Source organism: Natator depressus, chromosome 10, assembly GCF_965152275.1.
Source record: "Natator depressus isolate rNatDep1 chromosome 10, rNatDep2.hap1, whole genome shotgun sequence".
NCBI lineage: Eukaryota > Metazoa > Chordata > Testudines > Cheloniidae > Natator > Natator depressus.
The window spans coordinates 22,014,587-22,086,675 of record NC_134243.1 but is presented as its reverse complement, the minus strand read 5'-3'; the positions used below and the strand labels follow the sequence as shown (position 1 = coordinate 22,086,675).

The window sequence follows — 72,089 nt, the reverse complement described above, 5'->3', positions numbered from 1 at the left end:
CCCACAGGTATTTGTATAACATTCATGAAAGTAAAACATGTATCTCCCATGATTAAAATGTAATCTTTTCAGAGCAGGGACCATTTCTACCTCTTTAAGCAGTACTTGGCACAGTGGTACCTTGATCATGGTTGTGGCTTCTGTGTGTTACCATAAAATAATAATAATTATGCAGATTTCACAATTTATTACTTTGTGTAATTTACCTGATTATGAATTTCCTTCTTAGCAGACATATTCCTTAGGTAAATGGCTCTGGGGTTGTTGTTCACCTAAGAAAGGAATGGTGAGATCTTTGCAGTCTACCACGGAGGTGGAAAAGCACAACACACACACACACACATTTACATGTAAAGGTGTCATCACTGAAATGTAGAAATATGAATTGACATGCCTAATAACCGTGTGAGTTTTTCACCTAGAATTTATTGTCAGCACTCATAACACAATGATTACACCCACATAAATTGACACTCTTATTGTCTGTATATGTATATAAGTAGTGAGTTATCTTGTAAACCTAAAATTAACCCAATTAAATTCTGGGTGCTCATTACTACTCGGACTACTTTTATCAAATGAAAATAAGTCTGTATCCTTTGACTGTTTGAATACATGAAGCTGTATTCTTTGGGTTATCTTAAAATAAGTTCAGTGCTTATTAAGGAAGCCCCATGGGAAGGTCTAAGTAAGTAAGCCAGCTGCAAGCTTTTTCAGTCATATGTAGAGGCAATGAAAGAAAAAATATTTTGAGAAAGGAATCTGAAATAATGGTAGCCAGGGTTATATTCCGCTCTCCTTGATTACCATCAGCGATAGCAGTCATAGAAGCTGGAGGTATGGTGGCAAAAGGAAATTTTCCACTTTCTAACTATTTTTCCTTCTGTCTGAAAATAAAGAACCCTGTCAGTCATAGTCAGAGAGAGAAATCATGATGTGGTGTGGAACCAGCTATTTAAAACAAAAAGGCTTTTTTGTCCTTTCTAAAATACTCTGATTCTGGAAACCATATTTTTCATTTCAAGATGATGAGTCTACTTGACGAAGTTAGTGTTTAAAGGCCTGGAAAGTTAGTCTGTCTGTCACTATGGGTATGCATGAGAGTCATTCATTCAAAAATAGAATCTGCGCCTTTAATAGGGTCCAGCTGAATCCTTGCCATGGGTTTATGTACCACTTTCAGTTGTCTCAGCATGTACTGTAGCAAGATACTCACAGCCTTTATGTAACGTTTTTGTACATTACATTGGTTTTCACCTTTTCTTCATGTTAAGTTTAATACATTTGACTTTCAGTTGGCTCTAACAACTCAAAGCTGTAGAAAATGTTGCCAAGCAGTGGGTAAGCAATCTAGGTATACAATTTTTCATTAGGGTGGATGCAGTTTGAGTCCTAGACCAGCACTGGTTGGAAGTAATACTTTTCATTGCATGCTTCCTTTTATTCAGGTATCTCAAAGCACTTAATTAAGCTGGGTAAGGTTGTTTTCACCATTTTATAATGAGGATGCTAAGGCACAGAGAGGCAGTGACTATTTCATGTCTCTTTGAGAGTCAGTGATTCTCAAAAATAGAACCCATGTCTTCTAATTCCTAGTCCCTTGGTCTAACCATTAGATCATAATGACTCCCATATGTATAAATGTGCTCAATGGAGGGGGGAGGTGGAAGGTGGGGCAAGAGCCGTAGGCACTTACACGGAGATTATTGCTAGAAGGGATCATCTAAAATTTTGCATATCAGTCTTTTCTGTGAACATTTTGCAAAGTGACTAGTGCTGTTTAACCTCTTTATTTATATCTTTAATAAACAAATTTCATACTACAAGCACACACACAGCTTTCCTGCTCTGCATGAAAAATTACAAATAAGGAAAGTATATCAGTAGCAGAGTTCCTATCAGTTTTATTCAGTTTCCTTCTAGAAACTGAGGGGTGAAGGAAATAGCAAAGGGAGCTGAAAGTGAATAATGTGTTCAGTGTGTAGTTCAGTGTGTAGTCCAAGATGGATTTGAATGTATATGCACTTCGTAAATTGCACTTAGTTCAAAGGCAAGTGAGTTTAAAAACGGTCTACAGACCTTTTCAGCATCAGAACACTGAACAGAAATGGAGCTACACAAAAGACTAGGGGGAAAAAAAAGTCCAGGAAGCCACTGGAAGTTCCAGATGCAGTCAATGCATTTCCCCAGCCCAATCTGTTTGCATTTTCCAGGCACACTCTGTATAGACAGTGTTAGTTTCCAAAAGATAGATCACAGAATGGTAAAGGGCACAAGAAGAGCCTACTACATTAAAGCTTATAGTTAATTGGGCTATGCATTGCCAAGACATCCTTAGCATAACAAGCATTGTGGTTTAATTTTTTTAAAGTTGATTTAAGGTGGTCCTAATATGTGAACAGAAGGGCTCAGTCATGCCAGGTTTCAATCTTTATCTTCACTGAAACTTGACAGTGAGAAGGAGTATTAAGACATGTGACTAAACACAGCTGTCTTTGCTATCACAGGCATTTCTAATCAAACATTTCTCATTTAGACAGCGAACTGCAGACCCCTTGTGTCCAAACTGACATTGACAGTGTGGCAATGGACACTGGTGTCTCTAAAAAGCAAAGTGGATTAAAGTATTGATTGATCACTGGAAACAGGATGGGAAGCAATCCTGACTATGTTGCAAAGCTCCACTGGCAAAGAAAGCGGGGATAGAAAAGATTAAACAAGGCTCATAAAATTTCATTTCAACACACTGAGTAAAATGGTTATTAAATTTCCAAGCTATTTTTTCCTTCAGTACTATGCAAAACATCGATATTTTAGCATAAAAGAATGCTTTTGAATACGTATTTTGTTCTCTTAAAAAAGCAGCACTGATGTTTTAACTCACCATAAGATGTACGTATGATAAACTCTATTAGCCCTGAGAGCCCCTAATCAGGGAGGGGACAGGATGTCAGAGGCTTTGTTGGAGGTAGCTAATAACTACCAATAGTGTAATGGTAGCATCTGAGCTGAACTGTAGGGTGTCTGGCATATTTATGAAATCCCATCACTACTAGTTCAGCATTGAAAAATAAGATTAATCACCATTTGGAGATGAATTGGGATGAGATGCAGACTAGAAAGGCTGCAGCTTGGCCTCAGAGGGATATCTGGTGCACCTGTGTTTGGAAAGTTATTTAAGACAGTTGGTTTTCCTTTAAAGAATGTTTGGGGAAGAGAGTTAGAGTGATTGGCAAGAGCACTGGGTTATTTTTCAGGCAAACAGCAAGTGTTTTAGATGTGTTCATGCTGGGTTGCTGCTCAGGTCTTGTGTATACTGGAGCTTTGAACAGTGTGGTATCGCACAACCATTTTCAAGCACATTTCTTCCTAATGCAGTTTAGGATCTCCACTCTCCACTCTCCAGAATTATCCACACTGGGATAATTTTGGTACATCCACACATGCTGTACTTCCCAACAGTGTTTGCAACTATGTATCATGGGACTTTTAGAAAGTTCTCCCAACCCAAGTGGTGATTCCTTGATGTGACTGATTGACAAAAAGGGTCAAACTTTTTTTAAGGAACCACTAGATCAGAGCACCCTTCTTCTCTCTGAGAAACCACATACAATAGCGTATCCTAACTTCCAGTAGGGAAATACCATATGAGTTGCTCCTAGCTACCCATTTCCAAGAAACACACTTTGATCTTGACACTGGTCAACAGCAATCTCAAAATGTTCATAGAAATCCATACAGAGCAAAAAAAGTTTCACCTCCAGCTTTAATGAAAACTTTGTAGATAGGGGAGAAAAATGTAGATGAACTAGTGTTATTTACTAATGCTGGTCAAACTTGACCAAGTGTATTCAGGATTCAAGCTTAATGTTAATTTTGCACACTAATTAAATTAGTATCTTTGGAACTGATAAATAAGTAGATCCTCAAATTCTAAAATGAATGCATAAATTAATAACAGTGTGTGGTGAGATGTATGGAAACAAAACTGATTGGAGATAATGAGACAAACTCAAAATCTGTGGAAGCAGGTTCAATTTCAATTACTTGAATGGATTTTTATGCTCTTTAGATTAGGTCAGAAATGGGTCCTCCTATTCTTCGTAGGAGGCTGAAACACAAAGAAAGAGACACACACACACACACACTTTTTTTTTTACTTTGTAGGTTATAAACAAAAGAGAGTGGCGGGGGGGAGAGTTTCTCCCATAATTGTAACAGATGTCAGTTTCACCTACTGGGAAAATACTCTATTTGAAATGTTATAACTATGAAAGCTCCTACAGTTGCCAAAATAGTTTCACATTTGTAACATGAGGTTTACTAGCTTACTACATTCATGTGTTAACTTGAATTGTTTTGGATATATACAATTAGAAATCATTACACAGGGTTTCAGTTGAACAATTTTTCCAAACAAGCTTAAACAAAATTGTTTCTAAATAGATTAGTTTATCAAAACCAATCCACTTGAAACTTATTTAGAGCTTTGGTTTTGATTCTTTTGTTTTGTTTGCACACTTGTTTTTGATTTGCTGCTTTTCTCAATCTCAGCTATGCCAAATTTGCAAGCAGAACTGTTCCTTCCCCCACACCCTTTGGGTGTATGTACTAAACACAGTGCTTCTAGCAGCAGTCAAAATGGAAATCTGTTGAACTCACAGCCTGCTATTCCCTAAAGAGCTGCTCTGCAGGCATTTCTCTTTCCCCTCACTTAAAATTTTTTGCATCTTAAGTGTAAACACTGTGTGACACACACCAAATTTATCAATCTTTTTGTGTATTGTTCCCATCAATTCATGAGGTGTAACTTTCTTGTACTTTAATTCTGGATGGTGCACAAAGCCAACAAGAGGTGGGGTTGGCACAGAGAAAGCATTTCTGGCTTCAAACAATAACTGTATTCCAGGGAAAAATTGAAATGTTAAGTGTCCAAAATCCAGCGTGCAGCTTTCTTTGTGAAGAGCCTTTGTCCTATAACCTGATTTTAGTATATCATTCTCCATCACATATAAGTCATGAAACAACAGCAGTCACTGCTGAATCCATGCACCTCTCAACTTTTAACGCAACCACAGAAAAATCCAGAATTTCTAGTTACCTTTAGAGCAGTGGTTCCCAAACTAAGGGCGCCGCTTGTTCAGGGAAAGCCCCTGGCAGGCCGGGCTGGGCCAGGCCGGTTTACCTGCCGCGTCCACAGGTTTGGCTGATTGCAGCTCCGAGTGGCTATGGTTCGCTGCTCCAGGCCAATGGAGGCTGCAGGAAGCAGCAGCCAGCACGTCCCTCAGCCTGCGCTGCTTCCTGCAGCTCCCACTGGCCTGGAGCCGCAAACCATGGCCGCTGGGAGCTGCGATCAGCCGAACCTGCTGACACGGCAGGTAAACAAACCGTCCCGCCAGGGGCTTTCCCTCCACAAGCAGCATCCCTAGTTTGGGAACCACTGCTTTAGGGGAAATTGGATATTTCAGTTATTTCAAATGTTACGTATTTTTAAATCTAAATTTATGAAAATTCAATATTCTGATCCAAGCTGCAAAATTTGGATCCATATTTTGGTAATCCCAAGTGGCCCTTGTTTGTTTCCATGTCTGCTTTTAACTTTGTTAGATAAACACAAGGTTATTCAGATAGGATGACTGACAAGCTGGGAGAGGGAGTGGTTTGGTAAAACTGGAAATCCTATTTTGTTTCAGTAAATCTTTTTCTGGTTTTCTTCTTTGTGCCTGACTTATTTTCTGTTTCCTCTCCACTTCTCCCTTTCTCCCACATGAAAAAAAAAGTTACCAAATAAGTGAACAGTCATGGTCCTATGGAAATCAGACTTCTGCTATTAGCTTTAGTCAGTGCAGAACCAAACCTGAAAGCTATAATTATAACTATATAATCAAGCTATAACTAATTTAGTTCCCTTTTGGGATCTACTTCCTTGTCATGAAAGGATATTTCTATTTTCCCTGACTCTTTAAAATGATCTTTTCATATTTTGTGTAAGTTCAGTGCTTATGAAAAGCACTAGATCGACAGCCTTAGATACTGAAGTCTCCCATCCACAGGTTTCTCATGGCCATCCTGGGTCTCTTGGCTAAGATGTCCAGATCTAGTGTTTTGTGGATTTTTTTGTGCTGTTGACATGTCTTGGAAACTTTACTGAGGTCACCAAATAGCCAACAGATAGTGACCACAAATTTCCACTAACAACTAACTATGTGAGAAAACTTCTGTACCCTGTTGCCAATTCTTTCAGCCATATAAATCCCAATATTTTAATTTTTTTTATTTAAAAAAATGCAGTGTATTCTGATACATAGCAGAGGGGGGCCTGGCCTAATCCCACAATTTGAACACTTCATTAATTTTACAAGTTTTGTAAAATCTGAATTTCATGGCTCAATCCCAGTTGTACTAGGCAGCATTACAATAAATACTTAATCCTAGCATAATCTAGAAAGCTGCACTTAAACTAAATGACTTTTGAGATCATATACTAACCATCTTCTTCCCTTTCTTCTGTTAGCAGTCTAGTGTTACAACAAAAAATGTGTCATTACTTGGTTAATGATATGTGTCTGATATTTACGATAATGAACTTCATTAGACTTCAGGTCCAACATGGATTTTCATAACCCTTAAAACTAGCTTGTCATCTCTAATCAACATTCTGAGAAACTGGTAGACTACAGTAGGGACTTCAGTGGCTATTAATTGTAAAGGCAGTATCATCCTTTAAAAACTGTACTCAGAATTAAATTTGTCAGTCAGCGGAGTTGACTGTCAGAATTCTGAATTCAGTAGGCAGATACCTTAATGTTACAGATAGCACAGAGTCCTGCCCACCGGACAGTGTACATTTGTTCCCTTCATAGTCCACAATTTTAAAATCAGTGCCATAATTTGAACAAGACAAAGACTAAATAATCTTTTCAGTTCCCTTTTGGTTTACCCATCTTTATTACTGCCCTACTTTATTATTGTGTAAAGGAAGAGGATTCCAGATAAGTTGCATAAAGAGCTGATGGTTTCCAGATACTTATAAATACTCAAGACAGGAACCGCTAATATAGAATTAAATACACCCTTGGGAAAACAAATCACATAATGGATAGGAACGAGGCAAATATGTCATCAACATGAACAAAATTTATGGGACTGTGTGTAAATTAGGGATGCACTGATTGAAATGAGAATGGATCCTGGGCCTGCTCCAACGAGAGTTTGATAGTCTACATGCAAATCAAAGAAGGGCATAAGTGGTCACACTTTAGAAACGCACGCAGTCTCGTAAATGTGGTCTGCTCTCAACAAAATGTCTTTGAATGATGCATCTGGTCTAGGGCTGGCGTTAGCCTCGCTAGGGCCCAGGGCAGAAACTAAGGAGCAGGCCCCCATGGAAGGCATGTGCGATGGGGCGGAGCCAGCGCTGGTCGTAGAGGTGTTGACACTGACCCACATGCTGGGTGGCCCACTGAGGTGAGTTGGGGCTGAAGCATGCAATTTAGTTTTGTGTGGCCCCCTGTGGTGTTAGGCCTCAGGCAATTGCCCTGCTTGCCATGCCCTAATGACAGCCCTGCTCTGGTCACTGACCGTTTGATTTGCAACCCAGGAAGATAAGACACTTGTCTGTTTACAAATGAGTTCACCTCACATCCTCTCTATCATTAGTGTATCTGCAGCATTCGTAGGCATCGACTTAGTGGGTGCCCCAGGGCTGGAGCACCCATGGGGAAAAAATGATGGTTGCTGAGCACCCACTGGCAGCACCCCTATCAGCTTCCCCCCAGTGCCTGCCACTTGCCAGTGGGCCCCACAGATCAGCACCTCCCTCTCCCTCCCTGTGCTTCCTGCCCAGTGCAATCAGCTGTTTCATAGCATTCAGGAGGCTCTGGGGGAGGAGTGAGGCTGAGGCAAGCTCTGCGGAGAGGGCAAAACTGGTTGGGAAGAGGCAGGGCACAGTGGGGCCTTGGGGGAAGGGGTGGAGCGGGGGCGAGGCCTGAAGCAGAGCCAGGGGTCAAGCACCCCCCGGCATTTTGGAAAGTCAGCACCAGTGGCTGAATCTGTTTCTTCTCCATAGTGTACTTTTTCCTCAAAGAAGGAGGTGGTTTACTTTTTTTTATTCTCCTGCGTGACTCACAGTCTGCTTCTATGTAGAACTCTGAGACCTAAGCATCCCTAGTTATTTTAGATCTAGACAGGGATCATAGTGAATACAAGAAACAAACACACCTCCTCACCAGTTGAGTTCAGTGACAGTATCTACATGTGCAGATCTTTAGTTCTGAGATAAGTCAGTGCAACCTTTTTTCCCCTCATACTGTATCAAAATGCAAAGCCATCATATATGTGTAGGGGGAAAAAATGGTTATAAACAGTCTATATGCCTATTTATATATTCTAGGAGATAAACCTGAAGTCCTGAAATCATTAGTTCCTCTACTTGTGTGGCAAAAACCTGTGTATAACATTCCAGAAGCCCAGCTGGCTTAATCCCTGCTGAAGTATATGTCCCAGCGGGAAGCTGTAATAGAACAGGTGCCAATCTGCCAGTAATGTACTCATAACTGCAAGTCAGTGTCTGGCTACCTGAAAGCAGACAGGTTTGTCAAAAGGAATTTATTGTTGTGTGGGCGGCGAGACTAAAGAAACCTAAATGTGTCCCCTATTTACATTATTGCTGTTGCAGTTACTTTTGTCAGACCAGTCTGTAAAAGGCATTTCCCCAGCTGTGAAAGCCATAATGTGTCAGCCCAGCTGAGCCTGCCTCAGATATGTAATTTACTTTACCCTTTGTGCCTAGTGATGGTAACTAATCAAGGAGTTTTGTTAAATGATAGTTACTCTTGATGTCCCTACAATCATTTTAGATATCTGCTAATTTAGGGGCCCATTCATGGCTTCCTGAAATATTGACCTAATCAATTTTATTCTCAAACAATCCAGCTCATAAACCATCCAAACCAACTTTTTTTAAGCTCACATTTTTGAAACTTCTAGTACAAAGAAAGCCAGTTCATGTTTCTGAATGCATTGGAAACCCTCCTATTTCAAACAAGTTATCCAGAATACACTACGTTCTTCTTTGAGTGCTGGTCCCGGTCTGTATTCCACTGTGGGTACACATGTGCTCTGTGTGCCTGAGACCACAGAACTCTTGAAAGTATGGTCCATTGGTCTGTGCCTGAGCTGGTACTCTCCTCATGCTTTGTACCGAAGGTATGAGGGGTAGAGCGAACAGACCACCTTTTCAGTTCCTCCTTACTGGTGCATGACCTAAGTTGGAACCTCCAGTGTCCAAAGCTTCTCCTTTTCTCTTCAGCCTCCTGGTTTTCAAATCTGTAAATATTTCAAAATTTGCTAGTTTTGTCTTTAGTGTTAGTTTTATTAAACTAGTTAGTAGTTATGTTCCCCACCCCAGGGAATCCCCTTCTGGCTCCCAGTACAGTACTGGGTCTTAAAAACTACCTCTCCTGCCTCTGCGCTCTCTCAGTCAGCAGTGACACCTCAGCACTGCCTGTACCATCTTGGAGAAGTACATATATCTACCAGGTGCAGTATTTGTCACTCCTCCTCTAGCCAGACCCAACAGGCACAGGAATTCCAGCTTAAAAAGCACCTCCAGGGAAAAGACTTAGGTCCCAGTCAGACCCAGTCTGGGTCTGACTATCAGGCAGCATCATAAAGGAGCGCACCTTCTAGCAGGAGGCCTGACTCAGGAGCGAGGGAGATTATGATTATGGACCCTCTGTCAGAGTTTCATCAGAAGAGCAGGGAATGCTCTCATAAGCAGAAGAGCAAATCCCCCTCTAAGTCCACTCCTAAGAGAATGGATTTCTCCGACTCCATCCAGGTTGGGCAAATCTTTGTACCCAGCTCCCAAAGACTTAGAACTTCCTAAATCCAAGGTCCATGATAAAAAGACATGTGAGCAAGGATCTGTCAGTACCAGGCTCTGCACCAGCAAAAAACACCGCCGGGGTATTGTCCAGGTCAGGAACCTTAACCACTGGTGGTACTGTCTTGACAGACCCATATGGGTCAGTCAACCCAGAGCCTTTATATACAAGCTTTATCTGTACAGGAAGACAGAACCCTACACAATCCAAGAAGAGTGGAGAGATACGCCTCTTTGGCGGACATCTGTGTTCTCCTGGATCTGCAATTTCTCCTGCTGTCAGGACTGTCACTTACCAGGGAGATTTTGACCTCAACAGAAGATATGGGCTAAGGGAGAGGTCTATCCTCCAGCCCAATTAGCAGTCTGGCCTTTCCTTTGATGGAACCAACAGCTCCACCAATTCACCTGGATCTGGCCTTCTCATCATTGGGGGAATCAGACATACCAGAGGAACTGTCATTGCCTCCTCTGTGGGAGATAGTTCAGACAGGAGATCAAGAGCTTCTTGGTACCAGCCTCCATCCAAATCAGGAAACCCCCCTCAGAACCAATGGTTCCCCATGTCTTGGGGACCTCCACAACCCAGCTGCAATTGCTCCTGTTGGTACTATTCATGGTACCTATACACCTGATTTGCAGGGTCTGTGCTATCTAATAGGGAGTCATATCACCTCCCATCCAAGAAAGCAACTAAAGCTTCCTCTTGACCATATAGAAGAGGAAGACTATGAGATGAACTTAAGAGTTTCAACAGAACCAACAAGGGTAACATCTCCTGATGAGGCAGTCACTCCAGCTTTGCCATCCCCTCTGGATGATCACAAGCAATTCCAAGAGCTGCTATGCATGGTGCAGGTGAAGCTCTAAATCTCCATAGAGGAGGTCCAGGACACAAAACACAAGCCCCTAGACACCCTGCAACCCACAGGCTCCAGCCAGATAACACTCCTAGTGAATGAACTGGCAAGAACTATATGGCATACACTGGCAACATATGTTCCTACCACCATGAGGGCTAAGAAGCATTACTTTGCTCTGGCGAAGGAAGCAGAGTTCCACTTTACTGAACCAAACTCCCTAGTTGTTCAGGCTGCCACAGAAAGATCCAGGCAGCCACCCTCTCTGATGAGGAGGTTTACTTCCTCTAGCCTCCAGTCTAGAATACTGAACTATCAAGCATTGTTGGCTAAGTGTGATTTTTGTGAAGGATTCAAAATTCCTAGATTAAGGATAAATTACTTCAGCAGAACCAAGCTCAGTATCAGGTCCTTACTGATGAAGACAAGCTGGTGGGCCAGAACTTCACTGCAATCTGTGGTTGATGCAGCTGACACCACATCAAGGTCAATGACAACTACCATTGTCATGCGATGGGAATCATGGGAAACACTGGGTTTTATCAAGGAGTTCTAGAACATTGTGAAGGACTTGCCCCTCAATAAGACCAACTTTTTCAACAAAAAGATAGATGAGACTTTGTATTCACTAAAGGACTCCAGAGCAACCCTCTGCTCCCTAGGTATACATACACCAGCACCAAAGAGAAAATACCACAAATATTCCTACAAACCAATGCCTATGGCTTAACCATTTTTACCACCAGCAATCTTATGAACCTCCTTCATAAAAGGGAGAAGGTGCAAAAGTCACAATACCCTGCACCTTCCACATCAACCCAACCTAACTCATGGCCAAAAGACATTTTTGATGGGATGCCCAGGAGTTGCTAACCACTGTTGATGCCATTTTCATGCAGTTCTCACACATCCTGTCTAGCACTCTTGTCCCACAACTGAAGTGCGGGATCTCATCTATTCTAGCTATACCATCAAGTTTCTTTCCCCACTCTCTGTAAAGTCCCCTTCACTTCCTCTCTTCAGGAACCATTGTCATGAGGCGATCCTCTTCCAGGAGGTGGTAATCTCCTGCAGCTGGGAGTGGTAGGGTTCTATTCTAAATATTTCCTAGTTCCCAAAAAGGAAGAGAGGGTAGAGACCCATTCTTCACATGCAATGACAACATTTTTTATTAGCAAACTAAAATTCCATATGGTTACCCTGGCATCAATAATACTGTCTTTGGAAAAGGGGACATAGTTCACAGCCCTCAATATGAAGGATGTATACTTTAACATGAACATTCATTATGCCCACAGAAAATTCCTCAGATTCATGGTGGGTCCTGACCACTATCAATACAGGGCGCTTCCATTCAGTCTAGCAACAGCACCCAGGGTCTTCACCGTAGCGTTTCAAGTAGTAGTAGCACATTTCAAAGGGAGTGGCTTCACCATCTTCCCGTTTAGGTACTCAGTGGCAGAACAAGCTTAGAAGCCTTTTCATCAACCTCATTACTGCTTCATCTTCTGTCATCCCTAGGAGTCTGTCTGAACATGGAAAAGTTTGTTGTCCTGACCCCAATGCAGACTACAGAATTGATAGGAGCAACTCTAAACTCAGTCAGATTGAGGGCTTATCTCCTAGTGGATTGATTTCACACCATATGCAGCCTGATACACCAGGTTGTGCATAACCTTCAAATATCGGTTCAGATTTGCCTCTCTCCTGGGGCACATGGTGTCATGTACTTACATCACACTGTTCACCAGGCTTCACCTCTGTTGCCTGCAGGCTTGGCTCCAAACCAAGTAAGCACAGCATGAACACTATAGTGACAGTTCCCACCAGTAAAAGGGTCTCACTAACGTGGTGGAAAGATTCTGGACAAGTGTGTATGAGTGTTCGTTCCTGTCCCCCACCCATGACAAGATGATAATTACAGATCCCTCTGATAGGCTGGGGAGCCCACATGGACAATCACATGGCATTGAGCAGTTGGATGCCCTGAGAAACAAGAATTCATGTAAATCTTCGGAACTTCGGGCAGTCCGAAAGAATTGCAAAACATTTCTATTATTCATCCAGTCTCATCATGTACTCAATGTCAGACAACGTAACTGTATTCTAAACAAGTAGGGAGGAGTGAGACACATTCTCCTGTGTATAAAAGCAGTCACCTTATGCAACTGGTGTATCAAAAACCATATCACTCTATTGTGTACCTTCCAGGAATACAAAATTTGCTGGCAGACTGCCTCAGAAGGCAATCCAATTCATTGGTGAGCAACATTTTCACTCAGTGGGAAAACCTCATTTGGGACCGGTTTGCCACATAGGCAAACAGGAAATGAAAGCTATTTTTCCAGGGTTGCTCAAGGAAAGCAGTCAGTGATGCTTTTCTACTGCCTTTGTAAGATCACTTCAACTATGCCTTCTCTCCCATCCCTGTACTATCTCATGGTCTACAGAAGATGCAACTGGACAGGGCTCAAGTCATCCTCATCACCCTTAAATGGCCCAAATAATTCTGGTTTCCTAGTCTCCTGCAGATATTGTCCCACCCATCTATAAGCATTCAGTCCTTCCTGGATCTCTTGACCCAGGAGAGTGGTAGAGTCAGGCATCCCAACCTGGATGCACTTCATCTCACGACTTGGTAGTTGGATGGTCATCAAATCTAGATCATTCCTAGTCTGAAGCTGTGCATCCATTCTTAATGATAGCAGAATGGAGTACATCAGAAAGTTAGCTACTCAAGTAAAAACATTTCTCTCTCTAGGCCCAGCAAAATCATATCTCCAGAAACACTGGATATTTCCACTATTTAAGACTGTCTTAGTTTCAAGATGACAGTCTTTCCCTTAGCTCTCTAGGGTTCATCTAGTAGCAGTCAGCACATGTCACCTACCATCAGACAGTTACTCTAGCTTTACTCACCCAGTGATGGCCAGATTCTTGAGAGGTCTGATGAGAACCTTTCTATGGTTAAGGAAACCAAGATTGGACTGGGATCTTAACCTAGTGCTTTGGCACTCACTAAGCCACCCTTTGAACCTCTGGCTCCATGCTCTGTATCCCTCCGGTCAGTGAAGGTTGCCTTTGGTGCCATCACCTTGGCCAGGTGGGCTGGTGAATTTGGAGCTCTAATGAATGGCTGATCCACCATATACAGTATTCCATAATAACAGTCTCACTTACGACTACATCCAAAAATCACTCCTAAGATAATTTCAGATTTTCACATAAACAAGTCAATTCACTTACCTGTATTTTCCCTCGACATGCAACAAACATTAGCATTTCACCTGCAAAGAACTAGATCAATCAGAAAATCACCTAGACTGTTTGTTGCTGTGGCAGAAAAAGTCCAGGGTCTAGCTATTTCATCTCAGAGGATCTCTTAAGAGGATCTCTGGCTGTATCCTGCTCTGTTATCGATTGACAGATCTCCCTCCTCCAGACAGGGTAAGGGCTCATTCAACAAGGCCACAAACAGCCACAGTGGCATCACTCCAACAGGTGCCCATAACTTGACATTTGCAGGGCAGCTACTTGGAGTTCTATCCACACATTCTCAAGACATTATTCCTGGGTCCAGGACTCCTCCACAAATGTGTCCTGTGGGGCAGCAGTTGTATGAGTAGCTGTACCACGTGCATGCTCTCACTTCCCTCTTCTCAGTCACCCTAAGTGAAATACACACTGGGACCAGCACTTGAAGAGGAACGGGAAGTTAATTATTTTATTGTAACTGAAGTTCTTCAAGATTTGTTGTCCCTATCTGTATTCTACTACCTGCCCTCCTTCCTCTCTTGGCAAGATTCATGGCAGAGAAGGAACAAGATTCATGGCAGAGAAGGAACCAAAGAGGTCATCAGTCCACCCCTCCTTTTATCCCCATGGTGCAGAGTATGAGGAGAGCAGGAGCACAGGCATGAACCAAAGAACATTGCCTGCAAGAATTCTCCAGTCTCATGAAATGCACACATGCCCACAGTGGAATACAGATAGGAACCACATATCTCAAAGAATTCCTGTGACAATAAGGTAATTAACTTCCCTTTTATGCTGCCTTTCATTTAGCCACTAGACTCCTTAACATAATTGTATGTTGATTCCATCACTAAAAAGGCTCAAGATTTTAATCTTTACCCAGTTTTTGTACTGTAGTGTTTTAATTAATATGGATACAATTACTACTAAAAAAGGTAAAATGCATCACATGAAGTACCACACTATGTAATCTTACAAAGGCCTCATAGCAATCCTTCAGATTTATTTATATTTAAAAGGGACATTTGGTACAGTACCACAAAAGCACAATTGCCTTCAGCCAGCTGAATGTAAAAGAAGGGGAAGTCTCTCAGAATCATAGTCTGTTTGAATATAGTATTTGTATCTCCCACAAGAAAGTGATAGGAGCTGGAACCACATGATTTTCATAGGTTTCAGAGTAACAGCCGTGTTACTCTGTATTCGCAAAAAGAAAAAGGAGTACTTGTGGCACGTTAGAGACTAACCAATTTATTTGAGCATAAGCTTTCGTGAGCTACAGCTCACTTCATCGGATGCATTCAGTGGAAAATACAGTGGGAAGATTTATATACATAGAGAACATGAAACAATGGGTGTTACCATACACACTGCAATGAGAGTGATCACTTAAAGCGAGCTATCACTAGCAGGAGAGCAGGGGGAGGGGGTGCCTTTTGTAGTGATAATCAAAGTGGGCCATTTCCAGTTGACAAGAACATCAGAGGAAAAGTAAAACTATTTCCCCATGTTTATTGCCCCCCCTCAACCTCCCCACTGCTCCTCTGTTGTTCTTGTCAACTGCTGGAAATGGCCCACTTTGATTATCACTACAAAAGGCTCTCCCTCCCCCCCCCCCCCGCCCCGCTGGTGATAGCTCGCCTTAAGTGATCACTCTCATTGCATGTGAATGTAACACCCATTGTTTCATGTTCTCTATGTATATAAATCTTCCCACTGTATTTTCCACTGAATGCATCCGATGAAGTGACCTGTAGCTCACGAAAGCTTATGCTCAAATAAATTGGTTAGTCTCTAAGGTGCCACAAGTACTCCTTTTCTTTTTATGATTTTCATAGAAATTTCTTCATGTGAGAAGAGAGGGAACCTGTATTACTGTATTTCCTACTTTGAGAGATTGACTTCGCAATATTAACGTGCTTTTAATGTAGGTTTTTTGAGTGTGAGAGAGTGTGAAAAATATATATAGGTCAAACTTCCAGGATGCATTTGTTCATTCGTGCAACTAAAAGCGATCTCCTTTGTTTATAAAGATAAATTTTGAGAGGCTTAGTCCCGTTGTGATGACCAATATATGTCACTGAGGTGTCTACAACATTTCAAAATTCATTATTGCTATAATACTTCTTGTCTCAGTACAAAACACTGGTTTGATACTTCCAGAGTAAATAAAGGAATGCTTGTTTTTGCTTACATTTATACAAACTGATGTTTTTTTATGTATTATGTGATTTTGTGTGTGTGTGAAATGAAAGTTATAAGCAATGTGAACAATTGTATTGATATAAATACATTGATATTTAAGCTCAAATATGTATTTATTGCTTTCAGCATTCATCTTGATTTAATTTGAGTTTGTGATTTTAATTGCTGTAAAATTCTTACACTTTACTTTGGAAAGCTGTAATCATTTTGTAAGGAGGTGAAATAAAGGCTCTATGGTTTGCTGGTCTCAAAAGGGCTTTGCTTAGTATGAATGTGTTTAATATAAAAGTTTGCTTATATTACTTCAAAGTTTGCAAGGTCACTGGATTCATGTTCATAGAACTGTATGTTAAAGTCAATGAAGGCATTAAATCTGTGTGTGTGCGCGCGCACAAAAGAGGATTAAGGCAGCAAGTACAATGAAGTCCCGGTTAAGTTTTAAATATAATTGTTAATTGGATTCCCACTCCTAATTCTCCCTGACTAAAGCAAATGGCATTTGGTATGCTCTGGCAAATGAGGTGTAAAAATATAATTAGGAAGGCCAAAAAAGAATTTGAAGAAGAGCTAGCCAAAGACTCAAAAAGTAAAAGCAGGGTTTTTTTTGTTTTTGTTTTTGTTTTTTTAAGTACATCAGAAGCGAGGAGCCTGCTAACCAACCAGTGGAGCCACTGGATAAGATGCTAAAGGAGCACTCAAGGACGATAAGGCCACTACAGAGAAACTAAATGAATTCTTCGCATCGGTCTTCCTGGCTGAGGATGTGAGGGAGATTCCCACACCTGAGTCACCCTTTTTAGGTGACAAATCTGAGGAACTGTTTCAGATTGAGTTGGTGTCATTAGAAGAGGTTTTGAAACAAATTGATAAATTAAACAGTAATAAGTCACCAGGACCAGATAGGTTTCAGAACTCTTGGGTGAATACTATCATTTAAATCCATTTCTGTACCAAATGATTGAGTAATGCTCTCAAGTTGCAGTGGGGGAGGTTTAGGTTGGATATTAGGAAAAACTTTCACTAGGAGGGTGGTGAAGCACTGGAATACGTTACCTACAGAGGTGGAGGAATCTCCTTCCTTTGAGGTTTTTAAGGTCAGGCTTGACAAAGCCCTGGCTGGGATGACTTAGTTGGGGATTGGTCCTGCATTGAGCAGGGGGTTGGACTAGATGACCTCCTGAGGTCCCTTCCAACCCAGCTATTCTAGGATTCTATGACTGGAGGATAGCTAATATGACACTAATTTTTAAAAAGGGCTCCAGAGGTGACCCTGGCAATTACAGGGTGGTAAGCCTGACTTCAGTACTGTGCAAACTGGTTGAAACTATAGTAAAGAACAGAATTGTCAGACATGGATGAACATGATTTGTTGGGATAGAGTCAACGTGTTTTTTGTAAAGGGAAATCATGCCTCACCAAACTACTAAAATTTTTTCAGGGGGTCAACAAGCATGTGGACAAGGGGGAATCCAGTGGATATAGCATACTTAGTTTTTCAGAAAGCCCTTGACAAGGTCCATCACCAAAGGCTCTTAAGCAAAGTTAGCTGTCATGGGATAAGAGGGAAGATCCTCTCATGGATCAGTAACTGGTTAAAAGATAGGAAACAAAGGGTAGGAATAAATTGTCAGTTTTCAAAATGAAGACATGTAAATAGCTGTGTCCCCCAGGGGTCTGTACTGGGACCAGTACTAGTCTACATATTCATAAATGATCTGGAAAAAAGGGGTAAATTGTGAGGTGGAAAAATTTGCAGATACAAAACTACTCAAGATAGTTAAGTCCAAAGCCGACTGTGAAGAGTTAAAGGGATCTCACAAAACTGGGCGACAAAATGGCAGATGAAATTCAATGTTGATAAGTGCAAAGTAATGCACATTGGAAAACATAATCCCAACTAAAAGAACAGGAGTACTTGTGGCACCTTAGAGACTAACAGATTTGAGCATAAGCTTTCATGGGCTACAGCCCACTTCATCAGATGCATGCAGTGGAAAATAGAGTAGAAAGATTTTATATACACAGAACATGAAACAATGGGTGTTACCATACACACTGCAACGGGAGTGATCAGGTAAGGTGAGCTATTACCAGCAGGAGAGAGAAAACCTTTTGTAGTGATAATCAAGATGGGCATTTCCAGCAGTTGACAAGAACATGTGAGGAACAATAGGGGGGAACAAACAAACATGGGGAAATAGTTTTACTTTGTGTAATGACACATCCATTCCCAGTCTTTATTCAAGCCTAATTTAATCATTCTCTACCCATCTTTCCAGTTCTGCACAGAGGCGCCTCGGCTAGTTGAGAGCCATGGGAGGAAACTTTAAAATCCCCTTCATGGGAGTTCAATTGCTCACCAGACTAGCCCTGCAATGCAAATGGATTCTACCCACCTTGGAGACCTGGTTGTGCAAACAGGCCTCTTCAGTGCATTGGCTGCTAAGGGCCAAGTGTAAAGTTGCTAAAGCATGTGTGCAGGCTCAGGCACGTGTTGTATGCCAAGTATAAGCCACCCAAAAATTTGTTGCATAAAGACTGGGATACATTCTTTTTGCAGATACAGACTAACACGGCTGCTACTCTGGGATTATGACAGGTTTCAACTATACATATAAAATGATACGGTCTAAATTATCTGTTACCACTCAAGAAAGATCTTGGAGTCAATGTGGATAGTTCTCTGAAAACATCCACTCAATGTGCAATGGCAGTCAAAAAAAATTTAACACGGCTGGGAATAATTAAGAAAGGGATAGATAAGATGGAAAATATCATATTGCCTCTATATAAATCCATGGTATGCCCAGATCTTGAATACTGCATGCAGATGTGGTCGCCCCATCTCAAAAAAGATATATTGGAATGGGCAGCAAAAATGATTAGGGGTATGGAACAGCTTCCATATGAAGAGAGATTATTAAGACTGGGACTTTTCAGCTTGGAAAAGAGATGTCGGGGTTGGGGGGGAGGTGATATGATAGAGGTCTATAAAAATCATGACTGGTGTGGAGAAATTAATAAGGAAATGTTATTTACTCCTCCTCATAACACATTAGCTAGGGGTCACCAAATGAAATCAATAGGCAGCAGATTTAAAACAAACAAAAGGAAGTATTTCTTCATACAATGCACAGTCAACCTGTGGAACTCTTTGCCAGAGGATGTTGTGAAGGCCAAGACTATAACAGGGTTCAAGAAAGAACTAGATAAATTCATGCAGGATAGGTCCATCAATGGCTATTAGCCAGGACAGGTAGGAATGGCGTTCCTAGCCTGTTTGCTAGAAGCTGGGAATGGGTGACAGGGGATAGTTCACTTGATGATTACCTGTTCTGTTCATTCCCTCCGGGGCACCTGGCATTGGCCACTGTCCAATGAAGGGGTTTTAGCCCATGAAAGCTTATGCCCAAATAAATTTGTTAGTCTAAGGTGCCACAAGTACTCCTCGGTTTTTTTGCTGATACAGACTAACACAGCTACCACTCTGAAACCTGTTGGAAGATAGGATACCATACTAGATGGACCTTTGGTCTGACCCAGTATGGCCGATCTTATGTTCTGCAGAGGATCAGCACTATAGTCTCTCTCCATGGAATGCAGATGTTCTATGTTGAAATGGCTAGCTAGTCAGATTTTTAGGGATCACCTACAGTTGTTCTACACCAAGAAAGAATTGTCCATGTCTACTGGATCTAATTTTAATAATCCTCCTCCTTAGCAGGAGCAGTGTTTGAGCCTGAGCTGCTTTGCTCTCACTTTCCCTTCCCTATCACACTAGAGTCACTTGGAGACTCAGTGCTTTTGCCCAACCGGGAATCCTGGGGAAGAGGTTATTCTGGCTGGAATTAAATGTACGACGTATCACCTGCTGCAAGTTTTTATTCTTATTAGTTCTGCAGTGGTTCTTAAGTTTAGTCCTTTGACAGCTCATTCCACTCAGGGGCAAGGAAGGGACACTGATCCCATAGAGATGCCAAATACTATATTATCACTCTTTGTTTCCTCAGACTGACAACTGCCAGTGTATTGCAATGTGCACATTGCTCTTAGCTGGCATCTTTATGTGCTTGTCCAGTGCCAAAGTGAGTTCCAGGCTTACCATTGGCTCATTCCTTTATTATAGGAGGAGCTAACAACCCGTATACTTACTATTATAAAGGATTCTTGTGATTTTTTTTTTAAAAGCTCGAATGCTTCCATTGTTTGTAACTGGCATTTGAAATTTGGCAGGGTGAAAGCCCTTGGGCTAACGAAATACCTTTTCTTTGCCCCACGAAATTCCATTTAGATTTTTCTGAGATTAAACTGCTCAAAAAAAAAATCACCATTTTCCTTCCATTTCCATGCTTTAGGAAAATTTATGGCAAAGTAATAATTACATGATTTTCTAAAAAAAACAAACAAAAAAATAAATAAAAAAAACCTGAGGTCTCATCACACAAACATTTAGTTCATGGAAAGCAGGGGGCGTGAATATACCCCACACTAGCCTGCAGCAGACTGCCTGTGTAGATCCTGCTGAAGTACATTAACAGTTTAACGAGCTTTGATCTAATCTTGTTTCAAAGAGAACTAGATCAAAATTCATTAACAAACTCCTAATGTGTGTCAACAGTGTCTATGGAGACAATCAGTCTGGGGTAGGCTATTGTGGGGTAGATTGCTGTGAACTGAATGTTCATGTAGAAAAGCCTGAAATTGTCACAGGAGTGCTTTATACAGGAGAGAGAGCTCTTCATACATAATTAATAGATGAGGTGGTAGTAGATTGCACACAAGAAAAATATGGCATAATTCCTGTGTTTTGTAGGACCAATAAAGTATGGTGGTGTGCACTACAAATGTGGTCCTGTTTTTGCAGCTCTTTACAAGGAACACTTACCAGGGCCCACACCACCACTAAAGCAGCAACAGTTACTGCACTGTAAACACCTGTGAACTTTTGGAGGAACGGTAGTGGGGTCTGGACGGTAGACTAACCTTTCTTGACCCAGTATTTGGCTCCACCAACCCATCTGCTTCTCTGCGGGCATCATATGGTACTCCTGAGGTTTGTCAAGTCCTGCTGTCCCCTGACCCACCCTCTGGGCCTAGTAAGCCATTTCCTCCCATGCCACCCCAGGATAACTGCTTTCTCCTGCTGCCAGCTAATGTTCTGTAGCTCAAGTGGTAGAATTCTGTGATGCATTCCTGAAGGTTCAAGGTTGAAATCCTGCTCATGAGGCATGACCTGGGGAGTGAGGGGTTGTTACAGTTGCACATAATAGAATTTGGTTTGGGTTTTTTTATTTATTAAAAAAACAAAGCAAAAACCACACCTCAAAATTGCCTATAAAAATCATAAATTAAAAGAAAGTTACATTATTCTGGAAGGTGTTAATGGCAGTCATCAAGCAGGTCTTTGGTCTACAGGCAGTCACAGATCTTGTTAAAGATGATAAGTTTGCTAGCCATAACAGTTTTTATAGGTTCTTGATCCATGTTCCCTTCCTCCCATTTCCCCTCTCTTTCTATCTGAAGCACTCTCAGCAGTCTGGCCTTGGGATTGCCCGTCACATGGAGAACTGAGATTTTACTCAGAAAGCAATTGTAATAAAGTGATCTCACTGTAGATATTAACAGTTTTTTCATTAGCTTTGAATTCTGCCACTTGCATGCAGTTGCATTTTCTACAAGCTCAATGGCAGGGTTTTTGTAAGTTTGCTCTGTCATGAGTTTTCTTTGAGACAGTTTAAAATTCAGTGAAGGAGGAATGCACTGAGAGGAAATGGTAACAAGAGTTAAAGAGGCTTGTGCATTAAAGTTTGGTAATGAGTCAGAAATTAGTTAAACCTTGTAAAGGAGCAGACTCACCCCTGCAGCACCTCCTGTTGGTCATCCTTGGGAATTAGCTCACCAGCTGCTGGAGCACCCTCTGCAGGCCACCACAGCTCTGGCCCCCCTGTCCCTCACAGACCCTGGTGCCCCTTTGTCTGGGGTGCTGCCCCTCTGGCAGTAACCCTGTACTCTGCCTCTGGGTCTTTCCTTCCTGGGGAACCCCCAACCCACTATCCCCACTTCACCTCAGCCTTGGCTACTGCCAGTCCTCACTTAACCATACTCCCTGGGCAGACTGCAGCGTATCAGCCACTCATCACAGTTGAAGGGGTTTGGACCTGCTGCCTCTGCCTACCTGTGGCTGCCCCTGCAATCACCATACCTAATAAACCTTCCCAGGCCTGCAGCCTGGGGCTTTCCTAGGCCAGAGCTCCCCAGCTCCCTTGGCCTTTCCCCCAGCCCTGCTCCAAACTGGGTCCTCTATTTAGGTCTCTGCAGCCAGGTCCCTCCCTCTCAGAGCTAGAGAGAGAGTCTGTTTGCTTCTGGCTCCCTGCCCACTTATAAGGGCCAGCTGAGCCCTAACTGTGGCGTGGCCCCAACTGAGTCTGCTTCCCACTCAGCCTGGGCTGTTCTCCTAGCCCTCCAGCCCTCTCCCAGGGCTGGTTCCAACCCTGTCAGGGCTGGAGTGGGTAACACCCCACTACAAACCAGTACCTGGAATTAACATCTTCATTCTAGCAGGTGCATCATAGCAAGCAACTTGTATGGTGAAAATACCAGCCCTATGGCTGGGGTCTCAGGCAGAAAAAATTGAGCCAACTTTAGATCTTGCTGAAGCACAGTTTGGCTGTACTTATGTGACTCTATTTTTATTAATGTGCTTGATTGAAATTCTTAAGACAGAGCCAGTTCCTGCAGAATTTTTTTTCACAGAATGGCTTTTGATGGTCATGATTCACCAGTATGGAAATTAATCAGAGCTTGGAAGAATACTGCATGATGGTTTGCCAACTCTTTGAAGTGCATGACAGTCAAAGCTCTTTGGCTATAGTTTAAATTGAACACTGTGCTAATGTGTGATTTCCAACGTTTCTGCTTACGATTCTTAAAAAAAAAAGTAGTAGGAAGGCAGTACATGCCAACGTACTCTGAGGGTCTTAGTCTCAAGTGTACATTGTGAATGCAGAGTAATGAGGAGGAGCAGAAACCTGTTTAGGAATACATGGAAAATGCAAACTAATGCTCCTTAAAGTAACAAGCAGTTAAGTACAACTGAGGAGGAAAAAAGGTCAGTAACTCAAGATATTGAAACTGTAACCCGGGATTCTTTCAACCCAAAGCTCTTGGTAACTTTTACTCTATGCGAGGTGGTGTCCGGAAATAAATCGGGAGACACGGCCGTCCGACCGATAGATGGCTGGCACAAACAGGACAACACAAGAGTGCTTTCACTTAAAGCTAAACTTTACTTAGTCTCAAGCACTTATACACATGTCTGCAATAGGTTAGTAAAACACCCCCAACCCTTGATAATTACCAAAGCTGAGTGTGGCTCTCGAGTGGTACAGCAGCAGCCCATCTGCTAGTGGGGAACACAAGATGCATCCAGAGGGAGAGTCCAGTCCTGAAGAGTCTCCCTACCTCAAACTTTTCCCCCTTATTTATACATTAGTAATAGAATGACATGTCCCTTAAAGCAAATTTGTTAAGTAATCAGTTTCAATGGTCAAGCGAGAGGTTCCTTCTGATTATCGATTAACCAGGTGTGGGTTTTTCCAGAGTTTGCAGCCTTGAGGCCCCAATAGACATTCCTGGGGCACATCCTGCTCTTCTAAGATGCATGTATCAGCAACTTCAACACAATTCTTAACAGGAAGGATGCGGGGTCAAGCTGCCCTCTCTGTGGCACCCAACCCCCCCCCCCCCCCCAGCCTTGGTTAAACTGAGACTGCTGAATGGCCTAAAAAATTTACAGCCTACTGACTTGGCTGCTTTTAGCAATAAGCCATAGTGATTTTAGGCACTTTACTGGTTTGAAAAGTCTCCCCGTACAAAACAACATCCTTGTAAACTAATCATAGAACTATTACTTCTCCTACGTATCTGACTCACTAGGTGCCCGCAAAGACTTCAAAACTGGAGTTTGGTAGCTAATTTATTATCTTACAGGTTTCAGAGTAGCAGCCATGTTAGTCTGTATTCGCAAAAAGAAAAGGAGTACTTGTGGCACCATTTGTTAGTCTCTCAGGTGCCACAAGTACTCCTTTTCTTTTTATTATCTTATAGTATTTCTAAGGCATTGCAGAAACTGCAAAACATTAGGAGAAACCATCATCATCATCACAGAAAAAGATTTTTTTCTCTACAATGTTGGGATAAAAATGTAAGTTAAAAGAAATTTAGAATAGGAGAATTTTAAAAATGAGAATGTTACCAATGAAAGATACAAAATTTGAAACAGTTACTTAAACGAATTGACAATAAAGATGTTTTTCTAGGTATAATCATTGTTTCTTAAGATTTTTTATTGAAACACTGCAAAACCTTTGAGTTATTTTAAAGCTGCCAAATGGGCATGTAGTCGTCAAGCATAGTCAGAAAAAATAGTAATGGTCAATTTTCAGAGATGTTTTCTTAACATTTTGAGTATTTGACCTTTTTTCTAAAGTGTAGTCAACTACTTGCTGTCATCCACTGAGGGAAAGAAAAGAAGGAAAGAACAAGGTTGGGGGAGGAGGGTTTGGGTTTTTGTGGGGGTGGAGAGGGTTCTTGTAGACACTTGGATCTAATTCAAGCCAATTCTATACAGACGTGTTTTATAATACATAAACTGATAGTTTTTAAGACCAGAAGAGACTGTTATGATAATCTAGTCCTATCTCCTTAACATAGAATTTCATCCAATGATTCTGGCACTTAGCCAACATGATGATTGTTATTAATCATGTTTATTATGGTAGCGCCTAAGGACCAACCAAGAATGGGGATCCATTGTGCGAAGCACTGTACATACACAGAGTTTGGACAATCCTTGCTCTAGAGCTTACAGTCTAAATAGACGAGACAGATGCAGAGTGGGGGAAGCGGTGTAATACACTAGCAGAGTGAACAGTGTGATAGTGGCAAATGTCATGTTAATGCCATGATTATTTGGGGTGGTGGGTTTAGTAGTTAGGCAGGATAAACTAAATGGAAAGAAAAGTGATGAGAGGGGGGGACATTGAAGGAAAGAGGGACCTCTGAGTAGTGAAAATATGATATGAAGGAATTTTAAGGGAGAGTTGGAGCAAACAGACAATTAGCACAGGGTGGAGAAAATCCAGATATAACTGCAGAAAGTGCTTTGAATGTCCAGAGGTCCTGGCTTCGGCTCCTTCTCCAGCTGCTCCTACTTGCTGGACTCTCTGGCTGGTGTTTCTCTGCAGCGTATTCCCAAAGACCACATAGTGTGGGGGAGGGGAGGCAACACATGGGTCCTAGTGCCTCCATAGTGTGGGGAGTGTCCCCTGCGCTGTTCTGGATCCAGGGGATAAAGGTAGGAAGGGTGGCCCTGGCTGGGGCCCATTTTACTCTCCCTGTCCCCCATAGTGAACCAGTCCCTGCTTTGACTGCCTCCATTGTGTTTGAATTGATATATAGGGCTGGATTCTCCTATCCACTAACACCACTTTGAGCTGTTTAAACTTCATCTTCCCCTAGCATAAATTAGGGCTGTCTGTTCCTGTATAGCCCTAATTTGTGCCAGAGTTAGGCAACTCTGAATAAAGGAATTGCACTTTATTTTTAGTCTGAACATTACTAATTTCAGAGTCCAACCATTGGATCTTGTTATGCCTTTGTCTGCTACATTAAAGAAACCCTAGAGCTAGATTTTGCTATCCTGCTTACCCGCTAAAATAGTCTATGAAGTGGATTATCATATATGCATTCACATGAGCAGCAATTCGTATACACAAGCACCTGTTTGTATATGTTTTCGGAAATGCCAGCTTTTAACAAAAGCCATGGCCTCTGTTCATTAAAACCTTACAGGAGTGATATCGGGGGGAAGGGGGTTCCCCCCTGAAATTTACCCCACTTCTTCACAGTTTGCAAAATACACACAGGGCTTAAATTTACAAATGTCTGTATAGTAATTGAGTTCAATTTGTGGTGCTCTTCACATTTATGCTTTTCACCTAGAGTGCTCTTCTTTTGTATGTGGAAAGAATATACACAGGCATCAAAGCAGATTGGAATTTGGGAGGTGAGAATTAAGTAACACATTAGGGAATTGTACAGAAGAATGGTTGATCACATGGTCAGCAGCTGTTTTATTTCAAATCTTATATAAATTCCAGCTTCTGACCTTGTCTGGACACAATCATTTCATATTATGTATGAGTCAGGAACACCAGATACATTAATGTGGCAAAGGCAAATTCCATATTTTTACATGTGCTATATACAATTTAGTATGACCCTTGAAACAAGACATACTGAGAATAAGAATCTGAGTCTAAAATCCTTATACACGTAAAGCTGGAAAATATCATAATACAGGCCTTTAATTCAATTTCCAAATGTTATTCATTAAATTATAATATATATTTTGAAGTTAGAGAAATTTACAAAATTAAATTTTAGGGGAGAAAACTTCACAGTACTCAGGAAGTGTTGTTTTGCTACTTACAATATCACATTTAGCATTTAATAAAATATACATTTAGATATCTGAAAGTAGACAACTGTGGTACTGAGCAGTAGCAAGTCTGATGGAGTGGGTCACAGTTGACCCATTTCCTGACACAATAAGGGTTATTCATTTACACACATGTACTTACCTACGACTATTTCTGTTGTTCAAAATAATGACTGATCCTTATTTGATAATGATCTGTGGATGAAAGGATGTTATCCTAACTACATATTTGAGTGGAGTCTTGAAAGAACAACTTCTGCTATTGCTACCTCTCACCCTACAAGTTTTCTTTTCTCTTTGTTTTCTGGTGTATCTTCAAAGAAGAGCAGAAGGATCATCCACATTCCATTAATTGCCTACAAGAAACTTTCTCTAATAACTTGAAGGCCTTGTCATTGGCTGATTTATTTTGTTTTATAGTACTGAGGGTTTGGTGTGGAATTTCAAAATTGATTAAATTGATTTAATTTCAAATTCTCCTTTAATTGTTATATGTCTGACTGTTAGCTCACACTTAGTTCAAAGTCTTTGTGGAATATCGGATGAACGCTTATATATTTCAAAAATTGAAAAATGATTAAATACAATAAAGCATTTAAAAGTGTGAATTAGAAAAATATATACTTTACTATCATAACATTTTTTTAAAAATACCTTAACTTATACATCAGTGTGTATTGAAACATTTTTGCTTGTAATCTTATAAGGCACACTACATTTCATGCAGATGGTATATGGTTGAAGGGAACCAGGAAGTTATAGCTTTTCATTTTGACTGCATGATTAGATTAATGTCTTGGCACTTAAATCTCAGGATGTAAAAGACATCTAAAGAAAAATCTATGCCACAAAGTTTGCTGCAGATCCAAACTGCCCCAAAATTCAGGATTGAAAGGGTCTGGGGTTTGGTTTGGCCCATCTCTAATAAATACTGTAACAGTAAGTTCTTGAAAGCTATTTTTGCTGACAAAACACCATAATCAATAGCATTCATGTGTTTGTGACTGCCATTTTTGCGGAACATCTTAGTTAACTGTTTAAAGTACACATGTTTGAAAGGGAAGCTGATAAAAAGAGAATAATGTGCAAACATAACTTTGACCCACACTGAATGGGTGAAAAGCCAAGTCTAATTTTAACAACTTTTGTCTGTAGAATCATTTACAATGACGATTACATTGCTCAACCAGAGCAATGATTACATTGCCCAAAACAAGCTTGAGAACTTGGAAATGGAACCCTTCATGTTTACAGGTGAAAAGCAGGAAGAAGTAAAGTGCTTCTAGGCACTAGAATGATGTTACAATATAAAATAAAAAGTCTGACTATCAAAAACTGTTAAAGATTTTCAATCTGGAAGGGAAGACCTACAGGGAAAAAACAAATCCTACTTAACCTATATCTACAGACATATAGGAGCAAGACAAAAAGGACTGGGATGGAGAGAACACTGCATACATTTGTTCTTCATAGCTAAACAGCAAATACAAAATACCGTTTCTTTTAGTTAAATCTCCTTTATGGTTAAACACAATGAGAAGATGCCTTATTGTATACTCTAAGTTTTACTGTAACAATTGAGAGCTAAGTAAAAGCCTGAAGCCCTCTTTGTTGACTTGCTGATTTGGAAGTAGGCAATACCTTCCTTTTTTGGCAAAAAAAAAATATTCAACAATTCAAACAATTCTCATTCAATAAATTAACCAATTTGTTGCATGTTCTCTCTTATTTGTCAGCCTGTCAGTGTATTTATATGTCTATGGCCTTCATCACTGCAGTATCTGACCATCTCCCAAGTATTTTTAAATAGATACAACAATATCTCTCTTTCTTTCTTCCCAGCCTATTGGAGAAAAACTGAATAGTTTACAGTCTCTCTCTCTCTCTGCATAAGCAAGGTCACTTTTTGTATAGACATCTTAACATCCAGAGCAGTTTTTCATGTTTCTTAATACAAGGGGAAATGAAGTGTCTAATTAAAATTAGATGCACCATTCACATGGAATTTTACAGTAATTTAAGTGCCCATTCTTGTTTCCATTAAAGCTTCTCACTTGCCTCTCTATCAAATAAATGGTGGAATTAATTATCAGAAGAGGGAGAAAGAGTCAGTCTTTGGTGTATTTCATTGTCTAGGGAATTTAACTGAATTCCTAAGTCATGGCAGGAGAAATCGCCTGCCCTTGTCCCCTCTTACCAGTCATCAAAGGCTGTGTATGTTGGGGACTCTTTTTTTTTTTTTCCCCTTTGGTCATCTCTAACATGCTCCACCCTGTGGGGATAGATTCCAACTGCAGTAACATTAGGGTACATCCGTTAAAGTCAGATCTGGCATTTGAAAGCCAGCACACTACCTTTTGCATTTAGGGTTAGATTGTGCCATTTAGACACCTTGTGATGAGCCAGTGCAGCGCCATATTGCCAAGGTGTGTGTGTGTACCACCACAAAGGATTATGCTTCAGAAATAGTGGTATCATTCCTGCCTCCTCACTCATTCCCTTTGGGGCAATATAGTCCCCTGTTGAGCCTAGGTAGGGTTCTAGATGCCCTTGATATTAATTGGAAAACACAATTCAAAAATTATTACACAATGAAAAGAACAGCATATTTCTTCCTTCCCTATTACATACCAACTACTAGTTGGAAAACATATTACAAATCAGAGTCTCCCACAGCTTACATTGCCACCAAAATACCCATTCCAACTGTCTCAGCCCTCCACAAATGCCCACACAAACATATAGGCTTAGCAGCATGCCTGGAATGTTGACAGATTTGGGCTATTTCAAAGACAAGGACAATTGGGGGAAGGGGGCAGGGAGTGAATTCCAAAGCAGAAAGGCTTTCATATGCATACTGTATATTTATAATCTTATATTTTTTCTTTCTTGATGATATAAGTATTGTCATATCACTGATTGTATTTCAGTCATTTAAGTCTGATGCTGTACGCATTTGATGAATTGAATACTGCATTGTATCTTGTCATTATCCACAGGACTACAGTAATTCTGTGCAGCATTGTTGTTTTTTGATCCTCACTCTCCATTATCTCTCCTCTTAGCATTCAGAGCATGTTTCTATTTTGTGATCTAATCCTTTTTTTATTTAGAAATATACCAATTTTTGTTATTTTCCTTGGTTATTTACAGTCACTTAGAAATCATACAAATCTTACACTTACTGAATGCAATGCTTTTCATCTCTACAAAAGGCTTCTCATGCTTTTGCAAAATATGCAAACTTTGGACAGGGATCATTTCCACAGAAATGGAGCCATTTCTGCAGTGTAATGTAGCAGCTTTTAAATCGTGCAAAGCAATAGTACACAATAGTTTAGGAGGCTAAGAATAATGTAATGAGTAGAAATTGCAGAATTGATGTTGGTTGACAGGATGTAATCAGCAGAGTGGAATTTGGCCTGTGCTCATACTCTCGCAATAGTGCCATTGAATTTTTAGGGGCTGATCCAAAGATCATTGAAATCAATGGAAATATTTTCATTGAATCCACTAGACTTTGGATGAGGTCCTTATGCTCAGATCCTGAAAGGTATTTAGGCTCCTAACTCCCATTGATTTCAATAAGAGATAGGCCCCTAAATACCTTTGAAGATCTAGCCTTAGTGACTACCAGTGATTTTATATGTTATGGGGGAAAAAACAGTACCTTGAGCTGTATACTACTTCCTACAATTATGGTGGAATATTTGTTTAGTACTGACTGAGTGGGAGGATAAAGCTGCTAAATTACCAGCACCACTTCCTGTAATACTAGTGTTCCTTGGATGTTTCTTATCTAAGTATTCAACTCTCCTGACCCTAGTACAGTTCTTCTCTCTTAAGTGTAATTTAATAGAATCACAGAAATTAGAGATGCAAAAAGACCTACTCAGGCTTCTAATCCATCTACCTGCCAATGTATATTTTTAAGTTAATTTTAACTTTCCCTGTGTTTAATATACATATTTTATTCCCATTGAAACTGTATTTATGACGGTGAAATCTTATCATAGGTCAGCCTTTGTCTTGCAAGAATAGTCCTGAATACTTTGCTTTACTGAATGCATATGCTTCATTTGCAACAGATGTACAGTGCGTGTCTGAAGCCTCAATTTCACAGGTGTCTGAGCTTCAGTCCCACGTGATATGTTTCAGATTTCTACATTTTCTTCACTGGTTAAATCCTATCAGGCCTTACCAAATGTAGCTGATTTTTGTTAAAAAAAAAAAAAAAAAAATCAGCATGGAACTATAAATCTATGATGGAATCAGATTTGCTGGTTTCATTATTGCACCTTAAGAAAATACTGTATATAGAATATTTATTACAGATTTGAGTAAAAAGTATTAAGTTGCGCACGAGTTAGCACTGTTCAACATTATGGCCTAGATCCTTGACTACAGCCAGTGAGAGCAGAGTGTGGCCTAAGAGGGCCATGCAAAGGTAGCCTTTATGCTCCCCTAATCTTGAGCCCACTCTGTGCTGAGCTTTTGGCCAGTGATCAGCAAGTGTAGTGAATTCCCACTGTCATTAGTTGGGCTGATCCTCCCATATCTGGTTATGGTGGCTTTTAGGAGCATAATATGCCAACAATGTGGTGCAACACAGCCCCGTTGCACTGGAGAATCTAGCCCTGCACTTTCTTTACTGGTTATAAGTCTTATGCAGCGTACAGTACTTTCTCACTGGATTTTCCTTGTGTTCATGAGTGGTAAAAGATGGTACAGTAGCAGCACTAAGTATGAATCATCTTTGTATGTTACCATGCAGGTAGCCTTAAAATGTTAATCTTCTCAAGACCTTACTGCCATATCTTTAGCTTGAGCTCACTGATCCCTGTCACCCTTCAGAATAATAATAATAAATACTTAGTACTTGAATATTGCTTTACAACTTCAAAATGCTGGAAGGAGTCAGAGAAACAATCAAAGAGGAGTAAATCAACATTCATGTTAGTTTAGTGCTGACCTCCCAGAGGCCGTATCATCCCACACTATATTAAAATGCCTTTTGTGACTAATTAATGATTATTACTTGTGATTAATTATTGAGTTGTTCACTGCACTATAGTTAAGCAGTCTTGGTGTTTACCTTATAAACTCTTAGCTGGAGGAGTGTATAGTTCTGCAATAAGAACTTACTCTCTGCTGAACCTTGCCCAACAAAATTCTAGGAGGGACACATATATACAATGCGTGTATTGGGTTTTTTTAATTTATAGGGGATGGTTGGGGAGGGGGAGTCCTGGTTCTCTACCAGAGCTGTGAGTGAGTGAAGAATTTTAATTTGGTAGTATTTTGTCCAAATTGCACAGAGGTAATGACTACACACACTTCAAGGACATAGAAAATAGACTCTAAAAGTTTATCAGTTTTCTTTCCAAGACACTGTTTTGTGCTCCTGTAATCCAAAAGCATCATCACTTTTGAGAATGAAAATGTTTCATTTATTGGTCCATACTATATTTCATATTTAAATTAATAAATATTTAAGTACCTAATTTCCATTATTTATGCTTACATATCAGCTCCTAAGAATACAGAATAACACTTGCATAGCTTGTTAAATATATACATTTCCTCTATAAGCAAATTATTGCTTTTCTTACCATTATAGAATGACTATTAGATGGAGACAAAAGTGACTTATGCTCTTTGAGACCATCATTTTGGGGTGGGGGTGGTGAGGTGGGGCGATGTTTGGCACAATGGGCCCCTGATCCTTGTTTGGGGCCTATAGATGTTACTGCAATATAAATTAAAATAATACTAAGATTCCTATTATGGACTCACACAAGAACAGGTTGTAACAGCACTAAATCAAATCAAGAATACATGTTTTAACAATTGTTCCTGCACAAGCATTCGTGATTTCATGAATGCCTCTGTTTAGCATCTGATGTCTAGGCACAAAGGTTAAAGGATTGTTTGTTTGCCAAGAAATTAATGCTTCACTCTGAATTGCTTGGCTTTTGTTGGTCTGAGTCTGTTTTTTAATATGATCAACTAGTTTGATTGTGACCTAATATCTCTCAAAGACTGAGCTGAACTCATTGAATCTTGTCACTTAGGAGCGGAGTCTCACTGATGATAGGAAAGTATTGTATCTGTTAAGCTGTCTAGAGGACATGTAATAACCGTTTCCCACAGCCTGCTGGGGTCGACAAGGCATCTGTTCCACATGTGGCTCTTTAAAGGTTCTCTGCTATTTAAGAATGGCATTTTTTTCTGCCTCTTGCTAACAAGAAGTCTCCCTTATTTGTACTATTACCTTCAGGAGAATGTGTAGTGTATAATGTCTAGGAAGCTTTACAAAAAAGTGTCATTAAAGGAAATCCTGTTCCAAGTGGCTCTGTCAATAATTGTTAATGCTGTTCAGGAAGAATATAAACCATGAAATAGTAATTGTTAATTGATTACTGTAAAACAATCTAAGAATGTCCACGTAGCATACACATACTGTATTGCAGAATGCACATATTTATATCCAATTATTTCAATATATTGATAGGCTACAGGAACACTATATGTATAGACTAGCAGAGAAAGTGTTTAATGAATACTTGTCATCTGAAGCTATTGTAACTTTTTTCTATAAGTGTGTATTCATATCACATAAAAACTCTGATAAATGAACATTAAGATTGCAAAGTCAAGCACTCAAAAGTTAGGAAATGTAGAATTAAGGTTGTTTGTGGAGATGTTTGCTGCAAACAGTGGGATATTTGCTGAATAATTGTAGCTTGCTCATAAGCAGTTTGTTGTGAATATTTGCTATTCAAAATTTGAACTTTGGACACACAGGAATAGAAACAAGAGCATGATTTTTGTAATGCTCAGATTTCAAGTGCGAATGCTTGTGAAATTTGCTTTTCCATTAATATTCTGCAGCATTCACTTAAGATTTGCTTTTTCAGTAAACAGTCCTCCCTGCATTTGTTTGCTAGCATATGAAATATTGCCCAAAAGGAGTGCAAACACAACTGAAGCAAATTAATTAAAAAATATGTTTGGTATATAATACCTGAGTAGATTAATGCAGTGTTATAACAAGTGTGCTGATTTACTAAGTTTCTCCCTTAAGGTCTTTCAAGGGGGCATTGACTCCACTTCATAAAAAACAGCATTTAAGGGTTGTGGTGGAAATGTCAGAGAGAAAACAGCACTTCATCACCACCTTTCACTGCAACAATTACAGTGATACCTCACCAATATGAGATGATCAGGTCAGACAGCAAGAATAAGCCGTGAACCTACTTGAGGAAGTGTGGCTTTAGGGGGGGAAAAGATGCTACATAGAAAACTACTAAATATAGCCTCTTCCAGTAAAGTTAAAGTATGATGTTTGGCAAACATTGATGAATTTCTACAAAAATCTGTAATTGTATATATAAAGCATTTGGTGACACTTGTTTTCTCTTGTATCCTTTCTCTATTTCATAGAAGCTTTTAGTGAGCCTAGTTCCCAAGACAGCTGCAGCCAGGCTTGTGTATGAACCTTTTGCCTCTCAAACTCAAGATCTCCGGCTTTGTGTCATAGCATTTTCCAATAGGTTTTACTTGCTGTACCATAGGCATACAAATAAATCCAGTTTCAGTGCCTGACATGAATTCTGCAGTTGGAGAATTGGAAGCCAGCAGGGGAGGTTCCTCTTCTTCTTTGGTGTTTGGCTGAAACAAGTCACCTTCCCTCCCCGACCCCACCCCCCATCCCATTACACTTTGGTTCAGGGGAGTCCTGTTGTGTTTGGCCCCTATTACAGAAGCAGGAACTTCTTTGCATTTATGTTTCTGTTTTAAATAAAGCTTCCCCCAACAGAGGGTTTAGACCTCTAGCCATAATTCATAGTTGATGAGAAAGGCAAAAAATCTATGTGGGGGAAATTGACCAAAGAGTGTGAATTAAAATGGCTACAAGCAGCCATTGGTGTCTCTGAAAGGCAGTATTTAAGCTCAGTTATTGAGCATGTGAGGGGAAGCTAACAGTAATTGTTCACAGGTCTTTGTATCCTCACCGGCTATCTGTACACAAACACTTAATTAGCAGCAAGTTCAAGTGTAAATCTACCCTGTTGCTCACTAAGTGCGTATCTTGACCCTGCTGGTGTACACTGAAAGTTCTGTAATGCACTTTGATCTACTCCACTTCAAAACAGGAGTAGAGGCCACATAACTCTGTTGTGTGTGTAAGTAAGTAGAGCAAACTGCTTTGTGGTGCGTGGTCTGCCCTTGATTAAGAAGGTGGGAAGGGTGGGGCTTACTGAGTGAAGGAGTCCAGCCACAGAAACAGGAGCTGATTCTAACAAGAGAATCTCGGAACAGAAACTTCCTTTACAGACATGTGAAAAAGAGTACACTAACCGCTGACCCCCCCGCCCTCTTACCTGGGAGTGGCATAACAGGGTCTCTCCGCTCTAGTGCCCTCTACCAACAGTAACTCTGCCACTGTGGAGGTGTCTCTTCCTGTAACAGAGCCCTCCCATCAAGTCACCATTTAGAGCATGCTTACACTGCCATTAGATACCTGTGACTGGCCTGTGCCAGCTGACTCAGGTTCATGGGGCTGTTTAATTGTGGAATAGACATTCAGGCTCAGGCTGCAGCCTGAGCTCTGGGACCCTCCCACTTCAGAGTCCTAGAGCCTGGGCTTGTACACCACAATTAAACAGGCCCTTAGCCTGAAGCCCACAAGCCCAAGTCAGCTGGTATAGCCAGCCTTGGGTACCTAATTGCAGTGTAGGCATACTCTTAGTCCACCCATTCCTAGGTAACAAAGTCCAACAAATAATCCAAATGTCCTCATGAAAGATTTTCAGCCCCAACTCCAGGCTCCATGATCCTCACACCTTTCTGTCAGGGTTCTACATTGGTCCTTATCCCTTTCCTCTGGGGCTTCACACCATCACCTTCAATTCTAGAGCATGACTGCAGACTCTTTCCTTTCCCTGCAGCTCCCTTCTGTTCTAAACATCCTGCTTTTATAATTACTATACAGCCCCTCCTCACCTGGACTTCATCTTGCCCTAAGCCTGGCTGTCCCTCCAGGTGCAGCCAGGTAGCATAAATGGTCTCTTAGGACCACATTAACTCCTTTGTCATGTGGGATATATATCCCATCTTTTTTTCTCCCTCTGTCTATCATTAAGATGAGAATGCCTTATCTAGTTTAACTTATGAGAAGTATACATCTAGATATATTAAGAAAACCAATAATTTTGTTTTAATTCCATTTTCTCTCTGTTTTTTCATATATCTTGTTTTTGTAGGATTACTGTTGTGTGGGTGATTTCACATAATGTCCTCAAAGAGAAGAAATCTCTATAATATCTAATGAGAAGTTTTGAAGGGTAAATAGCTTCTGTAACCTGCTCCCCTGTCTGTCTCAGTTAAGGGGTCTGGACAGAGATATCTTATCCCAGTGAGTTGTGATACCATCAGGCCGCAGCAGATGAAGATGAGGGCAGAGGGGGATGGTCCAAGCAGGAGCTAAGAGGGGGTTGATCATAATCCTTCTTTCCAGTTTCTGCCAGGTGTCAAACGAATATTTACTACTACCATCATATTGATATCACCCTTACAAACTTGTCAGTTTTGCCTTTGATAAATAAATAAGGTTACCTTTCAGTATTTGTAGCATTCCCTATGTTGACTGTAAGGAATTCTGCAGATACAGAATAATCCTTTGAATACATTTTATCTTCTTATCTGACACTCTCAATATAGTATCTGAGCACTTCCCAAATGGACTCTGCCTTTCTTTTGTTCCAACAAGCAGACTGCCTTTCTTCTTCCTCCTTTTCACGGTACATGAATACATTAAAAAGGAAAGAGAACATTTAGATATGTCAGTACAGCAGTCAAAACTGCTAGTAACATCATGGTAATACGATTCTAGCATGGTTTTACTTGCCAACCTCATTAGAATACTGCAAACAATAACTGTATTGAAATCTGGCTGCTTTTAGTACCATTTCAGCTATAACTTGGTGACAGAGCAAACTGTCATTGGAAATTAGAAAAAAGCCTAGGGGAAGAAAATACTATGTGCTGTTTAAAAAGGAGGAATTATTCTCTGTATTTGTTAGGGCCCTGTGACTGGTACCTTGAGAGAAGGATGAGTCAGGTCTCCCCTTTTCCCCTAGTCTTGGTTTCAGGAGGAATTTAAATAGGTCCAGGGAGATTAACTGGACAATGGACTCAGGGCAAAGCAGGATTTCTCCACTTAAGAGGAGGAAAGGAGGCCTATTTGTCAATTTCCTCTCAACAAAGCATGCTGGGAAGGGCACTTTATAATGCAGGTTGTTCTGCTTCTCAGCCAGTGCTTATAAAGATGTGGGGAGAAGGAGATGTTTAAAGGACCATGTGAAAGGCAGGCAAGGGAGAGAAGGAACATATGAATAGGGGCCTGAAGGGACACCTTTGTTTGAAAAAAAATCTATTGATTGTACATTGGAGAAAGCTCTGTAAGTCAGTATCTCCAGGCACAGTGGGAAACTGGACTATATGTGAGATAATGTGCCTGTCAGTGTTATAAACAGCCTGGTTTTTAAGATACTCCATCTCTATCCACCTTTATCTCACCATCTCAGTGGTGGGCAAGGCACCATGGCACATTGCAGTAGCCAGTGACTAGGGTAGACAAGAATCTTGAGTGTCTGAAAGCTTCAAGGCATTACTTTTATGATCCTGTATGCAAACATGTTCTTTGAGTCCATCTGACTGTAAAGCATATTCATCCTGACATTGATATATTGTAGCTTTGACTTTTTCTATTTCATGTTTTATCCTTAATTCATTTTAATCCACAGCTTACAGTATACAATAGGATGCTATTGCCAGCTTTACCACATGCATCTTAGCATTTAGCTGTGGATGCTTTAAGTATATACTTATGCTTTGGACTGTGAGTTTGTTTGGTCTGTTGCTTCTGTTATTTTCTTATAGGTGACTGAGGATCAGTAGCTCTCACTGGCAGAAGATTTATGAAAAGAAGTGTTCAGTCTTTGGGTTTTTTTGTTGCTTTCTCCAGTTGGTCTGTTGCCTTCTATGTCATCTTAGGCTATGCTGGTTGTGTTTATTCTCCCCTTTATTTTATTGTCTTCATAGAGCAATATGAAATACTGCAGGACAAATATGTAAATGAATCATACAGGTTCCGTGGAGGTGATATACAGTCAGGGCGTTGATAGAACTTGGGCATGTAGATACAAATTGGCCAATCCTTTGCCTCCCCCATTACAGTCTATGCATGTGTATTGTTATTTATATGTATTACTGTAGCACCTAGGACCAGGTATTTATATGTATTACTGTAGCACCTAGTCATGGACCAGGATCCCATTGTGCTAGGCACTATACAAACACAGAACAATAAGACATAGAACCCTGCAAATCTGCAGATATCCACAGACCATTTTTGTGGATCAGATGCAGATATAAATTTTGTATCCTTGCAGGGCTATCCCAAGGAGCTTACAGTCTAAGTAATCATCTGATGCAGACATGCCATTACATAATTTAACCAATATACTAGATTTGCACATGGCAGGTGAAAGGCATCAGTTAGCCCCATATAGCATTTCAGTTTACTCTAGCTGGTGCTTACTTCATCAGAAGGGACATTTACCTCCAGAAATGGCTGATGGAGACTGTAGCAGCAATGTCCTGAATCAGTGTAGCATGGGCAGCCTTAGCAATGCCCTTTCCCTAGCCACCACTCTGCCAGGGAGGGAATGCTGAGGATGCCTTGTTTGAACACAAGTCACCCCCTTAATATGTTTATTGACCTTGATGGTCTTGGGGCCTGTTATTCTGGCAGAAGCTGGTGTATACCAGGGTTGCCCAACTAGATGTAGGTATTTACTGGCATGCTAATAAACATCTGATGAAGGCTTAAAAACCCATAAGAAATCAAATTGCATGCTTCGACTGCATCTATCATTTCCTATGTAGGAGGGATATCCAGTGAAGGACATATGTACAGATTACTCCTCCTCAAAGAATTTACAAAAATAGTGTATTCTGTGGGCCAAGTTCTTATTTGAGTTCCACCCCTGCATCCCTGTTTAAGTCAATCGGGCCACTCTGGTTAACTTTTACTAAAGCGTTCAATGTATCCCCATTTCAGTGCAACTAAGACACTGCTACTAAGATCATCTTCCTCTGACCAGTAGAACTATGTATTCCCTCTTTTAAAATTATTTCATGGACTTATACTCTTTGTGCATTGTATTCAAGCTTTTTGTCTTCACCTTCAAGACTTTGCATAATTCACATTTACACCTCTGTACTCGTTTCTGCCTCCACGCCTCCTGCACTCTGTGCTCCATGCAGATTCTTGACTGCTTACTGGCTGCATCTACACTAGCTTTGTCTCCTTAAAATTTTTCATCATTGCTATAACTGGGGCAATTACCCTGGTGTGGTAACAAAGGTTAGGGTTTTTAACACCACGTTGTCGAATTCTCAGAATAAATCAAGGCTCTTTTTTCCTTTGCCAACATTTCATTTATTTTGTCACTTCTTTAATGCAGCCTCGGAAACTGTTTGCTTGTTTTTCGTCTTTCTTCAAATTCTTCGGAAGGCTTGACTATTCTACGAAGCATTCCAGGTACAGCCACATCTCAGTTAATTTGTTCTCTACTGTATTGTTCCAGGAGTTCTCAACTCTAGTTTTAGTTCTATAGGACATGGTCCTATTTGTTAGGCATACTTTACTCATTCTTACTTACCTATAACATTATGTTCCTGCACAGTGCTTAGAGTCTCCTGAAATGTGCTGAGTACTTTTAACTTGCAGTGAAGATACAGTTGAGGATGCTCAGCATCTTACAGGATTGTGACTGGTATGGATAATAATTAGGACCAATATATCTGGTACATTATAAAGAATTAGAGGAGATATTTCTCCCATCTATCCCCAATTTCCTGATGTGTTTTTTAGTAATTTTTGATACAGTTGTAGGATTTCATATTTCTCCTAATTTGTTGGGAAATTACTCTCCAGTAACTGTATTTTTTCCTGTTTAAATAGTAGAGAAACAATGGGCAAAAAACCTGAAATTGTGAGTGAATGACATGCGGTGGTTTATGTACCATCCCATAGAGAAGGTCTGTTGTATAATTCCACCTATGCCAGTTCATTTAGTTTTGTACTCTGTGGGGTCAGTATATGGCAAGTGTCCAAACAAAGGATGAGCAGAAAACTAATGGACATAATAAATTAAGTGAGGAGTATGGTTTCTGTGCCTTATTTTATGATTTGTAGAAAAAATATTGTTATAGTAAGTTGTGATGGGTTGGCCCCTTTGGGAAGCCACCTGATGTGCTGAGATACCACAGAGTCTACCTGTTCTGCCAGCATGGGCCCCCTTTAACCTCTCTTGCTGAGCCAGGCTATTAAAGTCTCCTCTAACACACACACATAGGGCCACACCCAGCTGCAAATCAGCTCTGGGAAGACTCAGTTTAAGTGATTTGCTTCAGCTCTCAGGTGCCCACCTCCCTTGGAGTGCAGACCCAAAGGTATATTATGAAATCTGCCTCCTCCCTCAGTATGGAGGAAGGTATGCACAACTTCTCGCCCCCCCTCCCCCAGTTAGAAATTACAGAAACTGGGTTATGTTATAAACAAAACAAATTTTATTAACTACAAAAGGCAGATTTTAAGTGATAAAAGGGGTAGCAAACAGAACAAAGCAGATTACTAAGAAAATGAAACTAAACATGCAAACTAAACTAGTTTCACTAAAGAAATTGGTTACAAATAGCATTTCTCACCCTAGATATTGTTGCAGGCAGATTACAGAAAGTCTTGAAAGGCAGCTGCACTGGTCTCTCTCTTGAGACCTCAAGTATTATTACTCATAAGCTGGACGCCCTTCCAGCTTGCGCTCAATCCTTCTCCCCCATGTTCAGTTCTAGCTTCCAGGTCTTTCTGTGTCTTTGGGTGGGGAGGCAGAAGAGAACCATGATGATGTCTTTCCCCTGCCTTATATACCTCTTGTGTAAGGTGGGAACTCTTTGTCTTTTCTAGTGGAAAATCACTGGCATGCCAAAAGGGGAGAAGGGGTATCCTGCACCAGGTGACTCAGACCTCTGTTTCTGCATGGCTGTGGCAGCCTATGAGCAATGGCTCTCTTCAGGGTTCACAGGAAGACTAAGCTCTTTCACAGTCTGTTGTTTCTGCTAATAGCCCATTAGTCCTGTCTGGGTTTTCCATTGTTGTACCTGAAGAGCTGGGTGGGGTTGACACCCAAAGTAACACATTTGAAATACAGATACATAGTTAATATTCTTAACTTCAGATACAGAAATGATACAGGCATACAAATTGGATACTCACATTCAGTAAATCAGAACCTTTCCAATGATATCTTACATGAGCCATCTTGCATAAAGTACGTCTCAGTTATGTCATATTAATAAGCATATTTTCATAAAGAATATGGAATGGAATGTCACATGAGTAACTGCTATTTCATGAGTAGGCCTCTTAATCCTCAGCCTAAAAGATTGACTTGAAAATTAAAAGTCCAATAGCTTGGTATGTATTGTAAAATTCCAGATACTGGACATTGTGGTAAGGGCCAAAGCAGTACTGTGAATGTATATGGTAGGTGGAAAAATATTTTTGAAATAAAAGACAAATGATGTAAAGGGTTAGATTTTACCCAACTGTTTGAATTTCTCTGAGAAGAAAATGGACAAGGTTGAGAGAGAGAGAGAGAATGGTTATGACAATTTATGGGGACATCCAGAGGGTTTCAATCACTTAACACATCTGCTTAGTACAAGTATTTAATCTATTAGTTTCAGAGTAACAGCCATGTTAGTCTGTATTCGCAAAAAGAAAAGGAGTACTTGTGGCACCTTAGAGACTAACCAATTTATTTGAGCATAAGCTTTCGTGAGCTACAGCTCACTTCATCATTAATCTATTAGTGTGTTCTGTGGCCTTTGCTTTGTCTAGTTAGAATCCTTGACTGCTTTTCTCTGGGTCTTTCTGCTGTAGGACTCCTCTTGGCTTTCCCTAGATGTAAGAAGGCTTGCAGGAGTAATGTAATCAGTAGCAAGAATATTTATAATGAAATGGACAAAGGAATCTGTACCTTCCATGGATTAAGGGCATGAATGCATGTATCCTGAAGAATGTATTACATATCAACTCTAAGGACATCTAGATATGTTTGAGGATTTTAGGCCTATTTTTCATATATAAATGTTACATTGCTGGTTACTGTGTTTACAGACTAGTTTTTATAAAGTTTTTATTTGATTAATCAATGTATACATATTGTTTGTTAGTCCTATAAAAACTTGATGTTTTAGGTATATTTTGTCATTTAGGATTTTTTTATGGTAGTGGTTCACAATTAAAGTAGTGGCTGGATAGCTGTGATTTTTAATTTATTAATTCTAATTTATCCATATGAAAGAATGAGCATTTATACAAGTGTTACATGATAAAAAATTGAGAGGAGAAAAGAACGAGGATCCAGCAACAACTGGATATTTGCAAGGATTTGAATTTATTATGTAAATACAGACACATGGCATATTTAACATAACATTAGCAAGAGAATCAGACATTAGAGATGGAAAAGAGCTTTGGGGTCATTCTACACACTGCCTTCTCTTCAGCCAGTGCAGGACTTTTCTCTGTAGTGTTGTAACAAATCTGTGGCCCCTAGATATTTGAGTTGTTACTATGTTGCATACTATAGCTACTTGGAAAAGCACAGCACCAGCAGAGGTAGAACTCACATCCTCCTTCTCTAAAAACCATATGTCCCTTCCATTTGTTCATAAGGAAAATCTTTCATTAACTGTTAGCAGTATGGTATCTAAGACACATGGCTGGATTATTCTGATTGCATCCATTGGAGGGTATTGGTACACACGCACAGTAGCTAGTTCAATAGAGTATATTTCAAGAGGCCAAAAAATAAAGTGCTACCAATAAAGCCTTAGAGTGGTTTGTCAGAAGCACAATACTTTCCCTGAGAATGCTCTGGAAATACTTTGCAGTTCCTTCAGTCTCTGAGGGCAGAACAATCAAATTACAGATACTGTAGGCTAAACCATTCAGCAGGAAAGCTGGTCAGTCTGAGGAAGCCCTTTATTTTAAAGTGTGCCATAAAATGAGCTTTTCTTAGGATCATGGTATCTGTTTCAGCAGGTGATTTAACCTTAAGATTGGCATTTTTCAATGCCAGCCAAACACATATGAGTGCCTGTGTGTTTATCTGACTACAGTTTCCAATAAGTTAGTATGAGATCTGCAGCCATACAATGACTTGAAAAATGAAGGCCAGTTTTTTTAAGTTGTGTGCCTAATGCTAGCCATCTAAATCTATGTTTAGGCACTTAATTAAGTGGCTAGATTTTTTTTCAGAGCCTCCACAGCTCCTATTGTGTGATTAGTCTACTACATCCATTTGACATTAAACACAGTACATTAACACTTGAAATGGCAAAATAACACAGAGGGATGGTGACAACTGACACACTCAAGGATTAAAAGGATTTGGGGTAAAATTTTCAAGTGTCTATTAATTTGTTTCTCAATTTTTGGGTGACTATCTTGACTTAAAACTTGTTTTTGAGAGGTCCTCGTCATCACAAATTGAGAGAATGTATTGGAAATTCAGAAAATGCAATAGAGGTATAGAATTTCAAAAGGCAGGTGGATGCAATGTATCAACCTATATATTCATTCCATTTTTCCTCCCAGTTAATAGGAGGACCATATGAAAATAAAGAAAAATATATTTCAGAACAGAAGTGTGGAACTGTGCTTGCAAAAATATGAGAAGACTAATAGTACATAATAATAATAACCCCAACAGGCAGAATTGTTGAGGCAAACACATTGGAATCATTCGGAAAAATAACTAGATGACACGATGTGAGAGAGAGCCAAAAAAGGACAAGATTTTATACACCAAATAGCTTCTATTCATTCCCAAAGAATTTCCTCTACTCACACAAGAATTAGGAGGGGAAAATAAATAAATAAAACAAAACCTCTGTCTTAAGAAACCATAACTATATATTACCCTGGCAAGGCAAAGGCAATAAATAAAGAAAAATGTTCATGTTCAGAAGTGCTTATTGACATATATATAGTGAGCTGCTGCTCAAGAAGCCAGAGTTGAAAGTGACTCTTATAGTCCAAAGTCCTGAGGCTGTTGTGGGTCACTGCATGCTCTTTTGTCAGCTTACATTTTCAGCAGAGTTTTGTCTGTGATAACAATTAAAAACATAACACTGTTCTAAAAGTACAGGATATATACAGACACCTTCTGACACCCTGTATTTCATCTTGCTCTCTCAGAGCAACAGAAAGTAGTTAACCCCTGGAATCTGGATCTCATGAAGTCCCAGTGTGATTCTCAGGCACTCACGTGGCACTAGCAGATTGCAGAAAGAGCTGCTGCCAAACACGCTGATCTGTGCTCTTTAGCTCTGCCTCTTTTTAGGCAAAGAGCTCTACTGTCTAAACCCACCCATGTAGTTGGAGGGAAGTAGGATGTTTGGGTCTGAAGGGCTTACAGGACTAGATTAGGTACTGTAGTTCATATTTTAGCCTTTGTGCCTCTGAATCTGGGACATTTCCAAGCCACTTGAAATGAGAATTGACCAGGATCTGATCTGTTTTAAAAGCAGCATTAAAATATTTTTTATTTTAATGTTGGGAAAGTATTTTAGTGGTAGTTTTACTCTGCTGCTTCTATGAGGTGCCTGGAATGCTAAAATGGAAAGAGGCCATAAAAATAAAATTAATTGTTGTTTTATTAATTATTTTACCATGTGGCCTTTGCTTTGCTTAATTGATTGTTGCCAACTTTCCACTCTGCTCTTCTAGCTTTGAGGTTAGGACTTTTAAAAAATAACTTTTTTTCTTTTTTAAAAATTTGTCTCTTTAGTTCAATTTTGTGGCTTCCTGCACTTAAAAGGCATTTGTCTGTGGACAGACACCCATTATCTGCCTCTTCGTTATCTCTTCATTGTTTCCTGATGGCCAGCTGCCATCCCAGCACCTTCCCTCCAGCTGTTAGTAATTTTCACTTCATGTAGTTTAATCCATGCTATCTATTAGAAATCTCATTTGTCCTTGAATATGTGCAATATGCATAGAAATGAGTATGTTACCAAATTAACATATAAAACCCTTTAGAATTGGTATTTCGGGACACATGATTAAGCTCATCCACTTTGTTAGTCATAGCATTCGGTTTTTATCAAGAAGAAAGAGAAAGGGGCTGTTCTTGAGGAGAAGAAAATACAGCAGAAGGTTCATGTCCAAATTAAGCCCACAAAAACAGCAGAATAATATCACTGGGGAACCAACAATGGGACATGAAAGTTGAGAAGCCAGAAATAGGCTAGAAAGAGGATAGCTGGCCTTCTTGGGTATACATGCCTAACAATCAATGGCCTGAACCAGTTGGGCGTCTTCAGAAGGCTGTGCATCCAGGTACAACTTTATTATGCTAGCCTATCAGCACTGTCACACAGTGATGTAATTTCCTAGATAATGCCCAGGACTTCAGAGGCAGATTGGGACTAGAAAGCAGACTGCCTGACCTGCTTGCACTTTGGTTGTGAATACCTCCCTTAATTAAAGGTTGGTTCCGAGAGAGAGTGCACAACACTTGTAGCTTTGTGATAACACAAAAACCTGATGCTTTAAAATGCCAACTGTCTCACAGGAACACAGTGCCTCTCTTACAAAGGGAGGCAAGGTGGGTGAGCATTGGCAGCATGTCGCATAGGCTGGGGAAGGCTGTGCCTCCCTAAACAGCCCGATGAGGCCCCATCCATGCTCCTCCCCAAAGCTCTGCTTGCCTTTCCGACTTGGTCCCAGCCCAGTCAGGCTGCTTCTTTCAGAGAAGCCTGCTGGGGCTGGGGTTATGGCAGCCAGGACTTGGGGTAGCTGGGGCTGCCAAGCGCTGTGGGGGCCCCAGGCGCTGGGGTGCCTGCCCTGTACTTGGAGGCTGGGCCGGAGTGGGGCCCGTGCACCACCTGCCCTGTACTGCACTTGCGGTGGGAGGCGGCAACACCTGCTCTGCGCTCGGGGTGGGGGGTGCCACCCGTCCTGTGCTCAGGGAAGGGGGTGTGCACTGCCTGCCCTCTGCTGCACGGGGAGAGGGATTACCTGCCACCCACCCGCCCTGTGTTTGGAGGCTAGGATGGGGAAGGCCCAGCAGGGGAAGGGGGCAAATCCTTGGGTGGGGGGACAGGGCTGGCCGGGGACTAGCCTCCCCTAGCCAGTGGTTCACCTGCTGCCAATGTGTGTGAGGTAACTCTTTAATTGGAACAACTATGTCTACACTACCACCTATGTCATCAAAACTTATGTCACTCAGGGGCTTGAGCGGTGCTCAAAGACTACCTAGCACTACATAAAACAGCTGGGGGAAAGAGATGAGGAGGAGGACCTCCTTTGTAACCTTTAGCCCAATTGTTAGGGTATTTACTTGGGATGTAGGAGACCCCTGGTTCAAGTACTCCCTCTTCCAGATGAGGAAAAGGGATTTGAAGGGGGATCGGCCTCCTCTCGGGTGATTGCCCTGCCTAACCACTGAGCTATGGGATATGCTGATGGGGGTCTCCTTCAATCTTTTGTTTAAGTAGTTCCACTTTAATTAAATATTAATTGGGTTAGAGAGAGTGGTGGTCTGAGACCCCTGTTAAAATATCTTCTCCTCAGGCAGAGGGGGAACTTGAACCAGGTGTCTCCTCCCATCCCACATGAATTCCCTAACCACTGTGAAAAAGGTTATGAAGGAGGTTTTACTCCTTGGCTGTGTAGATCTAAGTAGCCTCTGAGCATGGGGATTGGCCTGGCATGTAAGGCAGAGGAGCACCTATCTTCCTCTGGTTTGTGAATTTGCTCTGTGTCTTAAGTGGGAGATAGGTGCCTGAATGCCTGGAGTAAGGCAGGGATGCACAGGCCCAGAGGCAGAAACATAGGTGCCTAGGGAACTTTTACTGCAAAAAAGTAGATGCTGAGTGATTTTAGGCACCTACAGGGTTTTATCGGTAGCTGAGTAGGAGTTTTGTGGATTGCAGTGGTGCCTAAAAACAGCATTTAGGCACCTAAATCTGGGTATTAGGTGGTTAAGTACCTCTGTGAATTCATGCCTAAGTGACCAAAAGTTGTGCACTGTCCAGGAAGCAGTACCTCTCATCATGTCTGGTAACATCTCTAAAGCATTTTTAAATGGACCAGCTGGTTTACTCAATAAATCTTCATCCAAACTCATTGAGTAAAAAAGTGCTTACAATAACAATAAGCCTCTTATATGAAGTAGCCAATCCCTCTCTATACTATACTTCTGTTCATTCTTGAAGAAGTCACTGTGTCCCAATGCTGCTTCATCATAACTGCTGCATGTTTATGTTTATAAGCAGCCGAACTGAATTTGTAACGTTAACAGAAGATTCTAGAGCTGCAAGCACAGCGTGAAATTTGAATCTGTGGTGAGGATCATGAAAATTATGAGTAGGACTTAAGGAACACCCAAGACTCATGATAGGATATTATTTTCATGTAGAGCCAAGGAAAAACCACACACATAGGCAATCAGAGTCTGTACTGAAGAGTTAGTTTTGGATTTTTGATTTGGATTATTCCAATTGTCATCCATTTAGGGCCTGATTATCAAAATGTAAGAGCACTTCATAAAGGGTAAGCAGAGAAAAATCCAAGTGTTTCATTGCTTGGCATTGTTAGTACGTTTACTTAGAGCAAAATGCTGGAATTTGGCTAGTTCAAGAGATATATTTTAGTTCTCCCACTAGAGCTAAAATAAAACAAATCCTTAAACAAACTCTGCAAAATTCACGCTTCTCCTGATGTGTCTGGACTGGGTTGCGTTGAGCTGGGCTGAGAAGCTACACATATTTGCACTAACCTCTGCACTAGCAGTGTCAAATATTTTCTGATACTCTATTAACGAGTAGTAATTTAAAGTTGTGTGTATATATATATATAAAAAGTTCCTTCAACTGATGCATTCCTAATATCATATGCAGTAATATAGAAAAAACCAAAACCACAGAGCAAAGCAACTATAAGCTCTATAGCCTTTAGATTGTAGTTGACAGGAAGAAATCCAAAATTCATTGGTCTAAGTGAGAACCAAGAACATACAATGAATCTAGATGCATTAGGTAAAGCAAGCAAAGCCAGCAGAGCAACTGTGTAGTCAATATGCAAAATTGATTTACAGGAACTAGATTACATTATTTTGAAATGGAAGTAATGCCCCGAAAGAGGTTGGCAGGGTAATTGTCCTGGCCTTCATGCTCAGGAATAACTCTAGATGTTCTGGAATCTTGTCTGGATGGCCAACAATTACAGTTATAAGACCCCAATCCTAGGTGTTACATACTCTAGGCCTTCCTTACTTCTTTCATTTGTGTAAGGGATTTTGCAGCTGAACTATGTTTCTTAAATGCTAAACATTAGCATGTCCTATCCAGTGTAACTGACTTAGAAAAATTAATATAGTGAATTGCTTAAAAATCCCCTTTAATTTTTTAAAAACATTTTAAAGTATTACTGACACAAACAGCCATTCCCTGTGCTTAAAAACAGAGACTACCGCTAGTGCCATTAAAAAAAAAATTTTAAAAAAAGTTTTAAAGGGTGCTGTAACTGATAATAGCAATATAGTGGTGATTGCTGTTGTGTTGAGGAGTCAGGGGCCTGTGGAAAAGGAGGCAGGAATGGAGCTCCAGGAATTGGTAGGAATGAACCAAAGGCATTGTTAACTATATATAAAAATACCAGTGTGTGTTAAAAACAATGAGACAATATGAGGAGCAAGATAAAACAATAGCATAAAAATGGGTGTCTTTTTCAAGACATCTGACGGAATTCAGTACCCAATCCTATGGAAAGTCAATGGGAACTAGGTACCTACCTCATTTAGGCATCTTTGAAAATTCCAGCCACAAAGAATGGATGAACTTTTCCTGTAAGTCAGCTGCAGATAACGGCTGTTTCCATTCAGAAACCTAAATACATGTATTCTTTCTGCATCAGGCACAACTAAGATAAACAATATTATTGACCAGAGGCTCAAAAATGATAGTTAAGAGCCCATGAGCCTCTCCAGATTCTATGTAGTATATGAAGGGACAATCCAGACTGACATCCACATTTGTCCCACAGGACTGAAACTTGTGAAACCTGAAAATTAAATAGTTTCATAGCCAGTGGGATAAATAGATAGAAAATGAGACACTAGGACAACCAAGATAAAACAGCGCCAGAGAGACACCCATCAAAGGTTCAAAAGAGACCACCGCATGATTAATAATATTCAAAACCAACCACAGATTTAACTAAAGTGGATCCAGTAGGCCAAAACACCTCGCTGATGTAGCTTCTTTGACTTCAACAGGGATGAATTTAACATTGCATCTGAGACCACCTGCCAAAAAATCATTGCAGTCACCAACCACTGAAATTTAATTACCATCAACCTCCCCCCAGATCTTTCCCAATTTCCTTCCAAGTTTGAGTGCCACATAAGTGCACAGGCCAGCTAATTGCTGTTTATTTGCCCAGTTCATTGAGCTTTTCAGAGTTGCTAAAGTCTCAAAAATGGCAACTCCACACCAGTCTTCTTTTAAGAGACTTTATGACCTGATTTTCAGAAGTTCAAAGGAGTCACAGCTCCTACTGATTTCAGTGGGAGCTACAGATGCCCAGTGTATCTGAAAATTAGGTCCTTTATATATAAAGTTCACCATAGAAAACTTAGCATGCTCTGGGCTTCTCCTAATTCAGACTAGTTTAGATGCTAGTGGTGAAGTCAGGTAACTGCATATCTATCCACAGATCTCAGTTTTGCAACATAAGAACATAATGGCCATATTGCCTCAAACCAGTGGTCCATCTAGCCTCATATCCTGTCTTCTCACAGTGGCCAGGGCCAAATGCTTCAGAGGAAGTGATCAGAACAGGACAATTTATCAAGTGATGCATCCTCTGTCATCCAGTCCCAAGCTTCTAGCAGTCAGAGAATTATGGACACCAAGAGAATTATGGACCCTGATGATCTTGGCTAATAGTCATTGATGGACCTACTCTCCATGAAAACTTATCTAATTGTTTTTTTAATCCAGTTATACTTTTGGCCTTCATAGTATCCCCTAGCAATGAGTTCCAAAGATTGACTGTGTGTTGTGTGAAGTAGTATTTCCTTATGTTTGTTTTAAACCTTCTGCCTAATAGTTTCATTGGGTGACCCAGGTTCTTATGTTATGCAAAGGGGTAAATAACACTTCCCTATTCACTTTCTCCATACCATTCATGATTTTATAGACCTCTTTCATATACCCCCTTAGTCATCTCTTTTCCTAACTGAACAGTCCCAGTCTTTTAAATCTCTCTTCTTATGGAAGCTGTTCCATACCCCTAATCATTTGTTGCCCTTGTCTGTGTTTTTTCCAATTCTAATATATCCTTTTTGAGATAGGGCGACCAGAACTGCATAGTATTCAAGGTGTGGGCGTACCATGAATTTATATAGTGGCATATTTTCTGTTTTATTATCTACCCTTTTCCTAATGGTTCCTAACATTCCTTTAGCTTTTTTTACTTCCACAGAACACTGAGGAGATGTTTTCAGCGAACGATCCATGATAATTCCAAGATCTCTTTCTTGAGTGGTAACAGCTAATTTAGACCCTTAAGTCCTAAGTACAACCTGTACAAATCCTGAGTAGTGCTCATCATGTGAGTAGTCCCATAAACTATTCATGTGAGTAAGTAAGTGTTATGCTACCCAAAGTCAGTAGGGGGTTGCCATATTGGACCATTAGTTATTGAAACATAATATATTTGTTGCTTCTCCAGCAACTGTCATGGGGGAACTGTTCAGCAAAACACATCTGCTAAAGAATAGCACCTGGCGTCCAGGCTCAAAACTAGACTGAGAAATAACAGGTGATCGTGCAGAATGTACGAACCCCAACAGGTACTGACCTTTCTCTGCTAAACAAACTGCCAAAAGATCAAAGTCTGGAACAGTAGTAACAAGGTAACAGTTGGTGTCAAGAATGGAGGCAATGATCATTAGTACACCACCTGCATGTTCATTTCCAGCGACAGCAATCACTAGGCCGGCAGCAATGAAGCACAAAGGTCTGGTAATGACAGGCTCAGGACAGGAAAGTGAGAAGAGTGGCCTGGCTGAAACACTGAATCTATTTTAGAGGCAGATTACTTACAATAAACTTTGCCCTCTGGCCAATAATTCCAGATCCCCTATAAAAATCTGACTGCTGCTGGCTAAGCAAGAAAAAAAAAACCCTCCAAAACAAATCCGACCCTTGTGTGCCAGGTATGCATAGCTGTGTGTGCACCAATGCAGATCTGTCAGCTGTAAACCTGCCACATCATGACAGCTGCTATTGCTATACTTAGGAAGGGGGATTAAAGAGAAAAGTCAATAGCAACCCAATTAAGAAACTTTTTTTTAAATTCTTTTGGAGTTCCCAACGCCGCCTTCTTCATTTACTAGAGAGGACCAAGAAAGAACTCTTAAGGGTTTAACAAACAGGTTAACTTCCTGTGCCCAGCATTTCTTCCAAATCATACCATATTAATGTGGTAATTGAAGGAGCATATCTCACCCACACACACAACTTTCCTGCTACTTCTAACCTCAGTTTCTCTCTCACACTGCATAGTGGAGCTAAGGAAGAAGGATATAGAGCCCAATTCTCTGCTCTCGTGATGCCCCTTTATGCCATTCCAGCAGTGTAAGTAGGCTGTTAATTGAGTGGAACTGGATCTCAGGGAATACCTCTGCCATTAAAAAAGTTCCCAACGTGGCATAGAGCAAGTAGAACAGCTCTATATTGACTTCTGTCCCTCTCCCAACCTCCAACACAGAATTCTCCTGAGGGCATGCCAACAATGGAGAATGAGGTGGCATGGCTGGAGTGTCCTGTGCTCTGGCTGTTCTCAGGTGAGACTCTTAATTCTCACCATGGGCCATCAGATAGACCTGTAGGCAGCACCATAATATAGTTACATTTGCCTCACACAGCAACATGTGTCTAGTACAGCAACAGATAATCAGGATCTTAGAACTAGAGCCTTAGTCTGACTCCAGCCATTTGGCTTTGGCTACACTTCCTTTTGCAGAACTGGGCTATTGTGCCTTGCAGCTAAGGTTACCCATTTTTTTGCCTGAGTTGGAGAAAGGATTGCCTGTGAGCGCAGACGTTGAGCTGCTGAAAGCAGGTCCCCTCCCATCCCCAAAAGAACTCATCAACAGGAACATCAAAACCATCGCAGAGTACGTGGAGGAGGAGGATGGGCGCAAGGTGAAGATCATCCACACCTTCCGAATTGAGACCAGGAAGGCCTCCAAGGATGTGGCTTGGTGGAAGAACTGGAAGAAATTCGGCAACTCTGAGTTTGATGCTCCGGGCCCCAATGTGGCCACGACCACGGTGAGCGATGACGTCTTCATGACCTTCATCACCAGCAAGGAGGACCTGAACTGCCAGGAGGAAGAGGACCCCATGAACAAGCTGAAGGGGCAGAAGATCGTGTCGTGCTGGATCTGCAAGGGCGACCACTGGACGATGTACTGCCCCTACAAGGACATGCTGGGCCCTCTGCAGAAGGAGCTGGCTGAGCAGCTGGGCCTGTCCACAGGCAAGAAGGAGATGCTTCCAAGAGAACCGGAGCTGGTCCAGGCCCAGCAGAGCAAAACGGGGAAGTAGGTCCCGCCCAGCCTGCGTGACGGAGCCAGCCACCGTGGGGAGTCCATGCAGCCCAACCACAGGGCCGATGACAACGCCACCATCTGGGTCACCAACCTGTCGGAGGACTCGCGGGAGACCGACCTGCAGGAGCTGTTCTGCCCCTTTGGCTCCATCTCCAGGATCTACCTGGCCAAGGATAAGACCAGGGGGCAGTCTAAGGGCTTTGCCTTTGTCAGCTTCCACCGGCGCAAGGATGCTGCCCGCACCATCGCCGGCATCTTCGGCTTTGGCTACGACCACCTCATCCTCAATGTGGAGTGGGCCAAACCCTCCACCAACTGAGGCCAGCACCTTGCCTGCTCCTGCTTCAGGAATGGTTGATGCTGTTGGGAGACTGGGTCGTTAATAAAGGTTTATTCCCTCCCAAAATAGTGGCATTTAAAGTTGTTACGGTTATAGAATCATAGAAATGTAGGACTGGAAGGGACCTTGAGAGATCATCTAGTCCAGCCTCCTACTCTGAGGCAAGCCCAAGTAAAACTAGACCATCCTAACAGGTGTTTCTTTAACTTGTTCTTAAGAACTCCAATGACAGGGATTCCACAACCTCCTTGGAAGCCTATTCCAGTGTTTAATTACCCTTATAGTTAGAAAAAAATGTCCTAATATCTAAACTAAGTCTCCCTTGCTGCAGATTAAGCTCATTACTTCTCGTCCTGCCTTCAGTGGAGAAGGAGAACAATTGATAACTGTCCTCTTTACAACAGCCCTTAGCATAGATTTATCAGGTCCCCGCTCAGCCTTCTTTTGTCAAGACTAAACACGCCCAGGTTTTTTAACCTTTCCTCAAAGGCAGGTTTTCTAAACCTTTAATCATTTTTGTTCCTTGCCTCTGGACTCTCTCCAATTTGTCCACATCTTTCTTAAAGTGTGTCACCCAGACCTGGACACAGTGCTCCAGCTGAGGCCTCACCAGTGCTGAGTAGAGAAGGACAGTTACCTCCCATGTCATACATACGACACTCCTGTTAATACAGCCCAGTATATTTACATTTTTCACAACTGCATCACACTGTTGACTCACTTTAACTCCCAGATCCTTTTGTGATGCTATGAGGGTTCACTCAGACCAGTAAGGAGTTGTGTTACCACCTGCCCTGTAATCATGGATGCTTCTGTGTAGTGCAGCTTAGCTCAGGACACCAACAGCAGCAGCCTACTCACAGCACAGTGACCTCACCCTGGCTTCTACCAGCCTGGTTTCTCCTTTCAGGGTGACACCAACTGCCGTTCCAGTTCAGAGTTTTCCCAATACCTTCTCTTCTGTAGTGCTCAGCCCTGATCACTGTAGCACTGTCACAATTTTCAAGTTGCTGACAGGCACCTCATAATGGATAGACACTGAAAAATCCTTAGCACATGCTCATCTGCCTCTACTATACAAATCATGCTAAATAGGCCCTTTTTATGGATGGGGTAGGGTCCTTGGTTCCCATTCCCCTCATCCCTTTTATGTGTTCTCAGATTCCCTAACCCCAAAAGGGGCAGAGAGTAGGAGCACCAACCACCTAATCTGCTCACCTTCATGCTTGCCAGACCTTTCTTATCCAGCCAGTATACCAGGGTCATCGTTTCTCTGTAGGCTCAGGCATGATGGGGCGGGGGGCACTGGTAAATGGCCTTCCTGAGGGCAGTTCCCCTGAGATCTTCCAGGAGACTCCTTTAGGAGCTGTATAACCACCATCTACTCTCTCTCCCAGAGCTGCCCAGCAACTGGTGGGAACTTCCTGTTTTTAAGCTCTTATTCCACCATTGACATGATTGACAGGGCTGGAGGGATGGGCCAGCCTAGCTGCCAGCAACTCTTTAACCCCTTCATCTCCACTGTGGCTTTTATATGCCCAACCACCAGCGCTCACATACCCTGATCCAATTTGCTGCTCCTTTAAAGAGACAGTACAGATCATCAGCCTGTTAATTTGACCGAGAACTTTACTCTTCAGTTTGAAACACTGCACTGAGTAGATTGTGTAGTAAAACAAGATTAAGTTTATTAACAAAGAACATATATTTAAGTGATAGAAAGTAGAAGGAATAGGGATCAAAATGGTTACAAACAAAGGTAAAAATATGCTTCTAAGACTAAAACCTAACTTAAACTATAGTCTTTTGTTCAAAGTAGTTTTCTTACCACTGTCATTCTTCCAGTATGGTTGGCCAGTTCTTAGCCAGGATCCAAAAGAGATCCCAAAGCCCAGGGTTTCTTTGTCTCCTCAGGTGAAGGATGCCAAAATAGCTCACTCTCTGCTTATATCCTCAAAGTTTCTTTGTTTTCAAAGTCAGGAAGCCCACCAGGGGGCTCTGCTAACGACATGTTAATTTTTGAAGTTTCCTCCTCTCCCCCCCCCCCCCCCCCCCCCCCCCGGTCATGTCTCCCCCTGTCACTAGTTTGATGGCTTTGTTTACCTTATGTAAATGTACTTCCATTGTCTCTCCTTGATCAATTTACACTGGAGAAACATTCAAAGAGGCAGAACCACATTCCTTTGTCTGGGGCAGGGTGACTTAAGCCCTACCTGCCAAACACATTTGAAGGACATATTTCCAGCACATATTTATATTTTTTCATTATATTAGCCTTTTTCACAACTACATCATATTGTTGACATATTCAATTTGTGATCCACTATAACCCCCAGATCCTTTTCAGCAGTACTACCCCCAAGTCAGTTATTCCTCTTTTGTAATTGTGCATTTGATTTTACCTTCTTAAGCAGAGTATTTTTCACTTATCCTTATTGAATTTCATCTTGCTGCTATGAGACCAATTCTCCAGTTTGTCAATTCTGTCCTCCAGAGTTTTTGCAGCCCCTCCCAGCTTGGTGCCATCCACAAATTTTATAAGCATACTCTTGAATCCATTATCCAAGTCATTAATGAAAATATTGACTACTACTGGACACAGGACTGATCCCTGCAGAATCTCACTAGATACATCTCCCCCCATTTGACAGCAAACTATTGATAACTACTCTTTGAGTACAGTTTTTTAGCCAGTTGTGCACGCACCTTGTAATTTAATCTAGACCACATTTCCCTAATTCGTTTATGAAAATGTCATGTGGGACTGTGTCAAAAGCATTACTAAAATAAAGATATCATGTCTACTTCTTTTCCCCCATCCACTAGGCCAGTAACCCTGTCAAAGAATGAAATGAAGTTGGTTTGGCATGATTGTTCTTGACAAATCCATGTTGGCTATTACTTATAATCCTATTATCTTCTAGGTGCCTACAAATTACTTGTTTAATAATTTGACCCAGTATTTTGATCCATGTACTGAAGTTAGGCTTACTGGTCTATAATACCCCGAGTCCTCTTTGTTCCCCTTATTAATGATAGGTACTGTGTTTACCTTTCTCCAGTCCTCTCAGACCTCAACCATCCTCCAGGAATTCTCAAAGATAATTGCTGATGGTTCCAAGATTGCTTCAGCTAGTTACTTAAGTACCATAGGGTAAATTTCATCAGGTCCTGCTGACTTGAATACATCTATTTTATATAAATATCCTTTAACCTGTTCTTTCCCTATTTTGGCTTGTATTCCTTCCCTCTTGTTGTTAGTATTAATTGTGTTAAGTATCTGGTCATAATTTACATTTTCAGTAAAACCTGAAGCAAAATAGCATTAAACACCTCAGTCTTCTTCATGCTGTTTGTTACTAGCTCTTCTTCCATACTAAGTAGAGGACCTACATTTTTTCTTTCTTGCTCCTACTGTATTTATAGAACCTCTTCTTATTGCCTTTTATGTCCCTTGCTAAGTGTATCTCATTTTGTGCATTAGCCTTTATGATATTGTCCCAACATACTTGCACTATTCTTTTGTACGCCTCTGTGACGGTCTATGTCCCTAGGGTTAGGGCAGTGCGGCCTAGCGGCCAGAGTCCATAGAGAAGCCGTTAGGTGCAGGGCAGCATGACCTAGCAGCCAGAGTCCATAGAGCAGCCCTTAGGGGCAGGGCAGCGTGACCTAGCAGCCAAAGTCTATGTGGGTGGGGCACCAACCAAGGGGTGTGGCAGCCCAGGCCAGCCCAATTCCACCAGGCTCTGACCCAGGGTCCTAACAGCGGCATAGCAACTTGCCACTGACTCATCGGGGGGTCCTACCAAAACACGCTAAAGTTTCCCGGGTGGAAGGTACCACTCCGTCACCCTCCCTGGGTCACTTCCTATCAGTGTCTGTGTTGGGGTCTCCCATGAGACTTCAGATTCTCCATGATCAGCTGGGCTGGTTGGCTCCAGTGGCTCCTCCAGTCACTGGGGTTCAAGCGGGCCCTGAGAGGCTCTGATTCCCAGCGCAGTCAGGGGCTATGGCTGGCCCTCCACAGAAGCTTCTCAAACAGGTCCTTCCCCTGCAGCCGCCAGCCCAGAGTGAGTTGGGCTTCCTTCCTTTATACTGCTAGAGCATTTGGCGCATGGCCGGACTTCCGCTGTGAATAATATGGGTTTAACCCTGTCTGGGCTAGTGCAGGGTAAGCGGATCCCATCACATCCTCCTTAGCAATTTTTGATTTTGACTTGACTCTAGATCATCTCCTCAATGAAGTTAACTTGTAAGGTTGCTTTTAATAAGGTCCCACAAAGTGGCAAATAAGGAGTTAAAACCTTGTCACATTCAGCTAGGCACCTCTTCAAATGCTGCAGGGATTGTAGAGAGAGGCAGCCACATGAGGCACTGGCTGTAATGCAGAAGCTAAATCTAAAAGGCCAGCAGGAGATCCCCCAGGCATTGCTGACAAGCTAATGAGACAGCAAGCTCCTTATTACCAGAACAGGGAGTGCAGGAAGTAAATGGCTGGAATTAAGTTTCAGAGTTGATGGGCCAGAGCATAATTCCCCAAATTTACTCCCATCTATGGGCTGGGTGGGAAGTCTCGTCACTGTGTGATTTCTGGGATATAAATTTCATCTACTTTTATTTGAGAGTTTGGATTAGTCAACTGTTTTACTTGTGGGGCTCAGTTGTGGAATATACCTGACTAGAAACCCAGCCCTACAGATTCCTTTATGCCTAGCTGCTACCCCTTCAGCTGCTTTAACATTGCCATATGCTCGGATCTCAAAATTAATGTCATGATCCAGCTGGTTAACTTTTTTTCTTTCTGATAAAGAAAATCCACTCACAACTAACTTGCAAACTGTTTACAGCTCCTATGCAGTAGGTAAAGAATTAGTATTTTTCTGAGGAGTCAAATTGGAATCACTCAGGATTTGTATTTTTCATTGTTATGCAGTCTGGTCTCTTTTAGTTTCCTGCTTAGCTTCCACATAGAAATGTTCCACCTGGTGAGGAAGAAAAGATAGTCCTATACAAAAATAAAGCAAAGGACCTGGGAATTAGTTTAGTCTTCAAAGATACATTTTAAAAACTATTTTCTAGGCTGCCTCAAACTTAATAAAAAGGTGTTAAAATATGGTTACTATAGAGGTGGAAAGAAAATTAGTAAATAAACTGAAAAATGACAGACTTTAAAATGGCTAGATACAGAAATATATAAAATAAAATAAAATCCCTTTCTCATCCTACAAAGACTGTATTTAAAATGCTGCTAGTCACAGCCAACACATAATTCCCCCAAATCTCCACCCTACATCTTTGAAAATAAAGTTCACTAAAGTGGCCTGGAGCTATTGCAAGATGGTTTAAACAACACAGCTCAAAACAAGCCTGGCAGAGAGTCAGTGATTTGAATTACCTTGTTAAAATAGCAACACAAGCAGTTCAGTCTTTTTTAATACAGCAATTACTTCTTTTAAAGATTTTTTTTTTGCTTATTCATGTGTATCTCTCTCTATATATTCACTTTAATTGCCACATCCATTTAGTTTTCAAACTTTTCCCTGTAACCTATACACAGATGACATCCCATTAGCTGATGGAACATGCAGACCCACGTCTGCTGACGACAATTGTGTCTCCTTTTGCGCTTGAACATCTGTAGGAATTAAATTATCCTACAGAGATTTTTACATCTGCTTATAACCAAAGCAAAAGGTTAAAGAAACAGGAACATTAGCTGCATCCAAACACTGTGCTTAGGAAAAGGTTGCTCAGTGTTTAGCTTAATAGAATGCTGCAAAACAATATAGCTCTCTGATATAAGAGGAGAGCAGAAGTAGCAGAATTCCTAGTTGGTATTCCTTAGCTCCTCTTTTCTTTCTTTTTAAACTAAAGCCCTGAGAAGCTCCATCCAGGCTCCAGGGATCCTCCTGCTTGGAGCGCACTGAAGAAGCAGGACCCAAGATCAGAAACTTAAGTGCTCTTTCTGCTTTAAATGGTTGGTTAGCTTTGTGCAACAGATGCATTAAGAAAGATTGAGGGAGCTGCTGAGAGTAAAATGGGACACTTAATAGTCTTGCTTTAAGACTTCACATTTCTGGAACAGGCTGTTGAAAAACAGGACCTGTCCTGGAAAGAATATTTCATCTGATCACTTTAACCATGGGGCCTGATCCTTCAGTCCTTTCTCACATGAATAAGGGTTGTAGGATTGGATTTCTAGCAGGCTAGTCATGTTGTCTAACATAGCCATCCCCTCAGGAAGGAATGAACTAGCTAAAAAGTATTACGTGTGTGACAGGGTGACAGGGATGGAGCACACTGAGAATGCAACACTCAGGACAGACTGCAAGAAATAGGGCAGACAATCCCCAAAACTGGTGGTTTTCCTATAATTAGATTCACCAAGCCAGTAACAAAAGAGCTTCTGCAGTATCATACTGGTTAACCAGAAGCTAAACACAGTCTCCTTTAGGCATTCCAGCCCTTGGCTCCCATGCAGAAAAACAGGCCTAATATAGTGAGAGGTTACTGAAAACCCAATTCACCATATATGAGGTTCTACCAATCCTAAAGGATCCAACACTTAACCCCAGGTCAATAGATATCTCAGACCTTACATGACCTATCAGGTCTATAGGAGAGATGGAATAGACTGCTGGCTTACAAAAGTCTCTCAGGTAACTTCCGAAAGATTGGAAGGTCCTCAGACCATAGTTCAAGATACTCCTTTTAGTTGTAAATCCACAGTCCAGAGAATATGGAGCAGGAAAGAGGCAAAATGGAGATGTCTCAGGTATCTTTTATATCCTCTGCTATGTGCATGGAAATTGATCACAGTCCTCTCTAGAACAGCCCTTAACATATTTGAAGACTGTTATCAGGGTCTCCCCTCAGTCATCTTTTCTCAAGACTGAACTTGCCCAGGTTTTTAACCTTTCCTCAGAGGCAGGTTTTCTAAACCTTTTATCATTTTTCTTACTCTCCTTTGGATTCTCTCAAATTTGTCCACATCTTTCCTAAAGTGTGATGCCCAGAATTGGACACAGTACTCCAGCCGAGGTCTCATCAGTGCTGAGTAGAGGAGGACAATTACCTCCCATGTCTTATATAAAATGCTCCTGTTAATATATCCCAGAATGATATTAGCCTTTTTCAGAATGGCGTCACATTGTTGACTCATATTCAATTTGTGATCTACTATGACTCCCAGATCCTTTTCAGCAGTACTACCACAAAGTCAGTTATTCTTTCTTTGTAGTTGTGCATTTGATTTCAAGTGTAGTACTTTGCACTTTATTAAATTTCATCTTGTTGATTTCAGACCAATTCTCCAGTTTGTCAAGTTTGTTTTGAATTCTCATCCCATCCTACAAAGTGCCTGTAGCCTCTCCCAGGCAGGTACCATCCGTATATTTTATAAGCATACTCTTCACTCCATCAAACAGGTCATTAATTAAAATATTGATTAGTACCAGACCCAGGACTGACCCCCTGCAGAACTCCACTAGATACATACTCCCAGTTTGACAGCAAACCGTTAATAACTACTTCTTTGAGTACAGGCTTTTAGCCAGTTGTGCACCCATTTTATAGTAATTTAATCTAGACCACATTCTTCCATGTGTCAAAAGCCTTACTAAAATCAAGACATATCCTATCTACTGCTTCCCACCTATCCAGTAGGCTAATAACCCTTAATAATATTAATGACTCTTCATGATATACCACTATCCCCATTGAGTGGAGCATAGTTAAGGTTAATTGGGAGAATCTTCAGACTGAGTTTCCTTGCTCTCAAGCATTTTCTTCAGAATTGCTATAATGTTCCTATAATGTTTAATGGAATGACCGGTATTTACAATCTCTGTCTCTCTCTCTCTCTTCCTCTCTGTTTTTAATGGAGCTTTTTGTCTGTGAACATACAATAGCACACACAATTTATAAAAATCTCAGGGGGACCTCAAACCTTCATAAAAATGAAGGTTCAGATACTTGAGAGCGTATGTGGAGCTTCATCCCTGCAAGGTTGTAGGCTTCATGGGGCAGAAGCAGATAAACTCCTATAAAGCTAAACTCAGGACTTGGTTCCCTGGTATCCTAAATGATACAAAACTCCAGAAGAACTTGGCTTCCTGCGTAGCTTCAGGCAACACAACATCCGAGGACGTAACTGACTTTTGGTAAACCCTGGTTTGGAAAATTGGGGTTGCACTGTACAGTGATTGCTGCTGGGACTACTGGAATGAAGCATTTCTGGAATTGTTTTAAGAACACACAGCACCATTACACATCAGTGAAGGACAGACAGTGAAGAAGAACTCTGTATGTAACTGTAATTAGAAGAGGGATTAGGGTAGGCTGAATGTATTCATCAAAGATGGCATTTGCCCAGGATCCCTACCAGGGATAACAAAGCTACTTTTGCCAAAATTGTCATGGGATCATTTAGAACCTGGAGCTTATGGGTCACGTCAGAAATACAAATTTCAGAGAATACTGAAAATCTGCGTAGAAAGAAAGAAAGAAGAGCTAGAGAATATTGATCAATTACAGAGTTACCTCAGAAGATGCTTTGAAAATCTACAAGGGGTATGTTTGGAAAGACTAAGATTTTGAGATTTCTCCTCCAGGGGAAAAGATCAGCAATTAGTCTGTCAATTGCACTTTGCTCTGTGAAATTCAATGCCATGGAGAATACCCATGATTTGAGAAAAACCTCAAGATTCTGACTACCTTGAGGGCTCAGCACTAGAAAGATCATGTGTTTAGTTTCCCAGGAACAGGTGTGGAAAAGAAAGTAGAATTTGTGATCCGTCCAACCTCCAAGCAGAATGCTACCAGGAAAAAACTGAATGTCTGGGGTTCCATCCCACACAATACACAATGGAGTGAGGAGCTGTGTAATCTCACACCTACAATTTGTCTTCATCCTGTTTTCAATACCTATCTGGAATGTTTTAATGTACCTAACATGAATTTATTGAAGAAAAACAAACATATCCAACTTCATTCTCTTTGGGCTTGTCACTGCATGATCATTCAACTATGAATAATAATGTTATCCTATATAATGCCTCATCTTTAGGATCCCAAAATGCTTTACCAATAAATCAGATATACAAACTATGGACAAGGGATCATGTAATCCACTCCTGAAATGCAGCCACATCTAGGCAGCCATTTAGAAATAAAAATTTGGCCCAAAATTTAGGTGTTATAAAAATAAACTTCAAAAGATCAAGACAAATGTATCTATGATTTCTCTACATTCCCAAAGAAACAGGTTTGTTTCGGTTTTTGTTTGTTTTGTTTTTAAACAAATGTTGCCCTGCTGAGTTTGCAAATCAAACATTGCAGCATGATGCTTGTGCACAAAACCCAGAAAATGAAACTGAGTAGAAAATTATTAGAAGTAAAAATGAATCTACTAGTCTATTTAATTGTTCAGAGCGAAATAAGTGATATATAGTGCATTAATTTATTATATTCATTTTTAACAATTCTAACCAGGGACGGCTCTACCAATTTTGCCGCCCCAAGCAGTTGCCGCCGAATTGCCGCCGCGGCCGGAGGAACTGCCGCCCCAGTCTGAATGCCGCCCCAAGCACCTGCTTGGAAAGCTGGTGCCTGGAACCGGCCCTGATTCTAACACATTTTATGTTTGTCCTCTAATAGTTAAACCAGGGGTACAAGTGTATCACTGCATGCTTAGATTGTGATGGGGAAAGAGTTAAATATACTTTAGGATACTGTATGATACTATATTGATACACTGAGCTTTTTGATCAATGACTATGTATTTCACTGGGAAATAGTTATAGAGTCATACAGATACAGTGTCATATTCTGTCCCAAGCTGTGAAGAACCAGGAAAAGTGGACGAAGGACTGTAAGTCTGAACTCTTGGGTTCTATTACTGGTTTTATCACTGAGTCACAGAGGGTATGTCTATACTGCAAGTGAAGGTGTGATTTTAGCATGGGTAGCTTTTTTCTAGCTAGCACAGGTAATAACAGTAGTGTAGACATAAGGGCAGAGGCTAGCAGCCAGAGTTTATACTCAGGGTCCTTTCTACTGTGGTTGATGGTCCATGCTGAACCCATTCCTCCATGTCTACTCTACTGTTATTACCCATGCTAGCTAAATTACTCATGCTATAATCACACCTTCACTTGCAGTATAGGCATACGGAACTGTGGCCTTGAGCCATTCCCTGAACATATCTGAGGCCTTGTTTATGTGTGGGATTTAAATCATGCAAGCCCACCCACCACTGTGTCTGCCCCAGTACAAATACCTATTGTACACAGGCCAAAATGCTATAAACCATAATTTTCATTGGTACAGTTGACCCCTGCTTGCTGGACCAATGAAAATCACGGCTACAGAGAGGTTTTTGCACTGGTGCAGCTATACTAATGCCTGGCCACGGGAGACTGTAACTGGAGCAAACCCCTAATAATAGAGAAGGCTTGAGTCTGTTTTCCCCCTGCTGCTTCTTTCACACTCTCTATGCAAGGCGCTTTACAACTGCAAGTATTATTTTTATGAATAAGGTTTCATTTCAGCAGTAGAATTGTAATGAGTAAAAATGGTGTAAGCATAGTTGTCTGCATTGTCTTCTGTATTCAATAGAGCACTGCTGATTTTGATTATACGCTGTATAAGGCCAAAGCCAGATCCCTAGTGCGATTAATAAACAGAGCTCAATCCTCTGAATGCCACTGGTTGCTTCATTAGAGTGTGCATTCACTAAACTGTCTCTGGCATGGTTTCATGTTCTGCATCCAGTTATCACTGAGAAATAACGGAGTGGGGAGGGAGATATAAGTAAATCTATTCATATGAGTAGTTCCATTTACCCAAACATGAGACATCATTCATTCGTAAGTCCTTAAAAGATTGGACTGATAGAAAATTTCTAAAAAGTGCTACAAAATATTCAAATTAAAATACAGGATTTTTAAAATACCTCTTTAATATAAAACATAAGATAAACAAGCAAGAATATTGTAAGCTTACTTTCTGGTATAATATTATGAAACATTAAAGTATAACAATAAAGATTCTTTACCCTGCAAAATATTATTTTCAGGGATGTAAATTATAGTTCTCTGGTTCCCACCAAACATCTGCAGGCAAAAAGCTTTCTCTTTCCAAATGTTTGATTTTTTTAGAGTGTATATGCAACATTGCTTTGTTTCATGATTAAACCATTCTTGCCCTTTGAAACTATTGTTTCATTGGTGCCTTGTAGAAATGAAACTCCCCACCTCTCCTTCTTTCCCCCAAAGGGTGGCACAATTCAGGAAAAACAGTTTCAAAACAAATTCAGTTTAATTACAGGATCAGTGAACAGAGCAATGTTTTTTTGGCATCAGGTAGAAAAGCCGGCAATTAATCAGCCTCTCTAGAGCTGTATTTTGGCACTGTACCTCTGGATTAGATACTTGGATTTCAGTGCTTATTTTTAATGTTTCTTTCCCCTCTTTTCCTTTCCTCTTTATCAAGCAGCTTTTTTCCTTATAGTACTTAAAGGAAATTATTCTGCATCGTTTGTTATGAACAAGGAATTAACCATAGTGCCCTGTTTAATATGTAAACATTGGTGGTGGTGATGGGAATTCTGGACAAACACAAGCATTATCTGATAACAAAGTACATCAAATAAACATGACTAACTCAGAGATTGGAAAGGGGAGAAAAAAATCAAAAGAGCTCTTTACAATTAAATTCATTTACTCATCATAGTGGGAGTTAACAGAAAAATACTAACATAGCAATAAAAGAAAAATGTTTAAAAAGTGGAATTCTTCAGCCCATCACCTGGTACAATTTAAAACTGCTATCAGGCTGGGGTAAGAGAGAAATTACCCCAATTTACAGTCAAATTAATAGAGAAAACCAATCAAACAAATGAAATTGAGCTTCTGCTAAGAAATTGAGTACACTTTAAAAAATTATGCATGGCTGGCTCCTGCAACATTGAAATCAACAGGAGTTTGCTGTTGCCTTCATTGGAAGCAGGATCAGGACCATAAAGTTCATTTTTGTAGATTATTGGATATACAAAACAAAATGTCATATTAGTAAACAGAAACAAGATATCTTAAGATCAGTATTCCTCCTGGGGAAAATGTTCCAATGCCACTGCCCCTTCACAAAGGTAAACATAACAAAATGAAACAATAAATATAGTTACTGCTGCTTGGTGGAAAATACCTACTTATTGAACTTGTGTCGATGTCCCTTAAACTCAGCATGAGGGTAATATCCAATTTTGTTAACTCAGATTGATAGATTTTGTTCATCATTCTAAATTTGTTCATCATTCTAAATTAAACTAAAGAATGAAAGAATTAACTCACAGTCTGTATTAGATTAATAACAGAACTGTTAAGCAAAGATGGGCCAAAAAGGATGAACTGATTAAAAAAACTACTGAAATGACTTTTATTAAAACAATAATGCATAACCTGTATTGTCTCAACACTGCTGTATTTTCTTCTTTACATTTATCACTCTCACTTTTCATACTATGTTAAAATTTGTATGGTTAGTAATTTTGATAGTCATTAAGAAAATATTAGTAATTAAATTACACTGAAGTATTATTACTTTTTATTGATATCATAGTAGTATCAGAGGCCGCAACCAGGTTTGGTCCCATAATGTCAGGCACTGTGTAGACGTATAATAAAGACAGACCCAAAGATTTACAGTCTAAGGCCCTAATTTGGCATTGTGATATATGCACAGATAGACCCCAGTTAACTTCAGTGTGGCTGCATGCAAGCACAAGGATCACTCATGTGTAATGCATTGCAGGATCAGACCTAAAAGAGCTTGCAATCTTAAACTATGAAACAGTCTTTAATATTTTCCCTATCTTCAATATGACGGGGAATACTACTCATTATTAGGCAATTTTTTTTAGAGACCAACATTCTTAGACTGATTTTTAACATGTATCACCTGATACTCCTCATGTTACCCAGTTTTACCCTGGCATAGCTCCACCAAGTTCAGTACAATGATTCCTTATTTATATTGATGTAAGTGACTAGAATCAGCCCAGTGGAGCTCTTTATTCTTCATTTCTTTTAACCATCTGCCTTGTGTAGCCCTCATGCCATCCAGAAAAACATACACTAGAAGTAGCCTGTTTTCTATCTTAAATTCCAGTTGCTGGTGCCATAGACAATGTTTTAATCCTTTGTACACCGATTACTGAATATGGCTCATGGTGCAAGCTTGCATCATGTTCATTATAATGTATATAATTTCTCACCCTACAGTTTCTAATGAAAGGGCAGAATCAGAGCACAGGCAAAACAATCTTTCATAGAGCTTTTTCCAAACAATGCAAATTTGCCATATTGCTAAAAATCAGATTTCCAGATCCCCAAATCAGAAAGTAGGGCAGCATTTGGTTAAACTAAACTTTTATGCTGTCTTTTTGCCATATGCCAAGCTTTGGTTGTTTTTTTTTCTTTTTTCTTTTTTTTAAACTTTTAAAGAAATTGTTAGACTGGGTTAAATGTGCTTTCTCCACATTTGTGCACACATGTATACATATATTTTTAAACCATTCATTTTAAAATACTTAGAGTTAATGAAGAACAGGACAAAAAGAGTTAGTCATCCGATACTATAGCTTTTAAGTCTGAAAGACCAAATGCCTTGTTCTATGACTTTTTCCTGAAATAGTTTATTTAACTGTACAGCCATTTCAACTGTGGTAGCTTAAAAAGGAAACAAATATGCTGTAGGAGAGGACAACAGATTTTATAAAAGTACAGTATTTGCTTTATTAGGAGTAAGACAGAATGGAACAATTGTGGATATACATTTCTTTTAAGTTTTAGTTTTTGTCTGAAAGTGCCTCATGTCACACATGACTAGAATTTAGAAATAATAATTTACTGGGATACTGAATATGATTAGTTTCAGAGCAGCAGCCGTGTTAGTCTGTATCCGCAAAAAGAAAAGGAGTACTTGTGGCACCTTAGAAACTAACAAATTTATTTGAGCATGAAGTGAGCTGTAGCTCACGAAAGCTTATGCTCAAATAAATTTGTTAGTCTTTAAGGTGCCACAAGTACTCCTTTTCTTTTTGTGGATACAATTAGGGTTGCTTGAGTTAGAAAAGATAAAACCTCAAACATTATTTTGTATAGAAAATTATAGGGTCTATTATAAACTAGAGATGCTCCCAAACCAAAAGCCTAATCTTGTTCATACGTACTCCTTGTTATAGTTCTTACTAGCATGAGGAGTACCATGACAATAAGCACTCCCCAGATTCCCCCAATAAGTGTTTGCAGGACTGGGCCTTAAAATTTCTTATGTCATTGTGGCATGAATGGTCATCCGTCCATCCCATATGTTCTGCACAACTTTTATACACAAAGAGGGTTTCAGTTTGAAAATGCATTCTTTCAGATCTTTAACTTTTTCCTCTTTTTTTTTTTATGTTCAGTACTTATGTTCCAAAGATACTATGGCATGCAATCTTCAAGTAATAGTCTCCTTCATAATATGTTATTGCTATGAAAAATACACACAATCCAAAACACTCTTTAAAAAATATGCAACAAAGGAAAATTATTCTAGTGGTGTTTTTAAAAGGTGAATATGAAACTCCTCTCTGGGTTGCCTTAAGTAATCTCAGTTGCTTGAAATGCTGACACATTTTCAGGAGTTTGTTTACTGATATAAGTTCTTGATTTCAACTCTCATTTACATTGGACCAGATACAGAGACACTCTATGGATTTCATTCACCTAGGAGAGACTTTGGCCCATTACATCTCCTTTCTTCGCTTTCTTTTTGAAAAGTGAAAACTTGTAAAATGAATTTTAATATCCTACAAGGCACTTGCCGAATACAAATTGCACTCATAGAAATGGACATGTGTAAAACCCTACATAGGCCATGAGGCATATCTTGCCTGTTTTTCCACAGCTGTTGAAGTTTCCCTTACAGTGTGGGTCTGTTGTGAACTTGGGAGGAGCGTGATTTCGAGGAGTGCCTCGCAGAAGGTGCATGTCTTCTGTTTGAAACAACTCTGTATGGAGTAGGTGGAGTCAGGGCCAGAGGATCCACCTCTGCTTGGATCCTCTGATCCCCTGCTCCTTGAAAGGAGGCAGAGAAGTAAGGGATGAAGCTTGAAGTGGAGGATTTTTTCCCTCCACAGCACACATACACATCTCCCCAGCTACTCAAGGTAGTAATTAGCATAACGATTTGGCTCCATTAATGCAGAGCAGATGTAGATGTTTGTCTGTTCCAGAGAACATGCATAGGGGCTTTTAGATCAATCTACTATTTTAAACCCTAAATGTGTGATTAATTAATTTCTTATTTACCCAAGAGTTTCTGGTATAAATTCATCATGCACATATTATATATCCATATTCAGAATATTGTGCCATACTCAAGTCACAGTGAGCATTGTGTAATTTTGGTGCAATTCCCATAAGCATTTTTAAAGTTCTTGTACATGACATTTCTCAAAAGTAGACCCAGGTTAAATTTATAAATTAGAAACCCTACTCAATTACTATTACAAGCTTGAATTATTAATCTTTATGTCAGGCATTCACAGCACGAGACACCGTTTTATAGAAAATCTAGTTATATAATTTTGATTGATTCAACACAGAATGTGAATTCATATTCCAAAGTTATTGGAAAATTAATAATTTCTAATAAGTAGGCAAATAAGGTGGAAAATTTAGAAGCACAATTCAGTGGGACTTGTGCTCCTAAATCACTTAGTAAATCCCACTTAGAGTGTCTAAGGCCAGTAACAAGTCACCAAATCATGAGAAAATATGGCTGTTAACATTATAAACCTTAAACGGGCAATATGAGTGAAATTCACCACAATGCAGAGGGGGCATGCACAGCCCATTGACTTTCTTAAGTCCTTAAATACTTTATATGAATGAAGTTAAATTTTTCTGTGTATGGGTATCTTTAGTAATTGCTGGAGCATTCAAGGAGCTGGAGTGCAGTGACAATGAACAGGCTAAGCGAATAGGGAGAAGTCAGGGAATGGATGGGATGGAGGGAGTAGAGATGGATACCTATTATTACCTCCAGCAACAAACAGAGAGGAAAGTTAATAGAACCAGAGGCTGAAGCCAACTTTATGCTGGAGAAGGGAGGACTCTCTTAGGCCTCAGTTCAGCAAAGCACTTAAGCACACGTCTAAATATATTTGACTTCAGTGCTTAGTGCTACGCATGTGCTCACACGCTTTGCTGAATCAGGATCTGATTATTTATATATTTAAAATTAAGAACACAGTTAAGTGATTTGCCAAATTGGGATCCTAATGGGGCATTCAAGGGGCTATTGTCACCTGGGAAGTCCTTGGCAGCAAGGCTCCAAGTTCTGGGAGATTACTCAAGTGTTTAAAGTTAAGCATGTGCTTTGCATGTTGCTCAATTAAGGCCCAGTAGAGGAGTCTTGATTCAGATTATTATATTTTAAACCTTTTTTGTGTGTTTAAATACAGTCTCTGACTTCTACCTAAAAGCATGTTGATGTTTCTCAGAGGCCTCAAACCTTAATGCAGTGGTTCCCAAACTTGTTCCGCCGCTTGTGCAGGGAAAGCCCCTGGCGGGCTGAGCCGGTTTGTTTCCTGCTGCATCCACAGGTTCGGCTGATTGCTTGTGCAGGGAAAGCTCCTGGCAGGCTGCATCAGTTGTGCAGGGAAAGCTCCTGGCGGGCTGGGCCAGTTTGTTTACCTGCCGCGTCCGCAGGTTCAACCGATTGCGGCTCCCAGTGGCTGCGCTTTGCTACTCCAGGCCAATGGGAGCTGCTGGAAGCAGCAGCCAGTACGTCCCTCGGCCCACGCCGCTTCCAGCAGCTCCCTTTGGCCTGGAGCAGCAAACTTCAGCCACTGGGAGCTGCGATCGGCCAAACCTGTGGACACGGCAGGTAAACAAACTGGCCCAGCCCGCCAGGAGCTTTCCCTGCACAAGTGATGGAACAACTTTGGGAACCACTGCCTTAATGCATGGTGCTATTCTAATGTTTTTAATTCTTAACTGAGAAATCATTCTGTTGGGAGGTGTATTACCAGTTTGCATTTATTCTGGACTATTTTGTCCATTCTTCTCAATCAAAATTTATTGGTTTTGGGGAGACTTTATCCAAGATTAATTTTGGGACTGCTCTTTTTTATCGTGTTCTTTGTCTTCTCCTTATATGTTCCTTTACTGTGGCTTATGTACAGAAGGAAATAATTTCACAATGAGGAATGGAGGGCAGGAAATTCGATAGTCTGTGCTATATATGAGGTCAGACTAGATGATCACAATGGTCCCTTTTGGCCTTGGAATCTTTGTATCTATGGAGGAAATACAAGAATGAACTAAGTATATTAATAATAATACTTAACCTGATCAGCTAATGTCTTCAGTAATTTTTAAACATGGTGATAATGTGTGAGGCTTTGTAAGTATTAGTCAGCTAGCTTGGTCATCTGAACAATCCCAGTACTTTAGGGAAAGTTCATGATGCATACCCATGGATTACACCAAAGGAGTCTAGTGATCTAAGTAGCCTGGATCTCCAGTGGTAAAAATGAGATTTTCTTATTTTCACAAAAATATTAGTGGAGACACAATATGGAGATTTGTAGGCCCTAGTGGCAGACTGAATACATTGATTTAGGAACTGATAATGGTGAGACAAGGCATTGTGGAATTACTGTTTTGGCAAACTGTCAGTATCATGATGGAAATGTAATGTAAATTGCAATATATAAAGTATTCCAAGAGGTGAATCATTGAGATCCTGAACAACAGTGAAAATGAGAATTAGAACATTAATGTAAGCTCTTTCATCTTCAACAACCCTGTTATCCTAAGAAGATTTTAGTCATTCTTTTGATATTCAGGAAATTGCACCTACCAGTTTATTAATCACTCACAGATGAGTAAAGGAATTTTTGTCTAAGTAAATGAGTCGGTGTAATCTGACAGACAGAACACAGGTTGGGAGTGATGAGATCCTGAGTTCTAATCCCATTTCTAGCAGTGACTGTGTAGTCTCGGCCAAATGACTTGGCTTCAGTTCCTCAGTTTCTCCATCTCAAAAGTTGGAATAATACTACTTACTTCACCTCCTCCCAAGGGTGTTGTGATGATTTATAAGCTAATGTTTGTTTAGCAGTTTGTGACAGCGGCCTTTGAAATATCTAGGATCGTTAGAACAGTGTGTGAGTGAGAAGTGGTAAATCAGGCTCTGATCCAGAAGGCACTTATGCACATGCTTAACTTTAAGCACGAGTATAATTGATTTTGGTATGAATAATCATATGGTTATAGCAAAGCTTAAGTGCTTTGCTGGATCAGGGCCTGAGTATAAGGGTGTCTGCATTAATATAAGGGCTCCAACTTTTATCACCTAACAAAATTACTCTGAATTAGGCCTTGAGTATCTTAATCTAATAGAACCTCTGAACAGTTGTTGATACAGGAAAATATTATCATAGGGAGTCTCTTTGGCCCAACACACCAACCATTGTGACTTTGGGCACTAATCACTTTGCATGTAATAGTTTTAATGGTGTTCAAAACCCAAAGATTAGTTTCTTCTTTCTAAGGACTCTTCCGATTCTTTTTTTCATAATTTTTTTTCCTTCTGTTTTATTGGTATTATTATTCTGATTGTTGCTTAATGTGAAATTTTTATTTATATAACATCATTCATTTCAATACTATACTCTGTAACTGCTTTTTATAAATGTAAATGTCCCCATACTGCTATGTTATCCAAATATATGTCAAAAATAATGCAATAAAATGTATGTTGGGAATGGGATGGGTCTTAGTTAGCTCTATTATTGGGAAATAACAGGAGATCAAAGTTTTGGGGAATGTTCAGCGTGATGAGAGGATGACAGTTTTGTCTCCTGGTATTATTGACAACCCTTTTTATGAAACTACTGAGAAGACTTGGAAGATCGGTAGCTGCCTGTCAAAGCAAACATGCTGCTTCAGGAATAGAAATTGCTGTGTTTCCCTGTACTGGTGTTTTGCTTTTCAGAGAAAGCTGGTACATTTAATAGGCTGCAAAGGTGAGTCTTCTGCCAATTTCACGTGCAAAATAAGTATGTTCTCTGCTGTGTAATTTGACAGAGTATTTGATAGCCAAGGTGAAGAAAATAATTAGCTCCAAATTCTTAAACTGTTCTGCATATGGAACTCCCGTTGCAACAAAACAGAGGGAATTCTTCATATGGAGTTGCTATAGAATCAAGCCCTAA

General features: G+C 40.5%; 1 pseudogene; it reads left to right on the top strand.

Moving 5' to 3' along the window:
* Positions 1 to 50,794: 50,794 nt before the first annotated feature.
* On the top strand, positions 50,795 to 52,798 carry LOC141994648 (eukaryotic translation initiation factor 3 subunit G pseudogene; annotated as a pseudogene).
* The last annotated feature ends 19,291 nt before the right edge of the window (positions 52,799 to 72,089 follow it).